At 45.2% G+C, this 67,815-nt stretch overlaps 1 protein-coding gene across 1 annotated transcript; it reads left to right on the plus strand.

Annotated features, from left to right (window-relative positions):
* Nucleotides 1-24,269: 24,269 nt before the first annotated feature.
* Nucleotides 24,270-48,165, plus strand: LOC115390625 (GTPase IMAP family member 9-like). The gene is made up of 3 exons (XM_030094546.1): nt 24,270-24,482; nt 45,789-46,649; nt 46,787-48,165. The coding sequence occupies exons 1-3, from the start codon at nt 24,440-24,442 to the stop codon at nt 46,804-46,806; spliced, it is 924 nt and encodes a 307-aa protein (XP_029950406.1). The 5' UTR covers nt 24,270-24,439; the 3' UTR covers nt 46,807-48,165.
* The last annotated feature ends 19,650 nt before the right edge of the window (nt 48,166-67,815 follow it).

Raw genomic sequence — 67,815 nt, forward strand, 5'->3', positions numbered from 1 at the left:
TTCCTCCATCTCTATCCTGTCCGCCAACTCCACGTTGTTGAGTCAACCAACCCGCTTTCAATTAACCAATCAGGATGCAGCATTTGAAACTGATGGCGCTCTCTACCAATGAAATGTTGACTTTGGGGCTGCATCGTCTGAGAGCTCAAGGTTCACAATTTCTTTGCGCCAATTTCAGTGCAGCTCCTTCATGCAGGACGTGAAGACTCAGCTCCTTTGGTGAGTGAAGCTACACTTTTTCTAAAGAACAGGTTTACTTAGTCCATCTTCACCAGCACACAGCTCGTCGGTTTATGACTGTTCGGATGAAAGGCTTGCCAGGATGCACATTATTTTATGAGTCGTATTTGTAATTTGTCTTGTTTATTTAACCAAATGACCACAGGTCTAAAAACAAGAAACACAATAAAAAAATTAAACATCACAATAGAATTACTTGAATGTAATCATTACTCAAGCAAAGAAAGCCTGCAACATCTATCCAAATAACGAAGTTTGATGAAATCAATCCAAAACTACATTTCCCAGAATACCGTGCGCCTACTGTGCATGCGCAGTTTGCGCCACGCGACCACGAGCCTTGTCCAATGTAAACAAACCGTCATGTGTTCATAAAATAAATATAAACTCACATCACTGAAGCGCAACTTTTGACAACAGATCGACTCTATACACCACGCCACCGTCAATGCTGTCAGTCGCCCAGCGATGGCAACAAATGGGTTCGGGCCGCCGTTAGCACCGCTAGCCGAATGCTAACGCCGCTAGCCGAATGCTAATACCGCGAGCCGCCCACAACTCCCAGGTTTTTTTTTACCCCACTACACGCTGCAACGCTGAAGCGATCTTTTTTTAATAGTAAAGGTTGAACATGTGTATAATTACTCAATTTCTGTAACCCTAGTCGTTCATATTAAAGTGATATGTTTTGTGCACCACTATATGCAAACTCCTAAATGTAAGAACTATCTGTGCATTTTTTTCTGTCATCCTGCAGCTCCATTTCTGACATCAGTCAAACATGAATATTGCTCTTCAATAGAAGTTACAGATGGTAGTGAGGTGCGTCTTTATTACACCACCCACTAAAACACAACCTTCACAGTCACTAACATCAACACTCACTCTGCTCATATGTATGTATGTATATGTAATTTGTTTATGTAATTTTCAAGTGCTTATTTCTACTGTTGAAATTATTTCAGGCAAACAGTTGGGCATATTTGAAAATGGCACAGAGGCACAACTCACGTTGGAGGAGAAAAGTGAAGAGCGACAAAATACTTGCAAATACTTGCAAAAGATACAGAAGAAAGGTAAAGAAATTTGCATTGTATTATTTTTATATTATCACCAGCAGTGATTGAGTATAAGCACATTTACCCAAGTTCTCTACTTAAGTAATATTTAAGGTGTTGGTACTTAACTTGCCACTTAATATTTCCACTCCACTACATTTTGGAGACAAATATTTTATTGTTTACTCCACTACATTTATCTGATAACTATAGTTTTTATTTACCTTACTGACTGCATGAAGCATCAAAGCCAAAGCAGCACATTTTTAAATTAATTCATCTAAACGATTTAAGTGATTCAGATAGACAGATAAATGTTTAAAGCAGCTTTGCAGAACGTTTTACCATTTATAAAACTGTCCGTTCTTATTACCCCCGTTGAAGATCTGCATACTTGAGCTATGTAGTGACAAAAAGTACTTTCTCTAAATGGCTATTTAGCTTAGCCTCAGTCAGGTTAGACACAGCAGTCAGTAAAACAGAATACGGCACCACATTACCTCAGCACTGTGCATCCTGTAAAGTGCTGCTTTTGGGGGGGAAAAAAAAGATGTGCAGTCATCTCCTCAATTCCGTTCTCTTTATACATCCATTTTTTTGACACTGAAGTACATTTACTATAATATCAGATAAAAGTTCTGTTCAAGTACTGTTCATATGTGTAGCTTTTCATTTTACCAAGGCATATTTCAACAGTTCCTTTTATTTAATTATGACTTTTAAGTATTTTATAAAAACTGGTCAGCTTTTATGCTCTTCTCTCAGCTGCATTGCTTCTAACAACATTCCTCAATAGTTTTATATATACAACAATTAAATTTTGTTTGAAATAACAGTCTGATAAGATTGCTTTTTATATGTAGCGTTAACAAAATATTAAGAACATGCCTGAGCATAACCTAGTATAGTTCAACAGCACCACAAAATACAAAGCAATTACAAAGTTAAATTATCACCTCTCTCAAACAGATTCAATAAAATATTAACATTTTAATACACATGAAGGGAGGATTTATAGTAGCATTTCCCATATACTGCATTAGTTTTTTCCAGGTAAATGCCTAATAAAATTGCACATGAGTGTTAAATATTTTTTTTTTCTCTCTCTGTTTTCAGCAGGACACACAAGGACTGGAGAACACAGGTAATAAATGTGCAAAAATGTAAAAAGCTAACTCTGTTAGGCATGTAGGGAATTGCATGTTGCAAAGCTTTAAATGGAAAGAAAGAAAAGCAAATGTATCCAATAAATCACTAACCTCACTTGGTTTGTCAACGTTTTACTTGCAGCTCAGGTGACCATAACACTTCAATAGTTTAGTAATTAGTAACGTGTTTAGCAGAAGTATACTGAAAAGTGAACACGTTGCATTTCAACAATTGCTGTAAGTGACTCATTGTTATAAGAAAACAGATTTTCTCACATATTGCAGCTTTTTTTTCTAGAATCAACAAAGTCGAGGTCAGATGACTGCTGTACTGAGCAAGAGACCAGTTCCACTAATCTTGAAGATGATGTCGCTGCTGATGTGGAAGACTCTTCCATCACAAATTTGTGTGACCTCCATAACGCAAACCTTACATCCCAGTGCTATGGACATACAAGTGAGATGCACCACTCTGGACTAGAATCAGAGCCTGAACAGCCTTTTCAGAGTGATACATTTGTTGATTACCTACCTGAATCTGTTGAAGAAGGAACTTTAGGTGAAAATGTGTTATTTGATGATGACCTGTCATTTGATGATGACCTATCATTTGAGGACGGTTTAGAGGTAAACCAAGATGAGGGAACAGAACCCAAAAGCTCTACAAACACTGTAGATCATCCACTTTACAGAAATGCACCAATTTCTGTTGCAGAGAGTCTTCTCCTCATAATGACTTTTGCAAACAGACACAAAATAACAGGAAAAGCTCTCAGTGATTTGCTTACACTAATCTCTCTGCACTGCCCCTCTGATATCCAGACTGAATGTCTTCAGAATTTACACAAATTTAAGCAATTTTTTGATGATTGTTCTTCTCTGCTTTTGCACAAATATTGTAGTGCATGCTTCATGACTGTTGAGAGTACAGACACCCAGTGTAAAACCTGTGAAGCCAATGTGTTGATGGAGGGATCAACTTCCTATTTTATTGAGGTTCCCATTGAAGCACAACTGAAGAGATTGTTTGTTAAGGATGGTTTTGAAGAAAAACTTAAGTTCAGGTTTAATAGACATAAAAAGTGTGATGACAGTATTGAGGAAATATATGATGGAGAAGCATATCAGAAATTTACGACTTGCAATGGGCCTCTCAGTGATTCCAGAAACATTTCTTTAATGTGGAACACAGATGGCATACCAATTTTTAAGTCTTCAAAGTTTTCTGTTTGGCCTTTTTATTGTGTCATAAATGAGCTAAACTTTGTTGAACGCACTAAACGAGAAAACATGATATTTGCAGGTCTGTGGTTTGGGGACTCAAAGCCGTCGATGTTGACATTCCTTGAACCACTATGTGACACTCTGAACAAAATCGAAAGAGATGGAATTTCTGTTCAGTTTGCAGGAGCTCAAGAGCCTTTTATATGCAAAGTCTTTACCATTGCAGGAACCTGTGACTTGCCCGCAAAAGCAATGGTACTTAATACTGTTCAATTCAATGGACAGTTTGGAAGTCTCAAGTGTGAACAGCCAGGCCAAACAGTAAAGACAGGAGAAAGAGGTCATGTCCATGCCTTTCCATTCCAGAAAATAGATCCAAAAGGCCCGCCTCGTACCCACAAGGGGTTTGTTGATGATGCTAAGATGGCCTATGATTCCAACAGCATTGTGCGTGGGGTGAAAGGACCTACCTTTCTCAGTCGACTAAAAAGCTATGATTTGGTCTTGGGTACAGGTATAGACTATATGCACTCTGTACTACTTGGAGTAATGCGTCTGTTGATGTTTTTGTGGTTTTCCACAGAGTTTTCCCGATGTGCATTCAGTATGGTCAAGTCAATCAGAGAAGTGGACAAACGGATGAAAGAAATAAGACCACCTTTTTTGATTAGATTCCCTCGTTCTGTCTCTTCTCACAGAATGTTCTTCAAAGCATCTGAGTATCGTTCCATTTTGCTGTTTTTTGGGCCAGTTGTATTCCGGGGCATTCTTGCAGGCCTGTACTACAACCATTTCCTGCTCCTTAGTGAAGCAATCTTCATTCTTACGATGGAGTCAATAACCCCTGCGCAAGTAGATCATGCTGAAAAACTACTCTGGAATTTCTGTTCTCAAATGAGTGGAATTTATGGTGAACGATACATGACAGCCAATATGCACTTACTTGTCCATTTAGCAGATAGTGTGAGAGCTCTTGGACCTCTGTGGACACACTCTTGTTTTCACTTTGAAGATAAAAATGGGTACTTACTTCGTCTTATACATGGGACCCAGAATATACCCATCCAAATGGTGAATGCTGTAAAGACTATACAAGTTCTCCCTAGCATCACACAAAACGTGAAGCTGAGCACAGTAGCTACCGAGTTTTTGAACAAAATGACAAATGGCGTTAGTTATCAAGCAAGTAATGCTGTCCATAGTGTTGCCATGATAGGGGCACCATTCAATAGATGTCTTGAAACTGATGATGTTTCTCTTCTGGAACAGTTTCTTGGTCAGGTTTTATACAACAACGTCGTCAAGACATATAACAGAGCTCAAATAGGGAAAATGGTTTACACTTCCAAGCAGTATGTCAAAGCCAAAAGGCGGAACAATTCCACAGTGTTATTTTGTGATGGTATGCAGATGAAATATGGCCAGATTGAATTATTGTGTTCCTACAAAGAAACCAGTGAAGGTCAAAATGAGATAAATCTTGCATTTGTGAATGAATTTGCAGTTGCAGGCATAAATCTTCTAAATGATACTCTGACAGGTGGGACATGTTTCCATATTGTGAGCCTCCTGGAAGTTCCTGTTAAAAGGACAGTAGTTCGACTTGAAAGTATTTTGGGCAAGTTGATGCTAATTGACTTGTCCTCAATGCCTGGCATTGTGTTTGCTGCACATTTCCCTAACAAACTTGAAAGGGACTAAACACTATGAAGTCAAAGACATTGTTTTATTGTGAACTGAAGAGGCCATGAGATTTTCCAACTAGTTGAAATTCCTTCCTGAAAATGTAAAGTCTCAAGTTGATGGACAGAAAGTTTATATTGTGATGCGAATAACGAGACAAATGTCAGTGATCTCAACAGTTTTACATGGGTATTGTCACACAAAAAGGTCACTTTGGGGATTAACATGAGAAGATGCAGACATCTGAATATACTACACTGACATCAGTAATGGTCAGAGGTTTTGGCAGTTAAACTTTAATCGGTTGTAATGTATTTTCTTGGTTCTAGAGGCTACATTGTTGGATGCTAATATAGTTTCATGAACTTGACAGACTGTTATAACTGCTATGTTCCATGTACATGTGTTAATATTGTTATATTATTGATTTTGAGATGTCCAGTGAAACAGATTGTTTTTGTTGGAATTTTGTAAAAATGAAATTTCCGCAATGCAAATGTCAAAAGTGTGGCATTCTGTTTATTTTTTTGGTAGTTATTTTCCTAACTATATTGACACTGCTATTGGAGGCAATGGTAGTGACAAATAAACAGGGCTTTATTCTGATATTGCACTTTGTTGAAATAATGACTTTATTGCTCTCAAGTTAGCAAGTAATTGGTGTTGTTTTTATTTTACAATGTGTTTTATGTAGTTCATAAAAAAAGAATTGTCATGGAACATTAAAATTATTCATAGAACATTTAATTACTGTAAAAGTAGAAGGTCTTTGTAGCCTACAAGCATACATTTTCAGTCAATTCATTCTGCATACAGTAATACTTCATTTAAAAAAATATGTGGATTACAATAAAGTCAACATGATTCAAAACAACCAAACGTTGATCTGAGTCTGAGAATTCAATGAGCGCTTGTAGAGATCTCTTCATTTGTTCTGTCTGAGCTTAGTATGAGAAGCACGAACTGAAGCTAGGATGAGAATAGATTGAGTTCATAGAGAGAGCTCTCTGATTTCTCTGCCTTGAGATCACAAAGAGACACAAAGGTTGAGAAACTCTGAGAATTATATTAGAGCTTGTTGAGATCTCTTCTGGAACTTTAAAGGAGACTAAACTGAGATTTAGTGCATCTTATTGCTCTGGAGACAGAAATGAGACACAGGAGAAATAAACCTTGGTCTCAGTTTGGTGTCACACAGATCTCAAAGTTGTCTAGGAGAAGTAACTGAAACATTTTTGAGATCTCTTTTTGAATTTTCTTTTCCTCTGGGGTAACATTAAATGTAAAGATGTCAAAATTTCTATAAGAATTGCACAGATGCTTTTTACCGTCAACAACGAAATGCCACAGCTCCAGGTGTCATTCTGCTAGTCGTGAAGCATTTTCTCCCCTGGTGTACAGGGCCTGCCATCTTCAGGAAAGGAGTAGAAAGAGACACAGTATTCATGCATCAAGAATATAAACAATACACTTCAAGCAAAACAAAGTACAAAACATGTTACCTCCAGTTTTTAAGCAATGTTCTTTCATACAAAGCTTCGCTGGTCAGTGGATCAATGACCACAAGGACCCTCTCAGACATTTTGACAATCTGGAAATATTCGTAGAATTCAAGTCTACTTTTCAAGATCTTACGTTGTTCAAAAAATATAGATTTATTCATGTGGCTTGATAGTACTGGGTGGGTTAAACAAAATGTTTAAACAGGAGGAACCATACATCTGGTTGCTAATCACAGTGTTAAGTGTAGCTAACAGGAGTGAATGGGGACCCTGGAGAACAACATCTGCCTGGTATCATGATAGGTCAGCACGCATCATACATGCAAAACAAATGGCATTACAAATTTTGCATAGAAAAAACAAACCACTAAGATCCAGTGATTTGTGAAATTTACAGGGCACATCCACACATCCTCTGTAGGAAACTTCATCTGGGGAAATAACGACGATAATTCAACATGGAATTAAATACATTATTTTTACATTGAAAACGCTCACATACTATCAAATATCATTACCTTTTGGAGGGGCTGGAATCTACCAGAAAACAGTGAACTCGCCACAGTAGCAGTGAACAACTTATTAAGTTTCTGTCCAATACAAATTGTTGAAGCCATTGCTGAGATTCAGTTTTGAAACGAATGTCATCACGCACATCATCCACAGTACAAACACAGCACTGCAATGTAATTTTTTTTTTTACTTGCCTATTGTCTTCTATTTTGTCGGTGCAAGTACACATCAATAATCTGCAATAAAGAAAACACCTGAAAGATTACATCTTTATGCCATTGCATCACATGACATTACATTCAACTCTCCATTTTCTTACATCATCGGCCAGCCAGTTGGTCCCATGCAGGCTGCGGAATGACGAGTCAAACAGTTTGAAAAGGCAGAAGGCAGAGCATGCCTCCACGGGGAGTCGGAGCAGCGCAGCACAATGCAGAGCGGTGCTCACACAGGACACGGAGAGTCGGGGCGCCTATACCCACAGCCAGCCCTGATTGCACTAATAATAATAAAAAATACAAATAATAAAAAAAAAAAAACAAAACAGCGCAGGCAGGTAAAACAACACTTATTTTTTCCCTACACACTGAAACACAGACTGGAACAAAGTGTCGGTGACTCTAAACATCAAACAAATGAAGTATAGTTCAAATGAGCAGAACCAAACCCTCTTCTAACAAACGGGCTAAAGCATGTCATTTATTTATATCTATAATCTCTGCAGATAAGCTCACATTTTTTGGCTAAACAATTTCTCACATTATCTGCTCAAATTAAATGAAATAGGCTTAATTGCACTGTGTCGGTCCGTTTCGCAGCGCAACATCCACGGAAAAACAAACACTAAATAAATAGAATTAGCCTTTTAGATAAATAAAATGATAATATAATAATAACCTAAAATATTACAATTAAACGAAATAAAAGTCAGCATTAAAAATGAGAATTGAGTAACAGAACCGTCTTTTATTAGCCCAATTATCTGGCTACTTACCCGTTTAATGTGAAAAGCCATGAACTGCCGTCAGATTGGTTGTTAGGCTGTTGCTAAGGACTCTGACCCCCGAACCGGAAGGAAGTTGATGTGCGTCACAGACTGCATTTTTTTTTTTTTTAACGGAGCGAGTTTTTGCTCTTAAACTAATGATTGCCCACAAATACTCCTCTTTGCATTAAACTTCAACAAATTGTGTGATTATGGTGACTGACAGGTTAGAGGTGGATAATGTGCCTGCTTGCTGTTCTGTTTGAACTGGTTTGAACCGACGATCAACCAGGCCGCAAGGTATTATGGGAATCGTAGTCAAAGCAACACCGGTGGTCCCACACATAATAATCCACCGCGTGCGTCTCATATGCACATCTGTTCTGCAGGTGTGTGTGCCAAATCATCCGTGCTTCCACATCTGCCTGGGACGCTGCGCCAAAATCCTCTTTTAGACTGTCACTGGACAAAAACCCACTGATTCTGAGAGCGGGATTGTCGGTATCGCGAGCACACAAGATCTCGCGGGAATTGTAGCATCTATCAGTCACACAATCGCTGGCAAATCAAAGAAATAAATCCAGAGCGATGAACTTTTTCATACTCAATTCATCAGACACGCATTACACTTCACCAGCAGTACATGTTGAGGTGTTCACATGGTTTACTGGAGTTCATAAACTCATAAACGTAACCCTACGTTCAGACCCCAGGAAGAACTACAAAATCTATGACGTCATCCATGCTTTTGCATCACTACGCCTTTGGGAGTTATAGTTCTGTATTCAAAATACCCGTTTTCCCTAAATAGAAGAGTGAAATATAAAAAATCAGTACATTCAGGGGTTTAGAGTGATGAGGAGCATGCTCCTTTGGATTATGTTTTTAAATGAAACTGATATACATAGGTGAAATTTAGTTTTTACCACATATCGTGATGCCCCCTGCTGGTGATACATCAAGTCAAAGCTGACAGGATAGTGGAGTTCAAGAGCTTTGTATAACAGCTGGTCCCATGGTTCTAGCATTTTTCATTGTCAAAATAGAAGCTTTAAAAGAAGCAGCAAAGTCAAAGTTCAAGGGTCAATATCTCTGAGCAGGAGCAAATTCAAACTTCCAGTCTGGTGTAATCTTACTCCCCTGATCAAGCCCTTTACAATGATGTATCATACTTAGTCCTGTGACACATTTTTAATGTTCCCTCCTCTTGACACAGGCTTGTTTGACATGTAGGTTTCAGGGAGAAATGTGAGGCTCAACAGGATGAAATGTGATTAAATTGAATTTATCTTAAATATAGTGGCCAAATTATTCATTGAGAACTTTGTTTGAACTTACTGGAACCCTTAACCCAAAATCTTCATCAGCTGATTCTCCAGACTGCTCACAAAGGCTCTGAGAGTGTAAAGGTCACATACTATGACCCCACCCCCCCAGTGTCATCAGCTGATGAAGTTGCTTCCATTCAAGTTAAGAAGCTGATTTTATTTAAGATGTTGTTTTCCCTCAGAATCACATCTGTGGTGGTTTGACTCCAACTAAGTCCTTTCTGCTGCCCGTACAGGGCGCCACAGTGTCCAGTTAATAAAGCCCAAACCATTAAATAACTGACAGAAAATTCCAATTTTTTGAATTGGAGCCTTTATTAGTCCCTCTTAACAAACAAACAAAAAATTTTCAAATATCATTTTCCATTTATGAGTTTCAATTTGTATCATATTTGATACATCAGGTCACAATGCTTAACGATTGTTTTTTTCCCTGAACAAACAAAAACATAATGAATCAAAAACAAATCCAACAAATGTCTATTTCCAAACATACAAAGTGCTGCCATAATGCAGTAGTTGGAAATCCACCAATGGAACTGACTGGGTGGAAGCCTGAAAAACATAACGTTCAGTTATTTTTACCCATTTTGCGGTTCACGACCTTTTCACTTTGCATGGTGGTAGGCTTGAAAACAGTTTCTGTCCTTGTTCAGGCAAAGATGCACTTCTGACAGTACACATGGGTAAAGTGGCCTGTGCACTTCTTGCAACTCTGTCGGGTTTCCCATGTTGGAAAATGATCCATGCCATCCTTTCTCACATCAGGGGGGACCTCCGTGGTTTTCCTCTTTCGGGGAGGGGTTGATGTTGCTTTTAGAGAGGTCATTGGTCTGCCACACCTTTTGACTTTTCCTGCCCTTGTGAGGGCAGTGCCAACAGAAGCCTGACACCTGAAAGAGGTAGGGGCTTCTCCCCGGGCTGCAGCTTCTCCAGGTCTCTTCTGTAACAGAACCATGCATTGATTACTGCCACTGTAACAGTGTGTCACCAAATGCAAATGTACCATCTTTGAACCTCGTACCATCCAGTCAAGCCTCTCTTCAGAGTCTTCCTCAACACATTGCACCAACTCGACAGATGGAAGTTCAACCTGTTTTCTTTTCCACCGATATATCTTCCTTTTCATGTTACCCCTTGCCGACTGCTTCAGTGTTGTGTCCCTTGATTTTGCTGTGTCTTCTGGGACTTCTGGTCTTTTATCATCATCACTACTATCTGGGTTTTCCTCCTCATCCTCATCACTGCGATCTGAGGTTTCCCCAATCTTTGCAGTAGGAGTCCATTCTTCATCCTCCACATCATCATCTTCCTGTATCTGCTCTATGTCACTTGAATTCCCATCCATAATCATTTTGAAAGCATCTTCAGCACTGTATTTTTTGGCCATCTAAAAACACACATAACAAAAGATTGTGATTTTATTCTAGTTTTATCAGTTTATTATGTAAAGCAGTAAGCAAAAGGAAGTTACAAGAAATCAGATCATGGCAACACTGAACTAGTCATCAATCACGATAACATACCAAGTTACATATCTATTTACTCTAAAAATACCAAATTATGTCATTTAAAAATCAAAAAGACTGTATACTGCTTGATGTTTTATATAATGCAAAACATCCAAGAAAAATGATAATTGACTGTTTTAGTGTTTGATGACCTTATATACCTGCTGTATCAAATTTGATACACCATTTTCAAGACGGTTTTACTAAAACATATATTATGAAATTTTAAGTTTTTTCACATTGTATGAACCCAGTAACTGTTCCTATTGATGTTTCAGTAAAAAAAAAAATATGTTTTTCTTACCTTAACCTTTTCAAACTTGGCAAAGTTCTTCTCCAAAAACCACCGGCGTCCACTTCCTGATTCATGGCAATCTTGAAGTGTCACTGGAAGGACCGCTAATGAGTGACTTACTACCCCCTGTTGGTTTATCTGTGCACTGCATGTATCTGATTGTATACATCAGGTTTTTCAGGCAAAAAAATACCACACTGCTCACGTGGAGGGCTGACAAACTCATGTATCAAATATGATACGTTTGGCGTTTTAGGGTTAAAAGAATCAATTCAGCACCATCATTTGGTCAGATTTGCTCCAAATAAGCTGAGATTTGTGGGATGTGTTCACACCACTGTCAGATAGTCATATGCAGAATTTCAAAGCCTCGCCTCTTTCCTGAAGCTACTTCCTGTTTGTCCAACAGGTCATGATTTTATAAAACCCAACAGGTCAGGTCTGTTTCTGCTGTAGAGGTCAAATAAGAGCAATAGAGCAACAGAGGTCAAAGGTCAGAACAGGCTTCATGTCTCAGCGAGGCCTCAGAGGGTTTACTGACTTTATGGGGCACCTCTAAAGGACTGTCTGACAATAATGCAGCTCTCACAGCATGAAGGAAATAAACAGGCCTTGTAGTGTGTATTTTTCATACATGGACCCACACTGACCTTGGAGAGAAGCCTCTGCAGCTCCGTCTGGTGGATCTTTTGTTGAGACTGAATTTAAAATGAAATAAGGATGGTTGAAACCTCTAAGTCTCAGCAATGCACATCTATGTTAAGAGGTTCTCCTTGATGTTGGGAGTATGCTACCATGCGGCGCACACGCATTTGGATTTTCATGGTTGGTGCCACACAGACCGGCATAAATCGGTGGGAAGGCAGTGGTGTGAAGGGAGCCGGAGCTTAAACTAATTATTCTTACAGAATACTCAAATATGCCTGAATGAAGAGAAACATCAACCAAAAAGAAGTTTTCGTGAGCTAATCACACACTAACCATGTTAACAGCTCAGAAAAGTCCATTTTTCAGAGCTACTTTTCCTCTGCACACACACACGGCGCTGGTGGTGTTGTGCTGCTTTTAGATCGACATTTTCTCAGGTACACACCAAAGGGATGAATTAAGTTCTATCTAAAAGAAATTAGTTGATTTATCACCCTTTTCTCCTTTGTTGTCGTAATGTCAATACTTCATAATCTACTGGAATACAATTAAAACAACTGAAAATGTATGATCTTAATGTACATGTAATGTAATGTAATGTAATACATAAATGCAGACAGAAAGAGTGATCGATTTATTGATTGATTGATTGATTTATAACAAACTTGTTTCAGCAAATGTGTGTATGAAGATAAATACCCACATCTGATTCAAAATAAATATTATTTTTAAAATTCATTAGAACTTGTTATATAATGCACAGAGGCGTATTTGTAGGCAAATTGTTGTTGGCTCCATCGATCTCGAGAGATCATGGGGGGGGTTTGTGCCGTGGATTTACAGTCAGGGAGCTGCAGCGCCGGGCATGGCTGTAGAGGCCAATACGGGATCCGCAGATCCTGCCGCAGCCACTGCAGATGAACTCTTCGCGGTGTGGTTGAGATGTCAATGGTTTCCGCTGTCTGCGGTGTCTCTTCTCTCCCCAGCGGGTGTCTCTTCTCTCCTCTGCTTTTCTGATGACATCCTTGCTGGTGGTCCGCCAATCAGAGCGTTCGGACGTGGCTGACTCCAGGTCAGAAGGGTTGAAGCCTCCAGCTTTAAGGTCACGCTTGCAGACATCCTTGAACCTGAGAGCTGGTCGTCCCTTTGACCTGTTTCCAGTAGCCAGTTCCCCGTACAGTAGGTCTTTTGGGATGCGGCCGTTGTTCATTCGGGTGACGTGGCCAAGCCATCGCAAGCGTCTCTGGGTCAGGATGGCAAACATACTGGGAACTTCTGCTCTGGCCAGGACGTCAATATTGGAGACACGGTCTTGCCAGCTGATGCCCAGTAGTCTGCGAAGGCAGCGCTGGTGGAAAGCATTCAGCCGACGTTCCTGACAGGAGTAGAGGGTCCATGTTTCGCTGCCGTATAAGAGAGTGCTCAGTACGCAGGCCTGGTAGACTCTTATCTTGGTGTTGGTGGTTAGCATGGGGTTGTCCCAGACACGCTTCGCCAGGCGGGCCATCACTGTCGATGCCTTGCCAATGCGCGTGTCCAGTTCAGCATCATGGGAAAGGTTACTGGAGATGATCGAACCGAGGTAGGTGAACTTGTCCACTACCTCAAGGGTGTGGTCGCCGATGTTAATGCTGGGAGCACTACTGACATCCTGACCCATGACCTTGGTCTTTTTGAGGCTGATGGTGAGGCCAAACTCAGAGCAGGCATCAGCAAAGCAATTTATGAGACGCTGGAGCGCTTCCTCAGTGTGGGCGGCAAGACCAGCATCATCAGCAAAGAGCAGCTCCCTGATGAGAACGCTCCGTACCTTAGTCTTTGCTTTGAGGCGTGCCAGGTTAAAGAGGCCTCCGTCGCTCCTGGTGTGGAGAAAGACACCGTCTTCAGAGTCCTTGAATGCGTAGCGCAGGAGCATGGAGAAAAAGATGCCAAAAAGGGTTGGAGCAAGGACACAGCCCTGCTTCACACCATTCTTGATTGGAAAAGGGTCTGAGGATGATCCCCCAAACTGGACAACGCCGTTCATGTCCTGATGGAATGACTTGATCATGCGCAAGAGCTTGGGGGGGCATCCGGTTCGCTGGAGGAGAGCAAACAGTCCATCCCTGCTGACCAAGTCAAAAGCCTTGGTCAGGTCGATAAAGGCCAGATATAGGGGTTGTCTCTGCTCTCGGCACTTCTCTTGCAACTGTCTCACAGAGAACACCATATCTGTAGTTGACCTGGCTGCTCTGAATCCACACTGTGCCTCTGGATATACGCGTTCGGCCAGTAGTTGTAATCTGTTGAGGACAACGTGGGCAAAGACTTTGCCAACTGTGCTTAGGAGTGAGATGCCACGGTAGTTGTTACAATCGCTCCTCTCCCCCTTGTTTTTATAGAGGGTGATAATTTTGGCATCACGCATGTCCTGGGGTACAGCCCCTTCCTCCCAGCACTGCAGCAGGAGCTCATGAAGGTGTTTCAGGAGCGAGCTCTCCTTAGCGGTTTTGATGATTTCAGGGGGGATGTTGTCACTGCCCGGAGCCTTGCCGTTTGAGATGGAATCTATTGCCTCGCTGAGTTCCTTGGTGGTGGGTGGAGCGTCAAGCTCAGCCAGGATGGACAGTGAAGGGGTGTTCTCAAGGGCCGTGTTTGAGACGGTAGTTTCTCTTGAGTAGAGGTCTTGGTAGTACTCAGCCCATCTCTTCATTTGTTTGCCACGATCCTTAATGACATCGCCAGTAGCTGATTTAAGTGGGGCGGTCTTGATGGCAGTGGGACCGAAAGCCTTCTTCATGCCTTCGTACATTTTGCGCACATTCCCAAGTTCTGCAGAGAGTTGTATGTCCCGGCAGAGGTTAAGCCAGTAGTTGTTGGCACAACGCCTTGCAATCTTTTGGGCATTGTTCCTTGCAGCGCGCAGTGCAGCGAGCGTTCGCACAGAAGGCTCCTTCTTGTGGGCGATTAGGGCTTCACGCTTAGCGGCGATGACAGGTTCCATGTCAGCGGCTCCTGTTTCAACCAATCCGCACTCCTCCCCATTTTCTTCCCAAAGGTGTCTATGGCAATCTCAAACACGGCCTCGCGGATGTGGTTCCACCTTGCAGTAGCACAGTCAGTGGGGCAGTCCATCAGGGCTTCATTTATGGCTTCAGCATAGCGTTCCCGCAGTTCAGGTACTGCAATCATAGCTGTGTTGATGCGGGGCCGGGGTTTCTGCTTGGAGCGGTTGGCACGTCTGGGGCAGAGACGTACCTTGGTGGCAACCAGGGAATGGTCTGTGTCACAGTCAGCGCTGTGGAAACTGCACGTGACCAGCACTTGGTTCAGCATGGATCTCCTGGTGATGGCGAAGTCCAGCTGATGCCAGTGGCGAGACCTTGGATGTCTCCAGGACACCCGGTGGCAGAGCTTGGTGGAGAAGAATGTGTTGGTCAGACAGAGGTCATGGAAAAAGCAGAACTCAAGGAGGCGTTGGCCATTTTCGTTGAGCTGGCCGATGCCGAAGCGGCCAATGCAGCGGGGCCAAGAGTCATGATCTGCTCCTACCCGTGCGTTAAAGTCACCAAGCAGAAACAGGTGCTCCTTGGCAGGGATCTGCTGGATCCTGGCCTCAAGCGCCTCATAGAACACATTCTTTACCTCAGGTGAAGAGCAGAGCGTCGGAGCATAGACGCTGAAGATGTTAGCTGGTCCAGAGGAGGTTGTGAGGCGGAGAGAGAGGACTCGTGGAGTGCCTGAGGATGGCGGTTCAACGAAGGACAGAAGGGAGTTTCGCACAGCAAATCCAACACCGTGCAGGCGATGCTGGTCAGACTCCTGTCCCTGCCAGAAAAACGTATAGTCCTTCTCCTTCATGCTCCCGCTGCCCGGGAGTCGTGTCTCTTGCAGTGCTGCAATGTCTATGTTGAGCCTCCTCAGCTCACGGTTGATGATGGCCGTTTTCCTGGCCTCGTCGATTTGCTGGAGGTCATCAGACAGGCCAGGACACATTGTTCTGACGTTCCAGGTTGCCAGTCTCAGCGCTGGCGGCTTTAGTTTTTTTGTGTTGCCTGGTGCAGTAGTTACAGTCCGTGCTTCAGCTTTTGGCCTACACTTCACGCACCCATTGAAGTAGGCGGACTGTGGCAGGCCAGCACCTTACTGGCTGGGGGCTGCCCAGCTAAAGGCGGGCGGTAGCTGGCCAGTGGGACACGATGATCCCTCCCACCGTCGGGAGACAGCCCTAGGCGCCCGAGCTTACGCCAATCAGCCCTGGGCTTTTAACCAGTAACTGCGTCTCCCCGTGTTGAGCTGCCGCAGGAGGCGGCACTGGAGTGACCTCTCCAGGGCACAAGCCAGGGCAAGTTATGGAGGAACTGAGTTGCCCAGTCAACAGATCCCCCTTCTCGGCCTCGCTGGTATTGCCCAACGGAAGGGACAGGCCCATACAGTTGGTACCATGTTGGCTACAGGAGTTGCCGGAAGGTGCTGCAACGCGAGAACCAACCGCCTTCAGGGCTCCACTCCGGATTCTCTGTAGGGGGGGGGGTCTCCCTTAGCCTTATTCACTCCCGTGACAACCACAAGGCAGTGGTGCTATTTACCCATAGCTGGGGGTTGTTTTGTGAGGCACCAGGGCGTGTCCACGCGCCGGTGGGCCTGCATGCCTCACATTTGGGCCCAGCCCAAGGGGGACACACCTCCTCCCTTAATGCGACAGGTTGTACTGGGTTACATCTTACCAGTAGGGGAGAGAGAAAGAAGCTTCCCCCACCCACCTGACGTATTTGTAGACAAATATAACTAGTTTAAGAGCAAAAACTCGCTCCGTTAAAAAAAAAAAAGCAGTCTGTGACGCACATCAACTGCCTTCCGGTTCGGGGGTCAGAGTCCTTAGCAACAGCCTAACAATCAATCTGACGGCAGTTCAGCAGGCAAAATAGACTGATTGTGCTTTGAAACAAAAAAACAACAGATCACATCCAGAAACTGAGTGGAAAATATGAAGATGAAATGTACATTTATTAAAACTAACTACTTCTCAGAGCAACACCCTCTGTAAAAAAAAAAAAAAAAACAGCGAAAAAGAAAAACACTCCTTCAGTCCGTGATGCTCCGGTAATATTTACATGACCAATAGGAGACACTTGATTTTAAAATGTAGCTCTTGATCATTTGGATCATGAATTCATATTTGTATATGAATTAATGAGCTATGGGTCCTTTTTGAAGGACTTTTCGCGATGTGGAAGTAATGAGGAGCATGCAGCCCACTGCCAGGGTAAATACACATTTATTTTGTCAGAAATAAACAACAGCTAAGAACCATATTGTTGTCGTCACTTCCAGATGATCCAGAATTGCGTCTTGGTTTCCATGGAGATCAACTGCAGCGTCGGAGAAGCTGCAGCTGTCTTCTCTGGTGGTAGATCACGTTCGAGCCGCTCTAAAAAAAAAAAAAAAAAAAAAACCCTGAAAAACAGGTATGTTAGAAATACATCAGGAGGGTATTATTAACTCCAAAACAGCCCTCGTCTGAATCGGGGTGAAAACGGCGAGTGGCGAAGCCTTCCGCTGGAGCCCATGGGTCCTCTCGAATAAAAAATATTTATTTCCTGGTCCCGGTCATTATATATCCTGGATTACACATGATGTTTGAGGGATTAAATGATCCGTTTTCGCATTGAGAGTTTGAAGTTTGCTTCGCCGATCGCTTTGTAAAAGGTTGAGGGAAAAGTCAAACTAATTCCAAGCGGCATATGTGACGTCATGCTCCGACCGTCCTGCACCGAGCGCGAACGAGTGGAGGGAAACAATCGGAGCAACAAACCATCAGACTCCCAACACGACAAATTATCATTTCATTCCACAAACATCATATGTGTAATTCAGAACATAGAATGACCGGACCGGGAAATAAATGTTTCGCTCTCTTTCTGTCACCACCCCATGCGGATACGCCGACAGCGTTACCTAGGCAACGGGAAACGCCAGTGTTTTTCAGATTTAAAAAAAAGAACACCAACAAATAATATTGTAGCGTTACGACACTGAAGCAAATACTGGGAACTACTTTTTCTTTTGAAATCACTACGCCCAGACGCCATGTTTAGTAAGTAGTTCCGTCTGAGCAATCTTCGCATAAACAACTCAATCTGGTCATTTTGCATTAATATTTCACAGCGTAGTGAATGTGTGGATTATAACGTGTCCACCAAAGTGTTTTGGGGTTGTTGGATTGTGTATTTGATGAGTTTGACGAGGGGGAACAAAAATACCATCCACTTCCATTGTGTCCGTCCCGAAAACCTTCCCCGACTCGCCTCTGAATAAACAACAGCTCGCCCTCACAAAATAAGTAAGTATGCTGTTTGAAATGACTAAGGAATTGCGCTAAATGGGCCAATTTGCCAAAATGTTGAAGTATCGCTTTAAAGTAAATGATTTTCTAGTTTCATTAGATATCCAATATGTTGGGGTGGAGCAGACAGATCTTGTGTTCTGTTGCGTTTTGTGTCTGGAGGTGTGGGTGAGGGGGGCGTGTCAAATCTTTCCATCTGGATTTTAAAGTTGTTATAAAACAAACACTCGGTGTCAAAGTGCAGCTGCAGCGTTCAGTTAGTGAGATTAAGGCTTCTGGTTTGAGACACAATTGAAAGAAAAAGTCCACGCAGCACTTTAGTCACTTTTTACACTTGGTGAAGTCGCGCACAGCTGTCGGTCCGTCAGCCGAACGGGTTAAATAAATGAGTTAAATTAAATCATAGTCCTGAATACGTGACCCGGCGGTTTGTCCTTCCCTGGGAAAACGTGACATGCGGCGTCACTCCCAAATGCAAGAGAAACATTTTCTCTTAGAAATTCACTGATACATATATTATGAGGCAGTAACGCACAGTCACTTAGGAAAGTAACTTTAATCAGATTACTGGTTTGGAAAGATGAACGCGTTGGATTGCTCGTTACTGAAAGAAAGTAATCAGATTAAAGTAACGCGTTAATTAGTAGCGCGTTAGTGACAACACTGGTTACGTCAAGACTGTCCACTTGATCTGACAACACAACAATATCCCGACACTCCTTATCAGTCGACATTTTCAACATTACAGAACACCGAACGTGCACCACTCTCTATGGATGACAGCGTGTATCACTGGCTGTGTTCGAAACCGCATACTGCCTACTACATCCTTCCATACTCATACTACCCATACTGCATCCTGCATACTCAGTCCATCAGACAGTATGCAAAGCGTTTACACTACAGCATACTACATAATAACCCACAATGCATTGCACTCCTCCCCGAGCTGAAATCGACCTGCTAAAGCTGATTTCACTTCAGCTCTAAACTCTTCAAATGTAGAACTTCATCGAGATTTTTTTTTAAAATTAGGCGACAAAGTGGTGGTTTAGAGGCCAACTATGTCGTTTATTTGTCCGAATATCAGCCGTTTATGATTTCGTTCGGACAAATTCGGCGAAATGTGAGCCAGCCGCGGTGAGCGGCTCCAGCACGGAAGTGTCAGAGAAGCAGAGAAGCAGGAGAGAAGCAGAGCACACACCAACCCCGGACCCGCCACGGGGGCCCCCCGCCCGGCACGGCGCCGAGCGCCGTGGCCGTGGCGGTCGGGTCCCCCGACCCAGCGGCCCAGCCTCCAGGCCGGGTCAGGCTTTGGCAGCAGGCGACCATGGATCACGCTGCCGGCCGCCCCCGCCGACCCGCTCGGCAGCGGGGCCGAGACGCGCCGTCTCACCCAGCGGTCCTACGGAGCGGGCCCGCCCCGGGCGTCGCACCGAGTCGGTTCCGGAGGTCCGGCGGCGGACCCCCGGGCCCCCCGGTGCAGTGCACCACCCCAGCGGTGGGCCCGCCGGCGAGCTCAGAGTTTTTCACACCCTCCGGGGCCAGACCCAGATCGCGGGGCCAGCCCCCCCACCACACCCGCCGGCCGCCAGGCGGCGTAAGCTCTGTCTGGCGCAACCGCTGTCCGTCGCGTTGCATCTTGGGCAATTTCAGTTTGAGTAGTGAACACACGATGTCCACTCAACATTTCTGGCGAATGCAGTATGCATCCGGGAACTTCTCGCATACTCAAAATCGCACACTGCCAGTGTAAACACACTGCATACTCAATAAGTTAGTATGAGTAGGAGGTAAGTATGCGGTTTCGAACACAGCCACTGTTTGTTTTCACTCCTACATGGCGGCAGTCCTCCGGTTGCCAACTTCCGGGTCATGTGACTGCAAATACTCTATAGGCAAGATGGCGGCCTTCCGCACTGCAGCACGGCTCCAAACACTCAAGCTCAAAGCTCAGTTTGAGGGTCCCTCAAAAATGAGAGTTGAGGGATATATTGTGACTTGGAAATGGGACACCACTTCAACGCAGTTACGCCCTTAGACTGAAGAGGGCAGCACTGTATCAGATTAATCGCAGCACTGTGCAGTGTAGAAGAAGAAAGTAAACCCGGAAAAAAACAAGAAGAACAAACTCCAGCTGCGTGGGCTTTGGGAATCTTTTTAAGATTGTCCGTAGAAAGAAGAAATGCGGTGCGAAGGAGAAGACTCTTCAGACACGTGGCAGCACTGATGACTCAGATACAGGTGTGTGTATTATACACGCGCAATAATAATAATAATAACAATAATAATAATAATAATAATAATAATAATAATAATAATAATAATAATGATAATAACAATAATAATGATAATAACAATAATAATACATTGTATTTGTATAGTGCTATTCAAGATACTCAGACGCTTCACAATACAGCAAAATAAATTAAAAACAACAGCATAACAGCAATGCATTCTGGATATCCCTTACTGCCAAGGGTGGTCTGGGAAAATCTCAACATTGAGGGACATAACCTCCCTCAAACTCGTCCCTTTGCTCAAAATATTTGAGAATTGGGACAGGACTTGACTCGCAGGAGCGCACATTTTTAAGATTGAGGGTTGAGATTGAGGTTTAAGGGGGAGAACTGGAATTGGCCCACTGTGTGCAGAAGCTAAAGGCAGTCCTCGTCGTCCATAGACTCACGGTTCGCAGCTGGAGAGGCAGGACAACACACGATCCGCCGAGCAGGCGAACCTCCATGAGTCCATCCAGTTGCGGCGAGCCCCCCCTTCTGACTGTCCAGTAGCTGCCAGCTCGTTAAGAGTCTTCACATGGTCCTCCCGACTCAGGCTCAGGAACAACCACTCTTATTCAAAATTAACATCCGGGTGCGAGTAACTTGTTGTTTCTCTGCGGACATCTACTGAAAATATAAAAGTTCGGTGTTTTACTAAAGCTAGATTTACACTTGCAAGACTTTTTGCCACGATGTTGTTGTGGCAAGGCGTGCCAATCTGGAGTCACGAACTGGCAGGCTCCCGTACTGTTCACGACCAGTTCATGGACAGTTGGCGCACAGTTCACGGACAGTTCTCGAATGCACCCGTCAGTGTCACGAACTGGCACGACGCATTCACGATGCATTCACGCATAGTTTGCGCATAGTTTACGAGCTTCCTGCATTGGCATGACGTGGTTACGCGCGCAATTACTTGTCATATACAAGTAAAAAGGGGGCTTCCCCAGCCCCGGGTCATTTTTGGATTTGCTGTGGAACAGACACCATGCTGAGCTCCAGAGACACCGTCACTGCGGAGAAGATCCTGTACCTGCAGCTGCTCTGTGTTGAAGAGCAGCAGAAAAGGCGCTGCCGAGGGCCCCGAGCTGAAGGGGGCCCCGACGGACGGCTGACATCAGTCAATTTCAATGACAAATTAAAGGCGCTACACTTGATGCTGCTACAACAGTGTGTCGAAAATCCCCCGCATGGGGCCCTGTTCCAGGTCCTTGCCGGCCGCCACGACTGGCAGCATCCTCCCGCATCGTCCCGACGTGTTCACAAGGCCTTAACAGACAGTTGGCACATAGTTCATGGCCTGGTCGCGATATTTTGTCGTGACCAAAATTTTGAACATTTTAAAATTCTCGGCCCGACATGGCACACAGTCCTGACGGGTTTACACACACTTCACACCACTTTACGAGTGGTTTGTGACCGTTTGCGACTCGATTCGTGGCAACGAGTGCCACAGAATCGTGCAAGTGTAAACCTGGCTTTACTTTTCTTCCTTTGCCATGCACACGCATCACCAAAATCCAAAAGGATGAGGAGTGGGCGGGGCTGGTTTACGAGGCAAATGTGGGTGACCGCCCAGGGCACAATCTATGTGAGGGCGCACTGGCGCCGTGCACACGTGAAAGAAAAAAAAAACCTTGCCAGTTTTCCAGACTTGGACTCATTTCCATGTGAAGTTTGTGGCATGAGCACTGGGGCGCCCTCATTTGTCACACCATACAGCTTGTGTGTCTGTTTGGGCTGTCTGAAGGGGGGGGGGCTTAATGAGCGACTGCAGAGGTTGGCAAGGGGGGGCGGCGCTGCGCAGTGGCGCGGGGAGGGGGAGGGGGTTGGGGGGGCAGACTGATGCCAACACATACTGCTTCAAAATTAATTGTATTTCATAATTAATACAGACCCACAGTAACTGACTGAGTTATGTGGGAAAAAAATTGAAAAAGAAAAACCCCTACAAATTAGTTTACATCACGTGACTCCGGACTCCGGTTGATTTACGGTGAACCGTGACCGGAGGTGCTGGGAAAGGGAATCCAAGTAAAAGACCCAAGAAGCATCAGGAGCCCAGTTTAGAAAAAGAAGAAAAGAAGAAGAGGAGAAACAGGCAAAAGATAAAGGTGTGCATATTTTTATGAGTGATGTGAATGACATTATAGGCCATTGATTAGCCTTTTGCTAACATGTAGCTGAGCCACAGGAGACCACTGTATCTGGTATTTAGTTTTGCTGAACTACCAACTATTGTAATTGAGGCATCATGTCATGCAGCTAATTTACCCAGAGGCAGCCTGGTAGAGTTTGTGTTTCTAATGCAACAAGAAGTGTAAATTCACACAGACATCCTGACTGTGGACTTTTTTATTCCTATCTGCTAAGATCAATAACTTCTAACATAAACTGACATGGCACTTTGTAAGATAGATCTGATGTGGCTTTTTAAATAATTTGCAGTGTGTCATGCTGAGCTAATAGGATGTTGACAAATGTTAATAAAATGTGCATTATGGTCATTTTAATGGGGTAACTGATGCATGTGGGATGTCAGTGTGATCTAACATACATATTGTATCTTAACTGTAAATTCAGGGGCAGTTCTGAAATATTTTGGGGCTGGAGCCACTGAGCGAGACGAGCACAGCAGCCTCAGACCTGGTCCTGAGTCTGGTGAGGAGCCATCTACCTCCTCGGCCACGTGTTCCTTGCAGGACTCCTCAGGTGTGTGTGTGTGTGTGTGTGTGTGTGTGTGTGTGTGTGTATGTGTGTGTGTGTGTGTGTGTGTGTGTGTGTGTGTGTGTGTGTGTGTGTGTGTGTGTGTGAGAGCGTGCGTGCGTGTGTGTGTTTGTTTGTGAGAGAGAGTGTGTGAGAGAGAGAGAGATTGGTGTATGTGTGTGTTTGCATTTTTTAAAAACTTTTATAAACACTGTAAATGCTGTGAGCAACATGTATACTAATGACAATACAATTTTCTATTTATTAGAAATGCCTGAATTAGAAATCCTGCCAAATCCTGAGCCTGAGGATGAGCCTCTGTCTGCTGGCCCTGCTAACTGGCCTTCAGTTTATTCAGTTTTGACCAACAGAATTCGTATGCAGCTGGTTTGTAGAGGACCAAGTGTGGTACCTGCTGTTGATCTTGTTTTTTCTTTGTTCTTGTTACTTTTTGTATTTAAGATTATATATAGAGTTGCCTTTTTTACTTTGTTCAGATATTATTCAAGCATGCCCAATTTATTTACTGTATTTTATTTCTTGATCTTTTTTACCCTTTGTTTTTATATTTAAGTTTATATTTAATAAAATAATCCAAAAATAATTTAATGTATTGCTATATATTGTTTTGGTGGCGGGGTTTGGTGTAAGTTTTTGTTTGGCGTGGGGCAGGGCGGGGCGGGGGCGGTTTGGACGGTTCTCGCCCAGGGCCAGTTGTAGCCAGAACCGCCTCTGCTCCACATGCTGGTTGATGATTGACTCTGATCTGAACTCAGCATGTAAAGTTCAAGGAGAAAATGACTTTCAGTTTCACTGTGACGGTGAATCTGCTCTGGGGGGGTTTCCTGAGCTGAACAAAAGCAGCAGACACAGCGTCACTTCTCAGTTTGCAGCCCAGCTCACAGATCTACAGATCGACACCTCTCTCCTCCACCTCAGCCTGGACCCACATTGCTTCAACCAAAACACAGCCAACTTCTCTAACCCAGCCATGCCTCGCAACTTCAGGAAACCACGCAGGACAAACACCTCTGGTAAGTCTCCCAATGTGTGTGGAGGACTTCCAGAGTATTTTCCAGTGATTTTCAGAGTCATCTCAGTGTGGTCTCAGATCATTTTCAGAGTATTTCCAGATTTAGGTTTTTTTACAGATTCCGGTGTAGAGAAATTTGAAAGTGCTGCCTCAGCATTGAGGGGTGGACAGCTTCACAGAATATTTCTGTCGGGTTCAAAGACATTTCAGACACTAAATAATCCAAACAGTGAACACACAGAGACGAGAGTTGGGTTTTGGCTGCTTCTGCAGAAGGGGGAGAGTACAATGTTCGCTCACAGCACGCTGTTGCGGCTCACAGACTGTCTCCCGAGCCCTTCTGATGTCTTCAGCTTTTATTGAGTTGGAAGAGCAAGCATAGACAAATGGGAAAGCGTGGGCGTATCTGCATTTCCTAATACGGTAGCAGTAAGAACATTTCAGCGACACCTGAGAGTCTGGGCTGCCGGGCCCACATCCTCTTAAACTAGGGTTAACTTCTGTTCGCACTTCAAGGATGGGTTCCGCTTCTTCTGCACAAACAGGATGAGGCAAACTTATTTCTGAGAACTGAGTATGGCGAGACTTTTCACGCGCTGTGCAGGTTTTCTGCACAGTTACAAAACACATTCACATCATTCATTTATGCAAGCAAGTTAAACAATACTTTACAATTTCTCCAAAGAGAACGGCAGTGCCCGGCTGGCTCAACAGGCCAGAAGATGGGAAGTGAGCATACCTGAGGGAGGGCGACATGCTGAGACAAGCGAGGGAGTGAACCTGGATTAGAGTTGCCAACCGTTCCTTGAAAAACGGAATCGTTACGTATTTGTACGTAAAAGTGTGCGTTCCGTATTGAGTTGAAAAGGAACGCACTTTGTTCCGTATTGTTGTGAGAGTCAAAACGTGAGCAATGGAACATTATGAACATTTACGGTACATTGTTCACCGGCTCTCTGAGGTTCTGTGACCAATGAGCTGACAAGCATGGCTTGACAACACAGAATCACTCTTATCTCATTGGTCAAAAAAAGACCATTCCGAGGAGGCTGCGGCAGTTCATTGGCCAATAGTCAGTTTGGTCACAGAGTGCATGGGTAGAAGGAAATCACAACATTAAAACAGCGCGCAGCAACGCTGATGATGCACAAAGGCAGGCCGCTGATAGAGATACACCTTCAACCAGCAATGCATCTACTCCTCCAAGGAAAAAACAAAGAAGGATGCAAAAATACAGTGCAATGGGAAACCGGCATTGTTATATTGGTAACGCTTCCTTTTACAGTACGGTAATTACCATGTATTAACGTGGTAATTGCAAGGTAAGTACCATGTAATAACAGGGTAACTATGTTGCTTATTACCTAGTACTTTTAGAGTAATTACCAAGCCAATTCCAGGCAAATACCAAGTAACTACCTGGTATTAAGTATTAATTACTGGGTAATTAAAATGTATATAGCAACTATGTCGGTAATTGCCAAGTACTTACTAAGTAATTGCTAAGTAATTACCATGTAATCATTGGGAAATGTAGACTTTTTACTAGGTATTACTAGGTACTGCTAGGTGTGTACGCTATGTATTTCCCTATTAGTCAAGTGTTTTTTATACTTACCTGGTAACTTCCCAGTAACTACAACATTTACCTGGTAATTACGGTTGAACTGTAGACTACTGCAAAAGGAAGTGAGGCCTGTTTCCACACTATTACCTGGTAACTACTTATTCATTACCCAGGAACTGCAAAAATACCCACCTGGAAATTACATAGTTATTAAAGTGGATTTGTACTGTAAAAGGAAGTGAGGACTGTTTCCATGTTATTACCTGGTAATTACTCAGTATTTAGCCTGTTACTCGGAAACTTTCACATTACCCCACACACTTGCACCAAAAATGCAGCAAACCCCTTCAGTGTCTGTGATCCAGTCTCTGAACAGCACACTGTATCTGTCAGGAGATCAGAGTTTCCATCAAAACCACCATCACCAGCCATCACATTACATTAAGATGAACGCATTATTATTACACTTCCTCACTCCAAACACCTCACTGTGACAGACATGCAAAAACAAGAGAGCTGCCAAAGATAAACATTTTAATCAATTGGAGTTTAACTTCTTATAAAACAATTTACAAAACAGTGCACATTTTTAGCAGTCAGGCACCTTTTTTTTTTTAAGAAACAACAGATTTCTTTTGCAAAAAACAAAATACAAAAAACATTGATAAACAATCATTATAAATCAACATTAATAAGCAAACTGCTCCAGTAGTGTGAATTCACATCATCATGTGTTTTCTGCAGACCCATCTGGTCTACAGGAACCCTTGATCTCCATCATCTCCATCATCATACCAAGGGCCGCCGTCGCCAGATGTTGTCACGTTGTCCACGTCCAGACTTGTACCTCCCTCAGCGTGATGGAAACGAGGACAGCACAACTGTTCCATCTTAATGCTCAGGGTTTATTCACTGTAACACCCAAACCCCAAACGTGAGAGCTGAAAACATACAAATATACATATTAATAAACAGAAACTTACACAATAAACAAATATACACATTGCACAAAACACAAATATCTTTAAACCTTCAAACATACACATGAAACCGACATTACAACCGAATCATTCACCCAAGCCTGAACCACAGCCATCCAGCAGCAGCTGCAGAGCTCCACACTACCACCACGATAATGATCAATAAAACACCAAGAAAAACGGAAATATACGCACCTCACTGGCTGCATCACATTGTAAGCCGTTTGTTTTTGCTCTTTTCACGGAGTTTTTTGTTCTTATTTTCTTTCTCCGCGTTTGTCTGTGCATCAGTTAATGTGGACAACGTGACAACACCTGGCGACGGCGGCCCTTGGTATTCGAGATGATGGAGATCAAGGGTTTCTGTAGACCAGACGGGTCTGCAGAAAACACATGATGATGTGAATTCACAAGACTGGAGCAGTTTGCTTATTAATGTTGATTTATCGTGATTGTTTATCAATGTTTTTTGTATTTTGTTTTTTTGCAAAAGAAATCTGTTCTGTTTCTTAAAAAAAAAAGGTGCCTGACTGCTAAAAATGTGCACTGTTTTGTAAATTGTTTTATAAGAAGTTGAACTCCATTTGATTAAAATGTTTATCTTTGGCAGCTCTCTTGTTTTTGCATGTCTGTCACAGTGAGGTGTTTGGAGTGAGGAAGTGTAATAATAATGCGTTCATCTTAATGTAATGTGATGGCTGGTGATGGTGGTTTTGATGGAAACTCTGATCTCCTGACAGATACAGTGTGCTGTTCAGAGACTGGATCACAGACACTGATGGGGTTTGCTGCATTTTTGGTGCAAGTGTGTGGGGTAATGTGAAAGTTTCCTAGTAACGGGCTAAATACTGAGTAATTACCAGGTAATAACATGGAAACAGACCTCACTTCCTTTTACAGTACAAATCCACTTTAATAACTATGTAATTTCCAGGTAAATATTTTTCTATTTACTGGGTAATAAATGAGTAATTACCATGTAATAACATGGAAACAGATCTCACTTCCTTTTACAGTACAAATCCACTTTAATAACTATGTAATTTCCAGGTAGGTATTTTTGCAGTTCCTGGGTAATGAATAAGTAGTTACCAGGTAATAGTGTGGAAACAGGCCTCACTTCCTTTTGCAGTAGTCTACAGTTCAACCATAATTACCAGGGAAATGTTGTAGTTACTGGGAAATACTAAGAAGTTACCAGGTAAGTAGTAAAAAACACTTGACTAATAGGGAAATACATAGCGTAGACACCTAGCAGTACCTAGTAATACCTAGTAAAAAGTCTACATTTCCCAATGATTACATGGTAATTACTTAGCAATTACCGACATAGTTGCTATATACATTATAATTGCCCAGTAATTAATACTTACTACCAGGTAGTTACTTGGTATTTACCTGGAATTGGCTTGGTAATTACTCTAAAAGTACTAGGTAATTAGCAACATATTTACCCTGTAATTACATGGTAATTTTACAGTAACTTCACCTTATTACATGGTACTTACCTTGCAATTACCACGTTAATACATGGTAATTACCGTACTGTAAAAGGAAGCGTTACCATATTATTTTGCGTTTAATTATTTTCTGTTCATTTATACAAGGTTAAGCAATAACAAAATAGTTATTTTCACGGAAAGATTGATTTATTTTATGCTCAGAAGCAGACAGTTTTCTGTTAAAGAAATATATTTTTATTATAAAAATATTATGTTGCACTAAAAATAAATGATTTAAAAAGTAATTGATTTCTACATGTCCATGTCAGAACGTATGCATCCCCATAGGTTTGTAGGTTTGTGTCAATTAATTAATAGTTTCACACACAAAATAGTCCAAAAAAACAAAACACCATGCTGGGATGGATGAAAGCAATCGGGTTGTGCGAACCGCCGGACAGCTCTGCCGGTGAGGTGTTCCTTTTTTCTTTTTTTTTTGTCGTAGTTGGCAAGCCTAACCTGGGAAACTTGGCTGCATTGACTCTTTCCTGAGGAATTTGCACTGCTGATCTTCTTTGATGGTTTGTTTGACATTATGCTTTCCATCATTAGGCGGGCAGAAAATGTTTTCAAGTATAATTCAACTTTTCTTCTTTGTGAGGAGCAGTATTTTCCTTGCAAAAGACTCATTTTGAAAAGAAGGATAAACATTTCTTGTAAACTTCAAGGGGAGACTGTTCTTTTCAGCCATGAGACATTCCAGTTAGCTCTGGCCATGATTTTACTTTGAGAGTTCAAAGGGTCGTTACTGGACCATAAAAGTGATATTTTGAAAAAGTAGGCATTGGTAAATGATTGAAGATTATGAGCCTGGACTACTGGCTGGCCTGGATCAGTTATATTTGTCAACATCAAATCTCCTTCTCTTTAACAAACCACTGTGCAGTGACCCCGTGTCTCACTCTGAATAATAAATCCCAACCAACTGCAGTTTGGAAAATTACTAGTGATCTTTTTCCTACTGATAATGTTTGCACTGAAATTAAAAGTCACTGGAATAACTTCCCTCCGGTGGACTCATCACCCACTGAGGCAACCGTGGGGCAGAGTCCTGCACGGGTCCAATTTTCAAGACCCGCCCCGGCCCGACCCGGGGACGTACAAACCCGCAACCGAACCGCAAACCCGCGCATCAGCCCGATGAGTACCGCGACCCGACCCGACCCGTTGAAACATGACCCGCAGCCCGACCCGGAACCCGTATTTAAAGTCATCATTTTGGGTCACAGTGTCTGCATCATACAGCACATCGCCACAGTTCAGCTGCCAGCGACTAAATAACACCTGAAGGAAGCAGCTCTTCCAATAACAGCCTGACTTCAGTCCTGAATCATCAGCCCTGCTGTTCTTCTCCCATACAACTGGAAAAACACTTGTTTGTTACGTTTAATAAATGCTTTTAAACTTTTAATCTCTTAAAGGGAACTTTACGTGTGTAATAGACTTACTTTCTGTCCAGACTTGAGCGGCGTTCAGCAGCTACGAGCCGTGACATGTTTAGAATCCATGGAGGAGAAAAGTAATCCATCAGGGAAACACTGTGATGTCTGAACACTTCAGGAACTTTACAAAGTGATAGTTCTACGTTTTATCCATTTATTTCTCAAATATCTAAATAGCTATTAACTGTTTTGGAAGTGGCGCTTGTCAGACGGCGGCAGACCGTTTGATGCTCTCCTCCAATCACAAACTGTGTTTATTAGATGGCGAAACTTCGGCAATCAGCGTTGCCGCTTTTTGTATCTCCGATTACGGATATAAACTTTAACCATCGTCTGAAAGCAAAAATGAAGCAAGAGCAAGAGTCTGAAGGGTCTGCTCTTGGTGAGTTTCTAACAGGAAAAGACGTTTTTCGTATCTTTGCGTGTAGAGAAGCTAGAGCTAAAGAGCTAAAGCTAACCCTTAGAGAAGCTAACGCATGACGTATTTGTTTTGAAGCTCTGATTGGTTGAGGTACGCTGTCAGTCAAAGTCCACAGGGGAGAGGCGGGATTTTCAGTGAAACAGAGCATTTTCTCTTCCGGGTTTCAGAATTAACCTCCGAAAATCTTTTAACACAAAATGACTTTTCCTTAGCGCCAAAAACAAACTATTACCATGTTAATGCCAATCATAGGGTTTGGACGAGTTAAAAAAGCAGGATACAGCCCCTTTAAAGTTCTCTTATTAGTTTTTAAATGTCTTAACGGCCTTGCGCCTTCTAATCGAGCTGATCTGTTTTTACCCTATCGACCCTCGCGGGCCTGAGGTCCTCTGGCAGTGCCTTATTATATGTTTCTAAAGCCAGAACCCAGACCCCCGGCGAGGCGGTCTTCAGCCACCACGGCCCCCGCCTGTGGAACAGCCTGCCGGAGAACCTCAGGACCACAGAGACTGTTGATGTTTTTTTTTTTTTTCCCTTGTCCTGTTCGGCAGCTGGGGCGTGCAATATTGTATGATTGTAGCCTTTTACTATCCGAACAGATTTTAATGTTAGCAGCAGGACGAGACTGAGTCTCCTCCTGCTGCTGCCTTTATTTAAAGCTGGCATCCGGCATGGCTGCCGGACAGGACCGGGACGGAAACGCTCAGAGAGCAGGGACAGAAAGAGAGAAAGATAAAGAGAGGGAGAACGGGGGGCGGGGGGGGGGGGGCACAACCTATGTACAAACAATACAAAACAGTGTTGTCGACGCACCACGCGCAACCCAGAACAATCCCAAACCCCCAATCCAGACAACACCAAAACAGAGCCGACAACCAACACAGAAAATTACAGAACCATATATACATTTTTTTTTCTTTTTTTCCGAACCATATTAGTGAACAGACCAGGCCACAAAAATAAAAGGAGGTGTAGGGGAGGAAGGAAATGCAAGGACACCACAAACCGTTTTTTTTTTTTTTTTTTTTTTTTTTGAATATAGCTAGTTGTAACTAGTAGTAAACTCGGGGCGTGCATCAAGAGAGGTCAGCTACAGATCACCATTATTCTAACCACCACAAGAAGACAAGGTAACCGAGTATGTGAAGAGTGATTAAAAATCAACGTAATCATGTGAATATGATGGTGACAGTGATGGTGATAGTGATCATGCATATATGACCTCTGACCTCTGAGAAGGCCAGAAGCAGGCCAGAGAGGCCCCTCAGAGCCCAGACAGCCGGCGGACATCACAGAGCCCGGATCCAAGCCGCCCCCCCAGGCAGACGCCCACGCTCCGGTCCAGAAACGGGGCAGAGGAAAGCCCCGGCCGGGGACCCCGGCAGTCCCGGGGCCTGGGCCCCGCGGAGCCACGACCGGCAGGAGCCGGTCCACCCCGGGCGCCGGACGCCGGGGCGGGCAGGGCCGAGAGCCCGAGGCCCAAGAGCCCAGGAGCCAACCCCCCACCCAGGCGGAGGGCCATGACCCACCCGGGAGAACCAGCCCACACGGGCGGCTACCCACCCCAGGCCAGTACACCCCCCAGCGCTCCGGCCATGCACCCCGAGATCCAGGGCATCACCCCCCCCCCCCCCACCCCACCCCACCCCCCCACCCCACGACCCCCACCCGGAACCCACCCCCCCATCCACCGCCCGGCCCACCCCTCCCACCCCCTGTCCTCTCCCGCCTCACTCCCCCCCGCCCCAACCCAACACTCATACCCACTCACTCATACTGACACACACACATGCACACACACAACCACTCATCCCTAAAACAAACGCACACACACACACACTCACATTCCAACACACTCACACACTCTCACGCACACGCTAACAAGCACACACACAGACACAGACACAGACAGACACACACACACACACACACACACACACACACACACACACACACAGTCCATCCTACCCCAAACACACTCACATTCCCGCGTCATCCAACTGTCACATCCTGTGGGAGACACCCCCGGAAGGCAAGGGAACACCGAACTCCACATCCAGGAACCCCCGCCACCCACAACTGCCGCCCCCACCCCCCCACCCCACCGCCGCAGACAGGTATGCACCCCCCTGAGCCAGCAGCCCCCCAAACCACAGCCGCTCCGAACCCCCGGCCTGTGGGGAAAACAACAGCCCCCCTCGCCCCACCCCCCACCAGAAGGAATCCGGAAACGGGGGCGCAGAAGAACCCATTGCCCTCCCTCCCCCCCCCCGTCTCGTGAGTGTTGATGGAGTATATGTTGTTTGCGATTAAAATTTGAGGGTCAGTAACCACACCGTGCCGCGAGTGAGGCCAAACGAGCAGTCTCATCTACCTGAACAGCCCCACCCCCGACACAGCGCGCCAAGACCCCCCGACGTGTGTGTTTGTATGTATTTGGTCGTGTTAGATGACTAAGTGCAATTAAGACTGAGAGGCGAGCCACTGAAGCGGGCAGTGATTGGGGCCACTTAGATGGCCCCCTCCACCACACCCAACTTGATAAGCCCGCCTCCCAAAGCCCTACGTGTGTGTGCATGAGAGTGGGGGGAGAGGGGGGTCCGGGGATGCCGCAGCACCCCCGTCACCCAGGAGCCCCCCGATGAAGGACATGGCCAGGAGCGCCCCCCCCCCCCCCCCCCCCCCCCCCCGCCACCACCACCCCCCAGGACCAGGGCGGACAGCGACCATGGCCAGAGAGCCACCGACCCAAGAAGCACACACCCATCATGCATCAGGAGGAGTGAAGATGAGGACAGACAGGGGGCAGCAGAAGGACCCAGACCCAGGGCCCACCGCCCCCAGGCCCACCGGGGCCACCCCCCACAGGACACCGCACTCTCTCATACATAGCTCCAATCGCCCACACATATACACCCACACGTACAGACATACATACATACTTACAGATACACACCCTCACACACATACATACCCCGCTCACAGATACATACCCATACACACTTACACATACATAGTCACACACATGCACATACATATCCAGATACACACCCACACACTCACATACACCTACATAAATACCCACACATACAAAAACATATATACATACTCACACATACACACCCACACACATATACACATACACGTACACGCACCTTCCCCAACACCCTAACCCCCACAGCCCACCACCCCCCTATCTACCCCCCCATCCACCCCGCCCCGTCCCCCACCACCCACCCACCTCCCCCGCCACCCCCCACCCATCCACCCCACCCCCACAACCACCCACCCCGATGCCCTGGATTCCGGGGCAGCAACCAGACACCAGGGCGTGCACCGACCCAGGCCGCGGCAGCACGCCCGAGCCGACCGGCCCCCCCAGCCAGGTCGACCCCCTCACCCTCACGGAAGGAGAGAGCCCCCAGGCACCAGGGCCCAGGGCCCCCAGCCACACCCGCCCCAGGACACCCCGGCCGCCCGGACATGAACCGGCACCCGCCGACCCCGGCCCCCCGGGGCCCCCGCCCCACCGCCGCCAGACAGCCCCAACAACCGGCGGCCCCCCCACCCCCAATCCAAACCAAACACGAAGACAGCCCCCAGCGAAGCAGCCCAGATCCCGACCCCAAGACAGTGCCAACCACCCGCAGCCATCAGGCCCCCCCCACCAACCACCGACCCTCAAAGAGGAGAGGCCCCCCCCACCAACAACCGACCCTCAAAGAGGAGAGGCCCTCATCTTCCCCTTACATTAAGTGATGGAGCTGATCACAGGGGACCAGAGGGAACCAGATTCAGCTGATTGATCCTCTGAACAGACAGACATCATCTCCAAGCTGATATGATCTAATAGAAGATTCTTAAACTGCCTGTTACTCAGATTACTTCTGGATTTCCAATTTACAAGGATAGTTTTCTTTGCGATGCACAAGATGGTGAGAACCATGTAGACAGAGTTTATCGACATGTTAATTTCATCCAGATCACCTAAAAGGCACAGTGTGGGAGTTGCAGGGATATTGCATGTGAACCATGTTGACAGGTCTTCACACACCTGAAGCCAGAACCTCTGCACTGGTGTGCAGGACCACAAGGCATGGAGGTAGTTGTCAGTCATGTTATCATTGCAATGTGAACAGATATCAGATTGTGATAGACCCATCTGGAACATCCTTCGTCCTGTGTAATGAATTCTATGCAGAATTTTGAATTGTATTAGTTGTATATTTGAATTCTTTGTCATTTTGAAAGTATTTAAACATATTTGTGACCACGCATTTTGGTCAAAGTTGTTAGATAAGTCAGCCTCCCATTTTAAGGTCGGAAGAAAGATTTCATCTTCTACCTTTGATAATATTTTATATATCTTTGATAGCAACTTTGGGGAACTGAGGTTTAAGAATTCTTCGACCCTGAGAGGTAGCTGTCCCTGCAATTGATTAAAGGTATACTTTTTACCTATGATAGATTTAAGTTGATGATATTCTAAAAATGCTGTGCTGCTGATTCCATATTGTGAGATGAGAGTATTGAATGATAGAAAGTTGCCATTTTCAATGATATGTTCAAGCTGGCTGATTCCTTTATTTCTCCACTGAGTGAAGTTTATCATCTTTTTGTTTTGCAGGATGTCCGGGTTGTTCCAGATGGGTGTGAGTTTACACGGGATCAGAGAAGATTTGGTTAGCTTTAGAAAGTCCCACCAAGCCATTAAAGAGGAACTGATGTTGACACTTTTAAAACACCGATGGGATTTGATGGTGGGACTGATGAATGGCAGGTCAGAGATGACTAGATCCTCACATAATGCTGCTCTACATCCAGCCATGGCTCATCTAGATTGTTAGGTTTAAGCCATTTGGAGATATATTGCAGCTTGCTGGCTATGAAGTAATTACTGAAGTTAGGCAAGTCTAGTCCACCTCTGTCTTTAGTCTGTTGTAACGTCTTTAAACTGATACGTGATGGTTTATTTTTCCAGAGAAACTTAGATATGTATGAGTCCAGTGATTTGAACCAGCCAGACGATGGTTTGGTTGGTATCATTGAAAATAAATAGTTAACCTTAGGTAAAATCATCATTTTAATGGTGGCAACCCTCCCCATAAGAGATATAGGTAAGCGTCTCCACCGTAAGAGGTCATCCTCTATTGATTTCAGTAACGGAACGTAATTTAGTTTTAAAAGTTCTGATATCCTTGGAGAAATGTTTATGCCTAAATATCTGATGTTTCCAGACTGGATTGTAGCATTGGTTATACTTTGTAAATCACAGTTTATAGGCATGGCTGTAGTCTTAGACCAGTTGATAGAATAGTCAGATATTAGTGAAAATTTGTCAATAAGTGTGATTGTCTGGGAGACAGAAGATGGAGAGTTCTGCAGGAAAAGCAATACATCATCTGCATAAAGACTTATTTTATGTTCTATCTTATTGTTAGCCAGGATCCCTCTGATGTCTTCATTTTGTCTTATAGCAGCTGCCAGAGGTTCGATAAAGATGGCAAACAGTGAGGGAGAGAGTGGACAGCCCTGTCTGGTTCCTCGCTGCAGACAGAAGCTTGGAGAAGTCTGCTCGTTAGTCTTCACACATGCAGCTGGGTTGTTATATAGGATTTTAATCCAGTCTATGAAAGACGTTCCAAACCCAAATTTGGTTAATATTCCAAATAGAAATTTCCAATTTACTCGATCAAAAGCTTTTTCAGCATCTAAAGAGATAATTATGGATTCCAGATTGTGTATTGTAGAGTAATCTATTATATTAATTAATCTGCGCATGTTAGTGGATGAATGTCTACCTTTAATGAACCCTGTTTGGTCAGGATGTATTATGAGCGGGGTTATCTTTTCTATTCTTCTGGATAGGGCTTTGCTGATTATTTTGAGATCTACATTTATTAATGAAATAGGACGATAACTGGACGGAAGTGTGGGGTCTTTCCCTGGTTTAAGTATTAAAGTTATTTTGGCTAAGTTCATATTTGAGGGTACTGTTCGTTTATTTTTTATTTCCATTACCATTTTATGAAAAGTGGGAGCCAACATGGTCCAGAATTCTCTGTTGATGTTTTTAAAGGGAGGCTACAAACACATCTTTTTAATCTGGCTTTTAACTGACCTTTTATAGTCCTCTTACAGTTTTTCACAATTGCCAAGACACATTTCTTGAAACCTCCATCCATTTTCTCAAAACCTTAAACACAAATCCAAAAATCCACACTACATTCACAAAAACCTCAGACATTTCTGTCAAAATCGAATTATCGCCTCAAAACCAGTTCTCTTGTGATCAAAACCACACTATGCGTTCAGATCTCACACACAGCAGGTAAAAACATGTTCACCTCAGATCGTTGATTAGACACTACATGAAATAACTGAGGACACAGCAGCAGTCCACACTTTCAAACCTGATGGGTTATTTTCCCAACCCATTTCCTGGGTAGCCCTAGATTTTGTGCAGATTGGGTCACTTTTACCCCAAATTAGATGAATTGTGTCGACCCAGCAGAGTGAGTTGATGATTTGAACAAAATCACCATTTTGAACACTCCTGCAACTCCTTCTCCTTCTTGTATCTGGAGACTTCTGGCAACAAACGCAACAGAAAACTGGAGTCCTGAGTTCTCACTGAGGATTATTGCAATGGCTAAGAAGGAAAAGACATATGAGACATCCCTCTCCTAATACTCATGTGTGGCTGTGGCTCAGTTGGTAGAGTGGTTGTCCAGCAGTTGTGAGGTTGAGAGTTCAAATCTTTTCCTCTACATGTCAATGAACTGCACTGAACCCCAGCTGGCTTCCAGTGGAGGTTTTTGATAGCCTTGCAGGGCAGAGGGCACGTGTTTCTGAATTCTGAGGGTTTACATTTTTACTGTAAAGTAACCTTCACAGACCGGCTGATAAATCTTGACCCAGCATCAGGGTCAACTCTTCAACCCAAACGGCTGGGTAGAAATAACCCAGCTTTGGCTCGGTCCCTTTTGGGCCCAGCGCTGGGTCAGCAATTCCACTCAATGTGGGTTATTTTTACAGTAACCAGCAGTTTTCAGAGTGTGTAGTGCACAGAAAATTTTTATTTTACGTATTGGAAATGCATTTAGAAAAAAAAAGCCCATCTAAGTCAAAGTGATATCTAAATTGACCGTCATAAAAAATAAATACAAAACAAACAAAACAAAAGCACACTACTGCATGGTCACGGTCCTGGAGGTTCAGTCTCCAGCATCTTGTCTTTGTGCACACTTGGTCTGATCACATCATTAGAAATATGTGTGTTCAGTTTTGAGTTGTGTGTAAAAGATGACAGTTGTGTTGGAGTTGTGTTCACATTTTGCTGCCAGTGATTACAATTTTGCAAAAATGTTGTGAAATGTGTTTAGTGACTGAGAATGTGTCTAAGGTTTTGCAAAAAAGAGCAGATCGGTTTTGAAAATTGAGCATAGGACCTGAATAGTGTTTAAGTTTTTGCCAAAAGAGTGTTTGATTCGAAAAATGAGTTTAGGCCACTGAGAGTTTGGTTCAGGCAATGGGGTTTAGTGTTTTAGCAATTGTGAAAAACTGTATTCCATCATCATTTATGGAATTTTATTCTATTTTATCACATACTTGTATCTTTTTTTACTTTTTTATTTTATAATAAAATATAGCTGCTGTGCTTTTTTATAAACTGAATCAGCATGATTTCCAAAAGATAGGCTGGTGTCGATCTGTGTTCCCAGGTATTTACAGTTTTTCACAATTGCTAAAACACTGAACTCCACTGCCTGAACCAAACTCTCAGGGGCCTAAACGCATTTTTCAAATCAAACACTGTTTTGGCAAAAACTTAAACACTGTTCAGGTCCTGTGCTCAATTTGCAAAACCCATCTGCTCTTTTTTGCAAAACCTCAGACACATTCTCAGTCACTAAACACATTTCACAACATTTTTGCAAAATTGTACTCACTGGCAGCAAAATGTGAACACAACTCCAACACAGCTGTCATCTTTTACACACAACAACTCAAAACTGAACACACATATTTCTAATGATGTGATCAGACCAAGTGTGCACAAAGACAAGATGCTGGAGACTGAACCTCCAGGACCGGGACCCTGCAGGAGTCTGCTTTGGTTTTGTTTGTTTTGTATTTATTTTTTGTAATGACAGTGAATTTAGATATCACTTTGACTTTGATGCTTTTTTTTGTTTTTTTTTTTTTTTACTAAATGCATTTACAATACGTAAAATAAACGTTTTCTGTGCACTACACACTCTTAAAGCTGCTGGGTTACTGTAGAAATAACCCACATTGGGTGGAATTGCTGACCCAGCGCTGGGTCCAAAAGGGACCGAGCCAATGCTGGGTTATTTCTACCCAGACATTTGGGTTGAAGAGTTGACCCTGATGCTGGGTCAAGATTTATCAGCGGGTCTGGGAAGGTTACTTTAAAATTGTAATCCCTTAGAATTCACACGCAAGGTCCCTCTGCCATGCAAGGCTGTCAAACCCTCCACTGGAGGCCAGCTGGGGTTCAGGGCAGTTCACTGACAGGGAGAGGAAAAGATTTGAACTATCAATCAATCAATCAATCAATCAAATTTTATTTCTAAAGCGCCTTCCAACTGCCAAACGGAGCACAAGGCGCTTAACAGAGTAAAACAAAATAAATAAGTAAAAACACTGTAAGACACAAAGTACTAAAAGGGGCTAAACATCAAACGCTAAATGAAAAAGGTGCGTTTTCAGATGACATTTAAAAACATTAAGTGCAGTGATAGACTTTAAATGCAGAGGAAGAGAGTTCCAGAGCTTCAGGCCAAGAACAGCAAAAGAGCGGTCACCAAACTTTCTATATCTTGCCCTGGGGACAACCAAGGAGGTGTGGCTTGACGAGCGTAGAGTCCTGGCAGGTTGATAAATTTGCAACAGCTCTGAGATGTAAGGGGGGGCATACCCATTAGTAGCCATAAACACAAACACCAGAATCTTGTACTGGACTCGGAACCGCACCGGAAGCCAGTGGAGAGCTTGAAGGACTGGAGTAATGCGTGAGTATTTTGAGGAGTTGGAGATGAGACGAGCTGTTGCGTTCTGAACCAACTGAAGTTTATGGAGGAGTGAGAGATTCAGTCCAGCGTAAAGGCCGTTACAATAGTCAAGTCTTGAGCTGATGAGAGCATGAGCGGCCTTCTCTAAATCTGCCCGAGACAAGAATGGCTTAACTCTGCTCAGAAGCCTTAGTTGGAAAAAGCCCGCCCTCACAACAGAACTGATCTGCTTTTCAAAGTTACAGTTTTTCACAATTGCTAAAACACATTTCTTGAAACCTCCATCCATTTTCTCAAAACCTTAAACACAAATCCAAAAATCCACACTGCATTCACAAAAACCTCAGACATTTCTGTCAAAACCGAATTATCACCTCAAAACCAGTTCTCTTGTGATCAAAACCACACTGCGTTCAGATCTCACACACAGCAGGTAAAAACATGTTCACCTCAGATCGTTGATTAGACACTACATGAAATAACTGAGGACACAGCAAGCAGTCCACACTTTTAAACCTGCTGGGTTATTTTCCCAACACATTTCCTGGGTAGCCCTAGATTTTGTGCAGATTGGGTCACTTTTACCCCAAATTAGATGAATTGTGTCGACCCAGCAGAGTGAGTTGATGATTTGAACAAAATCACCATTTTGAACACTCCTGCAGCTCCTTCTCCTTCTTGCATCTGGAGACTTCTGGCAACAAACACAACAGAAAACTGGAGTCCTGAGTTCTCACTGAGGATTATTGAAATGGCTAAGAAGGAAAAGACATATGAGACATCCCTCTGCCTTTGGATGTGAAGCTGTGGCTCAGTTGGTAGAGTGGTTGTCTTGTAGTTGTGAGGTTGTTAGTTCAAATCTTTTCCTCTACATGCCAATGAACTGCCCTGAGCCCCAGCTGGCCTCCAGTGGAGGGTTTGACAGCCTTGCATGGCAGAGGGCACGTGTATCTGAATTCTAAGGGTTTACATTTTCACAGTAAAGTAACCTTCCCAGACCTGCTGCTAAATCTTGACCCAGCATCAGGGTCAACTCTTCAACCCAAACGGCTGGGTAGAAATAACCCAGCTTTGGCTCGGTCCCTTTTGGACCCAGTGCTGGGTCAGCAATTCCACCCAATGTGGGTTATTTTTACAGTAACCAGCAGTTTTCAGAGTGTGTAGTGCACAGAAAATTTTTATTTTACATATTGGAAATGCATTTAGGAAAAAAAAAAGCATCTAAGTCAAAGTGATATCTAAATTCACAGTCATAACAAAAAATAAATACATAACAAAAGCACACTACTGCATGGTCACGGTCATGGAGATTCAGTCTCCAGCATCTTGTCTTTGTGCACACTTGGTCTGATCACATCATTAGAAATATGTGTGTTCAGTTTTGAGTTGTTGTGTGTAAAAGATGACAGTTGTGTTGGAGTTGTGTTCACATTTTGCTGCCAGTGAGTACAATTTTGCAAAAATGTTGTGAAATGTGACTGAGAATGTGTCTGAGGTTTTGCAAAAAAGAGCAGATGGGTTTTGCACATTGAGCACAGGACCTGAACAGTGTTTAAGTTTATGCCAAAAGAGTGTTTGATTCGAAAAATGTGTTTAGGCCACTGAGAGTTTGGTTCAGGCAATGGAGTTTAGTGTTTTAGCAATTGTGAAAAACTGTAAGTTCATTGTCAAAAATCACACCCAGATTCCTCACAGCAGAAGCAAATTGTGGGGTGGATGAACCAAAATCTGGGGAACTGTGGGTTGGGTCAGAACTGAAGTGGATATATTCAGTCTTTTCCCCATTCAAATGAAGGAAATTCTGTGACAACCAATGTTTGATGGTGTGGAGACAGTTATTGAGGGGATCTAACGCAGAGCGATCATTATAGATAACTGGAAGATAAATCTGGAGATCGTCTGCATAAAAGTGAAATTGGATGTTGTGACTGGAGATAAATCGACCAAGCGGTAGCATATATAATGAAAACAGAATGGGACCAAGAATAGAGCCTTGAGCCTTGAACTAGCAACCTCACAACTGCTAGACAACCACTCTACCAACTGAGCCACAGCCACAAATGTCCATAGGGAGAGGGATGTCATAGGTCTTTTCCTTCTGAGCCATTTCAATAATCCTCCATGAGAACACAGGACTCCAGTTTTCTGTTGCGTATTTTGCCAGAAGTCTCCAGATGCAAGAAAGAGAAGGAGTTCAAAACGGTGATTCTTCTCTTCCCTTCAGCCACAAAATCATCAACTCACTCTGCTGGGTCGACACAATTCACCTAATTTTAGGTAAAAGTGACCCAATCTGCACAAAATCTAGGGCTACCCAGGAAATGTGTTGGGAAAATAACCCAGCAGGTTTCAGAGTGTGGACTGCTGCTGTGTCCTCAGTGATTTCATGTAGAGTCTAATGAACGATCTGAGGTGAACATGTTTCTACCTGCTGTGTGTGAGATCTGAACGCATAGTGTGGTTATGAACACAGGAGAACTGGTTTTGAGGTGATAGTTTGATTTTGACAGAAAAGTCTGAGGTTTTGTGAATGTAGTGTGGATTTTTGGATCTGTGTTTAAGGTTTTGAGAAAATGGATGGAGGTTTCAAGAAATGTGTTCTAGCAATTGTGAAAAACTGTAAATACTTCAACCTGCTCCACAGGCTGACCCTGGATAGTGAGGGCTGTACCTCTGCCCCCACAGCACAACTCCCTTGTTTTTGAGACGTTAAGCTGAAGTGAGTTCCTATGAAGAATCCGAGTCCGGTTGTTGACCGTCTGATGGTGACGGGTCAGGTGAGCCTCCAGAGCCATATCATCAGCATATTTAAAGGAACTTAAGGCAACTTTACAACATTTACCTCAGTGCTGCCGCGATAGGCGCAGCGGGTAACTGCAGCCACCAGCCAAGGCAGCACGGGAGCGCGCACAAACATTTTACAGAATGTCCGGCTTCACAGCGCTGCACCAGGGATGCTCCTGTTGTTTACTGTGTCGCGGATTACTGCAGGACCACAGTGCATATTATGTGATTTTTGTAAGCATCCATTTTCACTCCCAAATGCAGCTGAAGTTCCCTCTATGAATCAAACACATATCCAATATTTATTCGGGTGCCTGCCCGGCTTCGGTCATGTTTTTATTTTTATTTTTTTTGACTCACAAGATAACGCTGATAATAGGGCTGCGTTAAACGATTACTTTTGTAATCGATAAATCTAGGAAATAGTTCTTCGATGCATTGATTAATCTAACGAGTCATTTTTAAATCCGTCGCGGAGCTCCTCTCCGCCTCCGTGTTTATGCGGCGGGTCCCTGTGCGCTCCGCGGCCGGCACGGAGCGCGTCTCCGCCCGGGAGCAGAGATCCGGAGCTCTCCCATCAGCCTCCGTGGGGCAGCTCCACTCGGCCCGTGGAAGCCGCGGCCTGCTTCACGCGCCTCCGTGGAGCAAGCCGCGGCGCGGCAGCTCCGGATCTCCGCTCTGTGCCGGCCGCAGAGCACGCGGGGACCCGCTGCATAACCACGGAGGCGCGTGAAGCAGGCCGCGGCTGCTGGAGCTCTCCCGTCGCCGCCGTGGAGCAGCTCCGCGCCGTTTACCCAATCGGCCCCAACTCAGCAGGGAGCGCTGCTGAGACTGGCCGCCTGTGAGTGCTTTGGGACGGGGGAGGGGCTCACGCAGCACCCGCTGCTGGCTGAGGACAGCGGAGACGTCCTGTCACGTCTCCAGAGCGCCAGAAAAAGCCGCTAAATTTGTCGCTAGTTACTTTTGACAAAAAAAAGTCGAAAAGAGGCTTTGGAAAGTCGCCAGATTTGGCGAGAAATTCACCAAGTTGGCAACACTGCCCGCCCCTGATCCCAGCAGTGTTTGAGTCCGTGTCCACGGCGGCCATGTTCTTCCTGTTCCAGAGCTGTCGGCAGCGCACATACAGCGTCAATTTACGTCACATCCCCACGATTGCGCGGGAAATTCGGACCTCGAACAGCAACAAATTATTTGGCACACAGCCTGTATAAGGCAACAGACAGATACGCGGATTGGCCTGTTGTTTTAGGTTTTTAATGCTTCACGACCCATTAGCATTGAATAAAGTGGAAATGCATGTGTAGTTTTTCACAAATCTTGCCTTAAGTCCCTTTAAGAAAAGTCGTTCCTTCACCGGTAGAGCTGATGCTGTTGGTGTTCACAGAAAAGAGGATGGGAGATAAAACACAACCTTGAGCGACACCTGCGTTTTAAATCAACTTGCTGGATTTGAGACCATTTAAAAACACCTGCTGTTGCCTGTCCGGAAAAAGACGTAACTGGTGGTGCAGTGGGGAGTCTGTGTGTGCAGTATTAAAGCAGAGGAGAAGTCCATGAATAAAATCCCGGTGTGGGATGTGCAGAGTCCAATGGTTTAGTGACATTATCTCACAGGGTGAGGCATGCATCCTCTACTCCACGTTTTGCCTTGTTGTTTTTGCACTTAATGTTTTTGCACTTTTACTTTTTTCAATAACAACAACATGGTCAAGAAAACACTGTTTCTCCTCATTAGGACGGGAAGAAGGTCCCACAAGGCACATCGTGCAGGTTTTCCTATCCTTGTGGGGACATTTGGTCCCCAGAAATATAGAAAAATGCGCGCTAACACACACACACACACACACACACACACACACACACACGCACACACACACCCACACACGCACACACACACCCACACACGCACACACACCCACACACACACACACACACACACACACACACACACACACACACACACACACACACACACACACACACACACACACACACTCATGATTCAACCCAAATTGTATAAATTGTAAACATACAGTACCTGTGAGGGCTGCAGTACATTACCTTTTTTTTTTTTTGAATAATTGATTCACTATCGTTTATTTTATTTGTTGTTTTAACACGAATACTTAATAATCTTCAGAAATAAAATTGAAACATTTGGAAAGTTATGATCTTAATTTTTAATCTCCCATCATATCTGTAATCACCACATGATGTTGAAATAACTTTAGTTCTTATGTACCTCTACACGGTGGTGTATTCTGTGGCGCCTGTTGGGGAAGTTGGATCTCACAAGGGGTGGGGTTGGTGACGGAGGAACCAGCGCAGAGGTGTGGTGTGCTGACAGGTGGGTGGAGACATACGTGTTGGTGTCTGCATGACAGCCGTCGGTGTTGTGGGTGTGAATAACGGCCGCAAACGCTACAAACTTGTCCACCTCTCCTTCTGACCGCCTCACAATTCGACTGTTTATTAATTAATTTTAAAAAATAGCGGGAAAAAGAAAAGCTTTCGGATTACGCTGCCTCTCAACCTATAACCCTGCGACCTTCCATGATGATGAACGATCATGGAGGACGATGTGCTGCAGAAGATCCTGATGCTGTTTGGTTTATCAAGGCGATTTCTTCTTGTGTTTGGTTGTGCACAAGCTGAATGTTCACACTGATGCATGTTTCCGTGACACCCCACCAATAGGTCTGGCCAGGCCCGCTGACAGCTTTGCCTGGGCCCGGGACAGCCCAGTTGGGTGGGGTGTTGGGAGCACAGCGGTGAGGCGCGCAGAGTGCTGTGGAGTGGCGCGGCGCCCGGAGCGGTGCGGCGCGGTGCCTGCATGCTGCGTCAGGAGCCGTGAGTGGGTTGCTGGATGGCCCCCCCCATCTTTAATTCTGGCCCCCCCCACCAACCCTGGGCCCGGGACAACAGACCCGTTTGCCCCACCCCCCCCCGTCGGCGGACCTGGGCCTAGCAGATGTACGACATTGTTTTGAGTCACTTTCACGGTGTCATGTGCAGGCAGATGCTTCCTGCATTGATGCCATGTGAATGGGAAACTTTTTAAGTGTTTTGGCATTTGAATTTTTAATAAAATATACTTGCAGTCATGGAGCATGTGCCTAAAGACTATTTACCAACCACTACTCTTATTGATTTAACAGCTATAACCCAGCACACGGGGAGAAAGAAGATTCTTAGAAGAGTTTTTCAGAGTAGTTTCTCTTCTCTCACTGCTGCAGTCACTGTTGAAACCGGCGTAGAGGCAAAGCCGAGCTCGAAGCCCCTGAAGTGCTACAACTGGAGTTTTGGTTGATGTGCCGACACCCCTTACAGCCTGAATGACGTTACTGAGCCGTTATTTTGCCATTTAAAGATCATTTCCATTTATTTCTCAACTGAACAAACATCAGACCAAACATACACAACACCGACCGACTTCCCGAATGACGACTGCGGCGATCAACGCCGTTTTTCCTTCCAGGCAGCAACATCTTCATATATGACCTCGTGCTCATTGGCTCCTGCAACCTGTCCAGCAGGATGAAACTCATGCTTCATTCTCTCTCTTCTCCACAGATTCTTACTTCACCAACAACAATGAGCTGAGGATCGTGATGGTGGGGAAGACTGGAGTCGGGAAGAGCGCCTCAGGAAACACGATTCTTGGCCGCAAGTGCTTTGAGTCCAAGTGCAGCCCCAAATCTCTGACGGAGGACTGCTCCAAAGGTGAAGCCACAGTGTCTGGTCAGCAGGTGGCTGTAATCGACACTCCAGGCCTGTCTGACACCAGGTTCGACATGGAGAAGACCACCAAGGCCATTAGCCAGTGCTTCTCTTATGCTTCTCCTGGACCACACATCTTCCTGGTGGTCATCAGGCTGACCAGGTTCACAGAGGAGGAGCAGCAGACGGTGCAAAGGATCCAAGAAATCTTTGGCCAGGCTGCAGACAAGTACTGTATGGTTCTCTTTACAGGAGGAGATGATTTAGATTCCACCATCGAGGAGTTCCTGGCTGAAAGCCCTGAGCTGCAGGAACTGGTGTCCAGATGTAACAACCAGTACCACGTCTTCAACAACAGGAACGAAGATCGATCTCAGGTCCAGGAGCTGCTGCAGAAGATCAGAAAGGTGGTGCAGAAGAACGGAGGAAGCCACTACACCAACGAGATGTTCCAGGAGGCTGAGAGGGCCATCCAGGAGGAGAAGAAACGCATCCTGGAGGAGAAAGAGGAGAAAATACGAAAAGAAAGAGAAGAGATGGAGAGGAAGCTGCAGGAGAAATATGATAAAGAGATGCAGAGAATCAAACGAGAACTACACACTGAGAGAGAGAAGGAGAGGAAGGAGAGAGAGAAGGAGAGGAAGAGGGAGAGGGAGGAGACGGAGAGGGAGAGGGAGGAGATGAAGAGGGAGAGGGAGAGGGAGAGGGAGGAGAGGAAGAGAGAGAGGGAGGAGGCTGATCAAAAGATACAGAGAGTCACCCAAGAGCTGCAGGTAGTGAAGCAGCAGGAGATGAACAGGGAGTTGGAGCTGGCCAGAAGGAGTCATTTTGAAAGAGTGGTGGAGAGGGTGTACATCAGGGAACACAGTGAGGTAGTCATGTGTGCAGTTATGTGAGAATAAAGCCCCAGATGAGGAGACAGGGTGTCGACACCACATAAATCAGCTGATTGAGAGCAAAGCTGCTGCTCTGAATGAAACTCCAAATTCTCCTGTGATTTCAGTCAACCAGCCTATAAAGACAACATCCATGAGAATCACAGCTGTTGTTCCCAGACTTCACAAGTGACAATGATTCCACCTTCACACAGTGTTCCCACAGTCACGTTACTCCTCATCAATCCCTCCTCCTGTGAAATTTAAAGTCAATCAAACCAAAAATAATGACAAAATACATTTGAGTGTAAACACTAATCCAGCTTACTATAACAGACTGAAAAATTGAAATTCATTCTTCATTTCTGTCACATTTCAAAATGTAGCCCTTTGGTTAGTTCAGGTTAGTTAAGTTAGTAAGTGTACTGGATAGCAGGAAGTAAGAAACTGTTAAGAAAATAAAAAAACCTACGTTTCCTTTTATAGTGGTTTATGAGTGTTATTGGTGTGTGAGATTGGTCTGGGAAGATTTGGGAAGTTTGAAATGTAATTGTAATGGCATGTGCTCATTATTTCAAAAAATGGTGTGTATTTTATTTAGAAATTCTGATCACAAGTTGCATGGGGCGACTGTGCTTGAGGTAACTTGTTGAATGGGGCGGAGCAAGTCATGGCTAATTTGGGTAGATAACCAATTTTCTCTGCAAAAAGTTGCAATGCAGTGGACAGAGGACACAATCCGTGAAGTCCACCACTGTTGCATTCGCGGAGAGATTGAGTGGGACAATATTTCTGAGGAGGAATAATTGTGCTTGCCGTCTTCACCTTTGCTGTCGCTGCACATGCACACGTGTGAGCCGCCCCGAGCCGTAAGAGGACAGCATTCGCCTGCACGGGGACTGACCGTCTTCTGCTCTGGAGAGGAGGACAAGGAGTTTCCATGGTCCCCGGACATGCCAAGCAGAGGTTCGTTGGAAAGAGTTTCGCTTGCGCTGTGGTGATTCGCGGAAATCAGAACTCGGAACTCGACATCAATATCCTGCTTGGAGTGAGGAGCTGCAGGGAGGAGTGAATACAATACAAGGAGAAACCAAAGTATCAGGCCTGCAACGTGAACTTGGGGGCTATTTAAGTTTTTCCAGTAGCTCTGCCAGCTTTAACTTTACTTTGTTTTCTTTATCTGAGCTTGAAGGACTCATTTGTGTTTCTTTTCAATCAAAAAGTTGCTTGAAACATACATAACCTGAAAGACTATTTTGTAGGGGTGTCCTCAGATAGTCGACGATTCGACGATTCGTTCGAAGGGGCCTGATTCGACTACCAATCACGCAGTCGAAGCATCGAAAAAATGTGGTTATTAAACGAGGACCGTTCCATCACAGCTGTATGGGGGTGCTGAATGACTGATTCTACATAGAATTGCTTGTTTTTTTCCAAATAAACATGAAATAAATCCTATTTGATATACATGTTAGCCTATCAAATATACTGTGGAAAAATGTACTTGTACTTTTATTCAATATTCTATCTATTTAAGTGTTTGTGAATGAACCACCATGGTGAGTGGCACAATCCCATTTTGCGCAGAGCTCCGTCACAGAGCAGCATCTCGGTGGTGATTTGGCTGAACTTTAAAAGGCTCAAAATGTCAGGAAAAACAACAGAACTTCAGACCAAGTCAAAGATGATCCAAAAAAAGTCAAATGCAAGTTGTGTCCTTTCATATCACTCCACAAAAACATGGCTTTCCGCCTTAAACGGGTAAGTAGCCAGATCATTGGGCTATTAAAAGACGGTTCTGTTACTCAATTCTCATTTTTAATGCTGACTTTTATTTCGTTTAATTGTAATATTTTAGGTTATTATTATATAATTATTTTTATTTATCTAAAAGGCTAATTCTATTTAATTTAGTGTTTGTTTTTGCATGGATGTTGGCTGCGAAACGGACCGACACAGTGCAATTAAGCCTATTTCATTTAATTTCAGCAGATAATGTGAGAAGTTGTTTAGCCAAAAAATGTGAGCTTATCTGCAGAGATTATAGATATAAATAAATAACATGCTTTAGCCCGTTGGTTAGAAGAGGGTTTGGTTCTGCTCATTTGAACTATACTTCATTTGTTTGATGTTTAGAGTCACCGACACTTTGTTCCAGTCTGTGTTTCAGTGTGGAGGAAAAAAATAAGTGTTGTTTTACCTGCCTGCGCTGTTTTTCTTCATTGTTTTTGTTTTTTTTTTTGTTTTTGTTTTGTTTAATTGTTTTATTATTAGTGCAATCAGGGCCGACTGTAGGCATAGGCGCCCGTGAGCACCGCTCTGCACTGTGCTGCGCTCCGACCCCCCCCCCCCCCCCCCCCCCGCCCGCCCGCCCGCTCCTCCAAACAAGATGAAAGATTCGACTATCAGTCGACTATTGGCAGATTCGGACGAATCAGATTCGACTATAGAAATCCTTAGTCGGGGACACCTCTACTATTTTGTTTACAAATGTGTTTTTGTTCCTGTTATTAAATTGTCAAACTTTTAATGGAGTTGTATTTGTGTGTAAAGAAAATCTAAGTTACTCATTTAAGGTTGTTATTGAGAGTAAAACCACAGGATAAAGTGCTGAAGGAAAGACTGGCTGGAAATTTAAGTTTGTTAGAGATAACACCTGTGAAAGAACTCAGGCTAGCCACCCCCACTATTGGCTACCACAAATGCGCCACAACCATGTGATAGTCCACCTGGCAGAGACTGCTGCGAGGGAATCCACGCACTGAACCAGTGAAGCAGAGGAGACTCTTCAGGCGTGTTTGGACTGCACAGACTGGGATGTGTTCAGGACTGCTACCAACACTCTGGATGAGTTTACAGAGGCTGTGACGTCCTACATCAGCTTTAGTGAGGACAGCTGCATCCCATCATGCACCAGGGTGAGCTACAACAACAACAAACCCTGGTTTACAGTGAAACTCAGTTGGTTCACGTCAGACTAAAGAGGCAGCTTTCAGGAGTGGAGACAAGGACAGTTTCAAAGAGGCCAAGTACAAGTTCAGCAAGGAGGTGACAAGAGCTAAATGTCTGTACTCTGAGAAACTACAACAGCAGTTCTCAGCCAATAACACTGCCTCTGCTTGGAAGCGGCTCAGGCAGATCACCAACTACAAGCCCACAGCACCCAAAGCTGCAAACGACCTGCGTCTGGCCAACAGCCTGAAGTTCTACTGTAGAATTTGAAAGACAAAGGGACAGTCCTGACTCCATTCCCCACAAATCTGCTGACCAGCCACAACCCTCCATCTGCCTCCCCCGCATCACACACATATCAATGCCAGATTGATATGTCACAGTACAGACCGTGAAAGCGGGGCCTAACCATCCTTCTGACTTTTTGGGTTTTCAGCAGGAGGTGCCAGAAAAGTTACCACAGGGAGAACGGGCTTGTGACAGCCCAGCATTCATACTGACGTGGCTTTTTGTTCCTTGGATGTCGGCTCTTCCTGTCATTGTGAAGCAGAATCCACCAGGCATTGGATTGTTCACCCACTAATAGGGAACGTGAGCTGGTTTAGACCATCGTGAGACAGGTTACTTTGACCCTACTGATGATGTGTTGCTGCAATAGTAACAACTATTGCAACAACTGCGTGGAAACACGGTGAAGCACTGAGACGGCGCAGGAGCGGGAACGCTTCCTGCTCTGTACGGAGCGGCGGCACCGAGGCGGAGTGGCGGCTAACAAGTGGCGACCCGGTAGCGGTAAACTAGGAGCGGCGAGGCAGCAAGACGGCGACACGGTTCCACCGGTAGCGTACCCGGGCACCAGGGACAGAGGCGTGTGCCCGTGGTACCGGTGTGGTACAGCGAGGCCGTGCCGCCAGCCCAACATGGCCGCAGCTTTGCACCGCCGACCTCGCCTGCACCCCCTGGTCGTGAAGGCGGACAGGATCGTCACCGACCTGCGGGAGGACATCCGCCGGCTGTCAGAGGAGCTCAGGGAAAAAGACGATCTGCTGGAGCAGGCCCGGACGCTGGCCGAAGGACAATCTATGATCATCTCGTCCTTCAGGAACAGCACCGCTCCAGCTCCCTGGCTCCTCCTGCTCGACACCAGACCATCAGCGCTCCTGGGCGGAGGTGGTGGTGCGGGGCCACAAGCCTAAGCCCAACGTGGCTTCGCCCCCAGTACCCCTCTCTAACCGCTTCCATGCCCTGGCGCAGTACGACAACGACAGCCCGGCGGGTGGTGAGGGTCCGCGGCCTGCTGCGGCCGCTGCTGCCTCTGCGTCCTCTGGCGGGTCCGCCGCTCCCTGCTACAACAATGACCTGGAAGTCACGCCGCCAGACACCACCAGGCCACGTCGTCGCTCCGCCACGGCCCTGGATCACAACACCTCAGCCCCGGAGATGGATCCCTCCCCTGCAGCCCCGGAACACTCCGCCGCGGCCCTGGAGCCGGACCACTCCCCGCCGGTCCCGGAGCGGCGGCGATTGCCCCGGACCGCGGCGTCCGCTGCCCGCCTGGGGCTGATGAGGGAGGCGGTGAGGAGGCACTCCGGGAGCCACCACCGCCGCGGGGAGAACCGGGACCACCACTCCGGGGAGAACTGGAACCAAGACCAGGACCAGGACCACCGCTCCAGCAGCGAGGTTGCTGCCGGCGGCGCCGCTGCGCAGGTGGAGCGCTCCCCAGCCCCGGACACCCACGTCGTCTCCCCGCAGCCGCCCCCGCCCCTCTTCTCCCCCACGTCACTCCTGGTTGGGGACAGCAGCATCAGGAATATTCGCTTTTTTAACGCCATCACGCGGTGTGTTCCTGGTGCTACTGTCCCCACGATCCTCCACGGACTGCCGGAGCTCCTGCGGTCCCTCCCCTCCACTGTCCGCCGGGTCGTCGTCCAGGTCGGCACTAACGACACGGCCCGGCGGCAGCCAAGTCACCAAGCAGGACTTAAAAGACCTTTCTAACCTGTTGGAGAGCTGCGGGAGGTCGGTTTTTATCTCTGGACCTTTGCCGACCTTCTCCTGGGGCGCTGAACGCTTCTCCAGACTGCTCAGCCTCGACATCTGGCTCTCCAGCGCTCCTGCTCAGCCTCGACACCTGGCTCTCCAGCGCTCCTGCTCAGCCTCCAGACTGCTCAGCCTCGACACCTGGCTCTCCAGCGCTCCTGCTCAGCCTCCAGCTTTTATTTCATAGACAATTTTAATCTTTTCTGGAACCGCCAGCTTTTTATCACCAGGACGGACTTCACCCGAGCCGCTGGGCAGCTCCATTTTAGCAGGTAACATTCAGCACACAGTCCACACATCCCCCACTGACTGACTACCTGGAGGCCCCCCCATCCACCACACACCACACACACCCCTCACACACCTTCACTGCCCCCGGACATGCCACACACACCTCTCACCCACCTTCACTGCCCCCGGACACACCCCTCACACACCTTCACTGCCTCTGGACACACCACACACTGTCCACAGCGTCCCTGTCCTCTCCTCCTCCAGACACCACGTCCCCCGGACTGTTTTTAAACAACAAAAGACTCTTTTATCAGTGAAACTCCACCGAGAGCCACATCCAGCCCCCACCACCATTAATATGGCGCTGCTGAATGTGGGCTCTCTCTTAAACAAATCTTTTATTATTAATGATCTCATTTTGGACAATAACTTGGACAGTCTGCTTTTAACTGAGACACGGCGGCACTGATGCTCCTGTTCTCCTCACTGAGGCTTCCCCACCCAGTTTTAACTTTTTATTTTCAACCAGACAGGGTAAGAGGGGTGGAGGGACTGCTTCCATTTTAAAAAAATCATTTAGCGTGTGTGTGTGATGGAATGATCACTGGTCCACTTAGTTTATTCATTGTTATGTATTCAATTTCACAGTTAAAATCATCTTTACTTTTCATTTCATTCTTTCATGAGAAGTAGTGACCGGAGTGTACCAGCAGATGGCGCATTCGGTAAGTGGGTGACAGGAAGGGCGCATGCGTTGCCTCCTCAGTAATGGCTCGGACGAGCTGGAGGAAGACGTGTGTCCGTCATTACTCACCACATTTCTACTTTCCTCAGGTAAAAATGACCCATTGCAGCTGGATGTTGAAGTGATATTAATATACTGATATGCAGAAGCCCACATGAAAGTATTAGCAGTGATATGTGTTTAAAAACAATCGTTCTGATACTCTGATAAATTGCTCCTGTTAGCAGAGGTTTTGATTCCATGCCGTGACCACGTTGGCTTCTAAAGTGCCAGTATAAGGAATTGTAGTTGCACTAAGGATGTGAGTTTGCCATCTGATGCTGCTTGATCCACACATTTATGTGTATTTGACTCACAGAGCATAAGGAATGTAAATATTGATTGAGGACATGATTCTGGCTTTAATTGTGCATAATTGTTTCTTTCCTTGGATTCTGAATTTGCTGATTATTAACTGTGATTTTGTTTATGAGTTAAATATTTTGTTCCTCGTGTTTGATGAATGTAAGCTGTTTGAATTTTGCCTGCATTGTGAAATAAAGTAATGGCTCGGACGAGCTGGAGGAAGACGTGTGTCCGTCATTACTCACCACATTTCTACTTTCCTCAGCCCCCCTTATAGAGGGCTGTTACATTTGGAGGCACCGCTGGGATGACTGATGTGAGGCTGGCCCCCAAACACACTGGACGGCACCCCATGTTCATCATCCCTTCAATCTAACCCAGGTGGCAGAGACTGCAGCTACAGCAAGTGAAAAGCCAAACCACGGAGAGCGTGTATCCTGAGGTACCAAGTGTCTACCAGGGAGCAGCAGAGTCCACGGTAACAGGCAAAAACACTGTTGTAAGGCACTGCTCACCATCTACCTGTCAAAATGGAGTCTGAAGTTGAAAAGTTACAGTTCGAAATCAAAGGAAGGCTTTTCCAGCTCAGCGGGGAAAAACTGATGAAAATACATGACTTTATTGACATTCCTATAGTAGGAACAAACCGGAAAACCCTTGTGTCAAGCATCATTCAGCATGTTGAACGTGATGAACTGCGTGAACTGGAAGATGAAGGTTTGTCAGGACTACTGAACTTGATGGACATGATTAAAACAATGCAGGAAAATGGCGATAATCAAACAACAGCGACCGAGAAAGAAAACAAAGAACAACTAAAGTTAATGAAGGAAATTGAGCAGCTCAAACTCATGGTGCAGCTGAAAGAAACAGAGATGCAGGATTTAACCAATAAAAATGCCAAAAGTGCAGCTGAAACAATATCTGCTCACATGGATTTTTCACACACCAGTTACCAACCATGGCGGAAAGACCTGAAAATTGCTGGTCAGATCGGTGAACCGGGACAAAAGGATAGGCTTACCTTCCCCAGTCTTGCTCGCCAAATCGAAAACAGCATTAGCAAAGGCTACACAGAACCAGAAGTTGTGGATGCAGTTATTAGAGCAATGGTGCCTGGGCTCCAACTGCATAGTTACCTGGAACATAAAAGTGATCTGACTCTGCCCACTTTAAGAAAGATCCTTCGCTCACACTACCAAGAGAGGAGTGCAACTGACCTCTACAAACAGCTAACAACAGAAGTCCAGGGAAACAAAGAGACCCCACAGAACTGTCTAATCAGAGCAATGGATTTGAGGCAGAAAATCTTGTTTGCATCACAGGAAGCTGAATCTGGCCTTAAGTATGATCCTGCATTGGTGCAAAGCATGTTTCTGCACACTGTCCTTACAGGCCTGCGAAATGACAACATCAAAGCTGATCTCCAACCATACCTCATGAAACCAACGACCTCTGACGAGTTACTTTTGGAAAGGCTCAACATGGCATGCTCTACTGAGAAAGAAAGGCAAGAGAAAAAGAGACAGACAGTGCCACAATCCACCAGCGTCCACGCTCTTCAGACCAGTGATGTTGATGCAGGAAAAAAATGTACATCAAAATCAAATGTCACCATTCTTCCATCAGATGTGTTCTCAGATATAAAAGACATCAAAGCAGATATTGTGCAATTAAAAGATCTGAGAGCAGAAATATCGCAAATCAGAGAATCAATTCACAAATCAGAGATGGCCCAAAAATCGTATGCTCATCATAGCCAAAACAGAGACCAAATGCCCCCACTGTATGTTCAGTCACTGCTTGATGACTGGAACAGAGACAGTACACAAGCTTTTCGCCAGTTAAGTGCACCCACACAAACTTACCACAATGCTGGTGGCTCAAGGTTCATGACAGGAGCTACTCAATTTCAACAGAGGTTTGCACCACAACGATTCCCAATGCCTCGCCCCCGTCTGAGGTGCGTTGGATGTCAGCAACAAGGGGAAGAATATTGCCAGTACTGTTACAAGTGTGGGAGTAGCGAACATTTTCAAGCAGGTTGCAGAGGAGTTAGGAGACAACCCAGCAGGGATCTTCCTTTAAACGAGGATGGGTTGCCCCCCAGGGACAGGGAGTGACCGGACCTCTTAAAACGTCCCACAAATGCAATAACTGTGGAAAGAAGGAAGAAGGGCAAATGTTTCAGCAATGCTCAGTGTGTAAAAGAGCCTTTTACTGTACCAAAGAATGCCAGGTTAGTCATTGGCCAGAACACAAACCCACCTGCAACCCAAAAACCTTTCAAAAACATTCCTGTCACATTATGACTGAAAAAAAGAGGAAGGCAATGACCCAAAACCATATCACAGTGACCGAACTAGTTGGAAAAAATGCATAATTACTTGCTACCTAGGAGGGAGGAAAACTGAAGTTCTCTGGGATACTGGTTCACAGATTTCAGCCATTGATGAAGTATGGAAATTCACTCATCTTCCCACCTGTGAACTCAGAGATTATGGACCAAAATGACCCCCTTCAGATTGAGGCTGCAAATGGTACTGAGATGCCATATGTAGGATGGTTAGAGTTGTCCTTCAAGTTGGGTGTAAATGATGAGGAGTTTCAGGTCCCAGTGCTTGTCATGAAGGGCAGTCAGCAGCATCGTCCCATCATTGGCTTTAATGTGATCGAGCGTGTTGTTATGGCTAGCCTAAAAGATAAAATAAATGATACTGAAAAAGAAAACTTGATCAAAACAGTGAAAATGGCTTTTCCCAATCTAAAGAAAGAGGCAGTTAAGTCTTTCATTCAAGCAGTTAAGTGTGGAACGAACAAGTGAATATCAGGTAAAAACAGCCTGTCAGAGAATGACTGTACCTGGTCACAGTGCTGTTCAGGTGAAGTGTAGAATTCGTGCCAAACCCTTTAAAGAAGATACCACACTTGTTTTTGAACCTGACGATGATCCACAATGGCCAGAAGGGCTCCAGTTTTGTGACACCGTCATTCAGGTGAAAAAAGGAACACAGCCAAATACCTTTCTGAGTGTCCAAAATCTGACTGATCATGATATCTCATTGACGGGTAAAGTAATGATTGGTACTGCACAGCCTGTCACAACAGTGTACCCCCTCAGTACAGCTAATTACTCACCTGTTGATGTAAATAGTATTCAGACCCAACACACAAAAGAACAAAGGACTTCTACAGAACCCTGGGATCCCCCCATTGATCTCAGCCACTTAAAACACCAGAAAGGCTGGAGTGGTATGAATTGATTCCGATTCGATCCCTATTCCTTAAAGAGCTGAAGAGGGTCATCTGATCCACACCCCATGGAATGTGGTCCGATCAGTCGCTCGTTGTGATCATATTGTGTTAGCCTCTCACTCCTCTCAGCCTGCTAGCTCTCTTCATTGTTTTACAAACAACCCTATTGCGTTGAATATTCGTAGCCCCTGCGTGCAGCAGAACCAGTCTGTCGGCCAGGAAGTTTGAAGTTTCAGTTGGAAAGAATAATCACATATGTACCTTTATGTTGAGTTCAATGTAGTGAGAGACATGGAAATAAGAAAATAAAAAATACACAAAAGATAATTTGGCCTTTTTTCAAATTGTCTGTTTATTTCTGCAAACACTGTAAAACAACACACATAAAATTCACACATATTTACAAGGTTTGTGTGTTTCACATGACAACTTCAAAACTGTGCTTCAGACCTTGCACTCACACAGCACTGTGTGGTGGAAATTTCTATTGAGTGCATGCTTAACTGTTTTGCAGTGCTTAGATGTATTTGTTATAAATACCCGTAGCTCTCACACACTCAGATGTGTGGGGAACCGCGAATGCTTTGTCTAGAATTTACTTTTCCTGATAATCTTAGCGTAGCAGCTGCGGGCACTCGTGGGAGTCTTCCTGTGTCCAGCCTATGGCTGGGTGCAGTCAAGGCCCCTGGGAGTGAACGCAGCAGATAGTTATTAGAGGCTTGCACGCCCCTGCGAGGGCAGAACTCACTCTGTTACTCTGTTGACTGCGTGACTTCTCCTGCTGTACAGCATAATAAAAGATACCAAAACGAACTCACTGGCGGAAGCCCTTTATTAAATAAAATTGCCATAACAACTGCTTTTGTGCTTTTGCCACACGTAAACTTTTTGCAGTGAACATATTTACAGGGTTGTGCGGTTTGACATGACATCTTCAAAACTGTCCTTGGTCTGAGCAGACCTGGCACTCCCATGGCACTTCTTTTCTGCATTTTCCACAAGTAAACTTGTAGGAGTGGACACATTGGGCAGTTGCGGGGTTCTTATTTCACCCGTGGTGGACCTGGCATTTCCTCCTTTTACTGGGTTCATCAGTTGTGGCGGCCTGTTTTCGAAGAGCGTTCTCTTTTGCAATCTTCTTTGCCATCACGTGGGACTCAGCCAACTCACTGGCAAGCCGCATCAGGAAATCTGCTCGCCTTTCCTTCTGTCCTGTACAGGCTTGGTACAGCACATGGGCGTTGAGGGCTGCCATATCAACCATGTTATAGAACACAGTGACTGGCCATCTCCGTGTTCCTGTCCGTGCGCTGTATGCCTGCACAATCTGGTCCATGGCATCAACTCTGCATTTGGTTGCATTGTACTGGGTGATGTTGCTTGGCTTTCTGATGAGGGCTTATCCGATCTCCACGCCATGGAATGTGTGCGTGCAGCAGAACCAGTCTGTCCGCCAGGAAGTTTGAAGTTTCACTTGGAAAGAATAATCACATATGTACCTTTATGTTGAGTTCAATGTAGTGAGAGACATGAAAATAAGAAAATAAAAAATACACAAAAGAGAATTTGGCCTTTTTTCAAATTGTCTGTTTATTTCTGCAAACACTGTAAAACGACACACATAAAATTCACACATATTTACAAGGTTTGTGTGTTTCACATGACAACTTCAAAACTGTGCTTCAGACCTTGCACTCACACAGCACTGTGTGGTGGAAATTTCTATTGAGTGCATGCTTAACTGTTTTGCAGTGCTTAGATGTATTTGTTATAAATACCCGTAGCTCTCACACACTCAGATGTGTGGGGAACCGCGAATGCTTTGTCTAGAATTTACTTTTCCTGATAATCTTAGCGTAGCAGCTGCGGGCACTCGTGGGAGTCTTCCTGTGTCCAGCCTATGACTGCGTGCAGTCAAGGCCCCTGGGAGTGAACGCAGCAGATAGTTATTAGAGGCGTGCACGCCCCTGCGAGGGCAGAACTCACTCTGTTACTCTGTTGACTGCGTGACTTCTCCTGCTGTACAGCATAATAAAAGATACCAAAACGAACTCACCGGCGGAAGCCCTTTATTAAATAAAATTGCCATAACAGTTGGCGTCACGAACAGGATCCTACGAGTGGAATCCGGCGGAGGACAGAGACCTGGTGATTGGCCATCCTGCGGACAAATTGCTGCAGCCCCGCCGCCATTGACGGACTCTATGGGGACTGGGTCTGAGCCTACCGTCCGGACCACCGCTAGGATCCACGAACTGGTTTCCCTCCTTTTCGGGGAAACTCCTACAAGCACCCGGTGAGTTCTTTCCATATTGGACTGGTTGGAGGGCGAGTGACTGGGTCACTATAATACACAGCATAAAACTTCAATCCTCCCAGAGTGTTTGGTGTTTGGAGTGGGAGAGAGATTGGAGAGGGTTTTTTTTAGCACTTTTGCACCCTCGGGTCTGGGCTGGGACCGTAGAGGCGAAAAGGTCGTTGGAGACGTCCAATTGAAAATGGATAACAGATCTGTTGACCACTAGGAGACCGGAAAGGGGTCATTTGTCCCCTGTACCTGGTCTCCTAGTGGAGAGTCCTCCAGACACCCCAATATGTAATGACATGTCAGGAAAGTGTGGGCCCGAGTGTGTGGGACGTGTGAGAGAATTGAGTGAATGGTTTGGGTTCCCCAAAGGGGAGAAGTTTGAGCATGAGACAGTGACTGGTTCTGCTAAAATGTTCACTGGGAAACAGGAAAACCGGGGATAAGAAGAAGATTGAGAAGTCACTTTGGATGAGTGAAGCTGGAAGCAGAGATAGAAAGCAGAGGGACAGCCGCTTAGGGAGAGAACAGGGAGAGAAAACATCATGAGGGACATGAAAGGGTTTTACTACAGATACATGTGTCTCCGTGCCATCTACTCTCTTTCGAGGTCGGTTCGTACTGGACGTCGGATGTGTGAGGAAAGCGACTGGACTCCTCCCCTTCAAACATCCATCCAACCACCGTGGCCTCTGCTCGACTCTACTCCCACCCTCTCTGACGTGTCGAACTCCACCTCTGCATCGGCTTCCTGCTGAAGGAGTGGTCTGGTCTGTCAGACACTCCCAACACATCGGCGCTGGAAAGCACCACCTCCTGGATGAATGATGGAAGTAAAAACCGAGCCAACAGCTCAACATCTTTCATGGTTCTTCCGAAGCAACTCTCCTCAGGGCTCAAGCTACAAGAACCACCCTGACGGGGACGGAGGACGCCAGGGTGAAGCTGGTGGACAGACTGGACACTGGGTCCGTAACTGCCCACATAAGAACTGTGGACATGGACGATGGTGTGGAGAACCAGGCAGAGGAGCACAAGAAGGGGGGACACCGGGTCACGCTGAATTCTCATCCGACTGACGGAGGAAATTCTGACTGAGAAGATGAAATCACCACTCACTGATGGCATGGGTGACGTACGCAAAACAACACACAACCTGCTAACCGCAATGAAGAAGCGCTTTGCACTGATACACAGCTTGAACAGGGTCAGTATAGAGTAGCAGAGCTTGAAAAGAATACAAAAACCAACACACTTATTAATTATATTTCATGCACAATTATTGATGTACATCTGAAGTTTCCCATGCTCACGCTCAAGATAACACGGAAACCTGTGGGATTTTTATTTTAGTTTATTTTTATAAACTTGGTTGATTCTGGGACGGTGAATTGGATGTTGACTCCTGGTAATAGAAGAAAGCTTTCCATGTCCACTGAGATGCGACATGTTCTTATTGTCTAAACTTTGCCCGATGACTCTGATTGACTGACAGTCGATGATCAAACTGGAGATGGTGCTCACATCAACCGCAAATTTAAAACTTCAGACAAACCCCAGTGCATATTATATGCACTGTGCATACAGGACGTGATGTTGACTATGAACAATGTTTTTTTTCCAGGACTTTGACAGTGATTTGATTATATCAACATTTTTTTGACAGGACTCAGTGCGCAGCGTCTGTATGTCTGTCTACTGTCCAGATGTCTTTGTTTAATGTTTCAGGTTCTCACAAATATTTCCAAAGTTCCCTTGCCAAATCCCGCGATGGGCAATGGAATGATTTGGGACGGTTCGTGCGACAACGCGTGATTTCAGCCAACTGCTGATCCAACCCTCCAATATTCACCATCTCTCATATATCATATCATATAGCATATCGTAAGACCTCCGCTGAAGTACATGTTCTGCAATCTGTGCTGTTGACATGATATGCCAATGAGCATGCTTGAATAACCACGTATGCAATTGTGTTTTCAAGAACAAACGGAACAAAAGTTCACTTTGTTAGGATCAGAATGTAAAACCTTATTAATTTAATCTTGAGAGGGTTTTTTTTATTTCAGACCCTCCAAAGCGAACTGTAAAACAAACAGTTCATTCAGTAGCTGCATCTTTATCAGCTGAGGAGCTGAGGACAGCTGAACAAGAAACAACTGCAGAGGCCTGAGAAACAGCATCACACACACAGCCTGGTGAGCTGATGATGTGAGGTTGAAGATGCACCGATCAGATAGTTTAGTACAAAATAATATACTAATGTGTTTTTGTTTTGTTTTCTGTCTGGGAAGCATTTGTTTGTTTTGTTAGAAAATTCCTGCAGGTACCCCCATCGCTCCGATCCACAATCCCGATCCTCCATTGCCAGCCGCACCGCACCGACCTGAGGGGAGCAGCTTCACAGCAGCGGGAAGTACAGACACACACACACACACACACACACACACACACACACACACACACACACAACTAGAGGGACTCAGATTGACACAGATTTAGGGAGAAATTGTTTTTTTCTGAGCCTGTGAGGACATGTGCGGTGATTCTGTTCTTCTCTTTCTGCTGAGGTTTTTTTTAATGCAGGAGAGAAGGAGGAACTGTTGTGGCTGTGGAAGCAGTGGACAATAATGGAGGGAGCTGCTCCAGAGGCTGGAGGCGGGGCGGCTGGTGGTTGAGGAGGTTGTGGAGGCGATGGGGTTTTGACTACGAACGTGGAAACTTCCGACGTGATGACGACATGTTGACTGCTGGCTGATCGCTGAGGTCAGAGCATGGACACGCACGCACACACACACACACACACACACACACACACACACACACACACACACACACACACACACACACACACACACACACGGACACTTACAAAACCACACAGACAGAGAAAAAGAGAGGTAATTGGAATTCCCAAAGTTATTTTATCAACTTTCAAATGGTGATGCATTTATTGTATCTGGTCACTCTCAAGGGAGAAATATTAGTGGGTCAACAGAACTGATCAATCCTAATAAAGGGAGAAAGAAGAGGCAGCAGTCTGCCTCCCTTATGGGTCACTTCTCCCCCCACAGCGCTGTGGCTCTGACCACAGGCTGTGAGGCTCATCGTCTTAGTGAAATTATTTAAGATGTCAGGCTTTAATATTGTGAACTTTATGTTTATCTGTACGTATTATGGAGAAAATATACCAATGCTAAACACACAAGAGAACTTATTTGGAGGTATAATACACGATTTTGATTTCTGGGTGGATCACCTAAATAATTGGTGGGTCCTTTTGTCAATCATTCTGACGAGCTGCTTTCGTAAGGCGGTTCTACGTGCTTGCGCCCAATCAGCTTCTCCCTTTTGCGCATTCAGAGTGTTTCTGTAGCCGTGAGCTTCTGAGCTCGTACTGACCGATGGCGAGTCTGACATAATGAAACTGTAACTGTTTCGGGAAAAAAGCTTTATTTATGAGCGAGGCGGATCGCAGAAACTGTAAACAGAGCCGTGCACGCCGGAGAAGAGGAGGTCGCGCTCGTACACTTCCGCGTTTCCTGGGAGAAGCAGGAGAGCCGGGCGGATGGTCTGGCGCATGGCGTTGTTCAAAAAGTGAGTAACAGACTTGGGGCTTCGTCTTTTCGAGAAAATCGTGTATTAGACCTTTAAGTGAAGGTTTGTTTATGATTGGCTACAAGAACCCTCAATCAAATGTCAGTTTCAAGATCCACTGACACAGATGGAACTTCCACCTCCATCTGTTTTAGCTGGAATATTTATGGACTGAACAAAGATTATGTAGCTCAGCTAAACCTTGCTGAGTAACACTGAGGCCAAGTGTCACATTAACACGTCCTGGATGATGACAGTGGTTACAGGTATTGGATGTGTTATGGCGTGAATAACTGCTGAAGGTCTTTGGTTGAGACGGACGGTCCATATGATACACCTGATTTCACACCAAATCCGCTCACCAGGAAACAGGTTGTCTCTTTCCTGGGAATGTATTCCTGCTGTCGACAGTTTATTCCAAATGATTTTTATTTTATTGCTCCCATTAGGTCTCTGACTGCATGTTTGCAGGTTTCCTGGACTCCAGATGCGCTGGAAGCGTCCCAGGCCCTGCAGTCTTTCTTCACTTTTCTGTCTCGACCTGTCATTTCGTTGTTTCTGATATTGAACAAACTGTGATGTTATGGTTCTGATAGATCTGGTAAAATGATCATGTTCCTTCTATATTAGCAGCTTGCTTCACGATGTGCTGTTTTGACCGCCAGGCTCAGGTTGTTTGGGAATCGCGCCGGGGGAATGGACGGCGTTGAAGGACATGTTGATAACATGCAGCTTGTGTTTGAGGTTGTTTTCATGAGGAATGAGGACAGTTTTTTTTCTCGCTCGGAGCTTCGATTAACAGACTAACCCATTCTGATGTGATATATTCTTGGTGTACATGGTGGTTCTGAGGGGGGAATGGTACACCAGGTCTTATCGTTCCCACCAGGTTACATCATTGTGGTTTTCTGGGAAGTTCTCAGTGGTGGCAGAACAGCACTGTAGAGTGTTTGGTGTGTGCAGCTCACAAGGCAAGGCGAGGAGAACGCCATGGGGAATGCTGCTCACCGCCACCTGAGTACCCTGTGACCACCTGATGGTGGACTTCGTGGAGCTGACTCTGTTTCAGATCAGACAGACCATCACAGGGCCCTTCCCCTCCTGGCTCAAGGGCCTCTCCACTCTTCACTGGCTGATCCCAGGTGACTGGATCCAGGTGAAGGACTTCTGCAGGAAACACTGGAAGGCCAGGCGGTGGCCAGGTCCAGGTCCTGCTGGACTCATGCTGCTTTTAAGGTAGCAAAGCGAGCTACCTGGAGCCAGGCGAGTCACTGTAAGCCTTTCCCAGCACCACCCTGACTCCAACAGCTGATCTCCCAGCCACAGGGCAGAATAATCCCTGAGATCAGCTCCTGTGTGAGGTAGTCCACCCTCCACCAGGCAACGGTGAAGATGTTCCTGCTCCTGAGGGTGCTGCTGCCCCAAACCGCAGTGGCCCCCCTGCTTCGTTGCAGACGTATGGTGGACCTCACAGGACTCCAGGACAGCCTGTGGTGGAGAGCTGCCCCTGCGGTAGCTCCAGAGTCACATGATACCAACTGTACTGTTTGTGCTTTTAAGACTTATGCTGCCTCTGCTAACACTTTACAATTCCTTGTTCCTGTTCCTCTCCAGGATTCTCTACACATTTCTGCATGCAGGCAGGAATAGCACTGGCACAAAGCTGCAACATCCTTGGTTCTCACTCTAACCCTTAGCCTTAGCCTTAGTCATACCCATACACTTTCCCTCTCCTTTTCAGCAGCATTCTAAGGAGGTGTCTTCCCTTAGCATGGCACCATTCATAACCAGCATGAGAGCCTCACTAGTCTTGTTACTGATGGGTTTGACCTCCTCATGGAGGAGCAGAAGGCTGTGTGTCCTGGGCCTGCTGAACAGAGTGGCCCTGGACCTCCTTCTTGAAAAGAAAGGGGGGTTTGCCCTCTCATAGGTGATCAGCAATGCTCCTGGGTTCCTGACATCTCAGATAACATGACTAACATAGAAAACTCAGCTGTTTTCCCTGCTTGTTAAATTGCACTCTCAGGACACGGGCGTCCCCTTGTCCGGATGGGACTTCTGGGGATGGCTGGCGAGCTTGGCTTACTGAGATTGCTGGCATGCTTGCTTTTTCCTTATCTGTGTTGTCTTCATTTTCCTGCAGCATTATTCTCATGATTCATTGTTTGATATGGCTCACATGGCTACTTTGGCTCAGTATTCTTCGTTTTCTTCTGTTGAACCTTCTGATTCCTTTTTCACACACATCTCCACTGATCCTGATGGTTTGATGATTTGAAGTTGAGTGATCAGGTGAAATTTCCCATAAGGTTTATTAAAACGTGATTGATTTAATCAAAAGGGGGGAATATGTGGTGGAAATTTCTATTGAGTGCATGCTTAACTGTTTTGCAGTGCTTAGATTTATTTGTTATAAATACCCGTAGCTCTCACACACTCAGATGTGTGGGGAACCGCGAATGCTTGCCTAGAATTTACTTTTCCTGATAATCTTAGCGTAGCAGCTGCGGGCACTCGTGGGAGTCTTCCTGTGTCCAGCCTACGGCTGGGTGCAGTCAAGGCCCCTGGGAGTGAACGTAGCAGATAGTTATTAGAGGCTTGCACGCCCCTGCGAGGGCAGAACTCACTCTGTTACTCTGTTGACTGCGTGACTTCTCCTGCTGTACAGCATAATAAAAGATACCAAAACGAACTCACCGGCTGATGCCCTTTATTAAATAAAATTGCCATAACACGACAAAGACACCAAATGCACAATCTGTGGAAGTATTTTAAAGTACAACTCCTCCACAACTTTACTAAAAATGATCACCTCAATACGTCTCATTCAGCCAGCCGTCTCAGTCACCGCAGCGTTGGGACAACGTGTGACTCTACGAAGGCAGGGGGAGCTACCCAGCGGGTACGGGTCATGGTTACTGCAGACATGCTGCCAATGCATGTCGCTGAGGGACAAGGGTTTAGAGAGGCAGTGAAGTGCTTGTGACAGACAGGCCGTTCGTCACTAGGACATGCACTGCACTTTGCACTGAGACGCTTCTCTCTCATTCGCATTGCACTTTGTAATGCACACAGCACTTTAAAGAAGCTAATTTGCACATAAATAATTTGCACAATGATTGTCTTTTAAATTATTTATTTATTGAAAAACTTTTTGTCTGTGGGTCTGATCGGGTGTGGTGATGGCGGCGGACCTGCAAGACAAACATGACAAATGAAATTGGATAATGTGCAATATATGTGCCTGGTTTTAATTGGCTTTCTTTTAGGTGTTGGCATGCATGCAGTGAGTGTAGAGAAGGTGTTGGGTGTGTGAGTGTGGTGAAGTGTGTGTGTGTGTGTGTGTGATTTTAACTCACCTTCTGCTCTTGTGTCCAGGAGTGGTGTCCAGGAGTGGTGTCCGGCCAAAAGATTCCCTGGGGGACGGACACCACTAAAGAAGGTTCCGGGCTGGACCAAGGGTGGAAAGGGGTGGGGGGTGGTTTCACAGATTTTAGATATGGTTTAGGATTTCATGTATTTATTTGGGTAGTAAGTTTAGTTTATTCTTAAAGCGATACTTCAACATTTTGGCAAATTGGCCCATTTAGCGCAATTCCTTGGTCATTAGAACAGCAGACTGACTGTTTCTGTGAGGGCGAGCTGTTGTTTATTCAGAGGTGAGTCGGGGAAGGTTTTCGGGACGGACACAATGGAAGTGGATGGTATTTTTGTTCCCCCTCGTCAAACTCATCAAATACACAATCCAACAACCCCAAAACACTTTGGTGGACACGTTATAATCCACACATTCACTACGCTGTGGAACACCAACAAATAATATTGTAGCGTTACGACACTGAAGCAAATACTGGGAACTACTTTTTCTTTTGAAATCACTACGCCCAGACGCCATGTTTAGTAAGTAGTTCCATCTGAGCAATCTTCGCATAAACAACTCAATCTGGTAATTTTGCATTAATATTTCAAGAAAGATAGCTGCTTGTCAATTAATCGATAGTTGATCGATAAGATGAAACAACTATTGATTAATGAATCACTGGATAATTTGCATCCCTAATTCAAATACAGTGAGGTAGTGAGGTGTGACGATGTTGCCACAAGTGTTCTCGCTGTCTGAGAAGGGGTTTAATCACTGATGGGAGTTTATGACTTGTGGTCTGATAAGACTGTTTTATGACTGAATGTTCTCTTGATAACACCCGTTGTTTTAGTTCATGTTTGGGGAGTGTTTCTTTTCAGGGACCAAAGGGTGGAAATGTGTAACATTAAGATCAACAATACAGCTCCCTGTCCTGCTGATAACACGAAAAGGTTGGTGTACATAAAGGTGAAGTTCAGATGACAGCCATTTTTACAGGCGTCTATCTTAGAGGAAAAACAGAGTGTGTGTGTGTGTGTGTGTTGGGGGGGAGGGGGTCGTGGGTGGCAATCTTGGTAAAGACTTGGTATTTTATTATAAATCATATTTGATGAATTGTAAAATATTATTGTAAAATTACGCTAAAATTCTTGCAAAAAAAAAAAAAAAAAGAAAAAGTCCCTGTCCCCGGCTGGGGCAGGATGATCATTACAGAGTACTGTTGAATTCATTATTGCATTTTGTAAATAATGTGATTAATCATGATTAATCGCAGAAAAATTATGTGATTAATCGTGATTAAGAAATGTAATCGTTGCCCAGCACTAATGAATACTGATACTTGATATTGCTGGACCTGACAGGGGGACAGAAAGACAGGTAAAGGGACTGAAAAGTGGAAGAAAGAAACTTGTGAACAAACAAGCAAACAACAACACCAACAAATAAAAAGAGTGCAGAGAAGGACAAGAGAACAAAGATATGACGGTCTTTTAATTAATATCGACACTCCAGACAGTCGGCTGCTGCACCTGCATAAAGATATGACAGAGAGCATCCTACGGACTTTAGTTGGAGAATAAAGCTGGTAGTGAACTGGGGTGTTAAGCTGAGGATCCAGGTGTCAAATTACACCAGAGCATCAGGAGGGGTCTGCTACAGATCACCGTTAGTCTAACACACCACAAGAAAACAAGGTAACTGAGTCCACAGGTAGAATGTGAAGAGTGATTAAAGATCAGCATGATCATGAAATGTGACAGTGATCATGCAAATATGACCTCTGACCCCTGAGAAGACCAGAAGCAGGCCAGAGAGGCCCTCAGGGCCCAGATAACCGGCGGCCATCCCAGAGCCCAGTCCCCAGCCCCCCTGGCAGACGTCCACACTCCGGTCCAGAAGGGGGCAGAGGACCTCCAGCGGCCACGGGGCCCCAGGGACCCAAGACCGGCAGGCGGCGGCTCCTCCCGTTCACTGAACGCCCAGGGGGGGCAGAGCCGAGAGCAGCAGGGCCCAAGAGCCCAAGAGTCAACCCCCCTCACTCAGGCGGAGGGCCATGACCCTACCCAGGAGAACCGGCCCACACGGGCGGCTACCCGCCCCAGGCCATCACAACCCCCCAAAACCCTACTGTCCCCCTCCCTAACCCCCCACCTCTACATCAAACA

This window comes from Salarias fasciatus, chromosome 6 (genome assembly GCF_902148845.1).
Source record: "Salarias fasciatus chromosome 6, fSalaFa1.1, whole genome shotgun sequence".
NCBI classification, from domain to species: Eukaryota; Metazoa; Chordata; class Actinopteri; order Blenniiformes; family Blenniidae; genus Salarias; species Salarias fasciatus.

Coding starts and splice junctions, on each gene's coding strand:
- LOC115390625 (XM_030094546.1), top strand. CDS start 24,440: ATGCCTCGCAACTTCAGGAAACCACGCAGGACAAACACCTCTG. Junction 24,483..45,788: donor ACGCAGGACAAACACCTCTG/GTAAGTCTCCCA, acceptor TCTTCTCCACAG/ATTCTTACTTCACCAACAAC. Junction 46,650..46,786: donor GGAGAGGGAGAGGGAGGAGA/GGAAGAGAGAGA, acceptor GTGGAGAGGGTG/TACATCAGGGAACACAGTGA.